The 72,089-nt window shown below is 44.7% G+C and overlaps 1 long non-coding RNA gene and 2 pseudogenes across 2 annotated transcripts; 2 read left to right on the top strand and 1 right to left on the bottom strand.

Annotated features, from left to right (window-relative positions):
- Nucleotides 1-13,158: 13,158 nt before the first annotated feature.
- Nucleotides 13,159-26,489, top strand: LOC110505707 (uncharacterized). Its single transcript, XR_016492019.1, has 4 exons — nt 13,159-13,252; nt 13,596-13,665; nt 19,743-19,898; nt 26,303-26,489. It is a non-coding gene; the product is annotated as an uncharacterized LOC110505707 (long non-coding RNA).
- Nucleotides 26,490-42,591: 16,102 nt separating this feature from the next.
- On the bottom strand, nt 42,592-43,700 carry LOC110505705 (non-selective voltage-gated ion channel VDAC2 pseudogene; annotated as a pseudogene).
- LOC118944329 (RNA helicase aquarius-like) lies at nt 43,673-64,537 on the top strand (annotated as a pseudogene). The gene is made up of 5 exons (XR_016491553.1): nt 43,673-43,717; nt 44,592-44,780; nt 45,430-45,601; nt 53,634-53,803; nt 64,481-64,537. The product of XR_016491553.1 is annotated as an RNA helicase aquarius-like (transcript).
- The last annotated feature ends 7,552 nt before the right edge of the window (nt 64,538-72,089 follow it).

Below are 72,089 nucleotides of genomic sequence, written 5' to 3'. Positions count from 1 at the left end.
GTGGACCATTCTTGATACACATGGAAACTGTTGAGTATGAAAACCCCTGCAGTGTTGCACTTCTTGACACACTCAAACCGGTGCGCCTGACACCTACTTCCATACCCCATTCAAAGGCACTTCAATTTTTTGTCTTCCCATTCACCATTTAAATGGTATACATACACAATCCATGTCTCAAGACTTAAAAATCCTTATTTTACCTGTCTCCTGCCCTTCATCTACACTGATTGAAGTGGATTTAACAGGTGACATCAATAACAGATCATAGCTTTCACCTGGTCACCTGGTCAGTCTGTCATAGAAAGAGAAGGTGTTCATAATGTTTTTACACTCAGTGTAAGTTGTAGCAAAAAATAAGCTAGTAAGAGACATGGAAAATGCTTTGCTCGTCAATTAGTGGATTGATAATTTTTTTAATCTGTAGATTTACTAAAGGAGTCTGCTCTTCAACAAATAGCGAACCTCCGAGTGCAGGAGAATGTCAGGATAGTCTAGTGCTACCAGAATCACCCTCCCTTTCTCTCCCACCTCCACACCTCTTTTACGGGTTCACATTCTCCTTCTTTTTGTCTTTCAGTTGAGAGGTGTGTGATGTGATTCTCCCTGTCTGCCTCCCTCATCACCCCTCCCCATTGTATAATTAGAGCTTCATGTTTTAAAGATCAGCCGAGCGCTGACAGGGAGTTTTCGCTCTCCTACTCCCAGGGCTGCGGAAGCACGACGTTTGCTTTCTGGTCACGGTGTGGCCCAATCTGCCCTTCGGCACGCGCCTCGACCGGCGCCAGCCCTTTGTGGAGCAGACAGGCCTGGCCTACGTGAGTGGCTGCGAGGTGCAGGGCATGTTGGACGACAAGAACCGCATCATCGAGGAAGGTAGGCTGGTACACACATGGACATCTGTACACACACAGGCGTACACACACACACACACAAAGAAGTGCATGCATATACATACATTTCCCACCGTCACACACAGACACCCACACCCCGCCTATACACACTCACAAACTCATGTCACACACCATTCTCCTCACCCTTAACCTCCAGCCCTTGAGGTCTAGTGGGGTTGTCATGGTGACACTCAGAGACCTGACCTGTTCTCGTTAACGTTCCATTAACCTTAGGAAAACCCATCACACCTGAATGCCTCTCAGTGTTTTATTTATTTGATTTTACTTTGGTAGAAGAGCATGACGGGCATCTCTAGACTCCAGAATACCTTGACAGCCATAGTCTCAAATTCATCCTATTGGTTATGGCAAATCCCACCGTACCTTCTCCGCTATGTAATCTGGTTTCCGAGCTGGTCATGGGTGCACCTCAGCCACGCTCAAGGTCCTAAACGATATCATAACTGCCACCGATAAAAGTACTGTGCAGCCGTATTCATTGACCTGGCCAAGGCTTTTGACTCTGTCAATCCCCGCATTCTTATCGGCAGACTCAACAGCCTTGTTTCTCAAATGACTGCCTCGCCTGGTTCACCAACTACTTCTCAGATATTCATTGTGTCAAATCGGAGGGCCTGTTGTCTGTCTCTATGGGGGTGACACAGGGTTCAATTCTCGGGCCGACTCTTTTCTCTGTATATATCAATGATGTCGCTCTTGCTGCTGGTGATTCTCTGATCCACCTCTACGCAGACGACACCATTCTGTATACTTCTGGCCCTTCAATGCCATACAACTCTCCTTCCGTTGCCTCCAACTGCTCTTAAATGCAAGTAAAACTAAATGCATGCTTTTCAACCAATCGCTGCCCGCGCCCGCCCGCCCGTCTAGCACCACTACTCTGGACGGTTCTGACTTAGAATATGTGGACAACTACAAATACCTAGGTGTCTGGTTAGACTGTAAACTCTCCACAGCCTATCTGTAAATAGCCCACCCAAATACCTCATTCCCATATTGTTATTTATTTATTTTGCTCCTTTGCACCCCAGTATCTCTACTTACACATATATCACTCCAGTGTTAATGCTAAATTGTACTATGGCCTAGTTATTGCCTATTTATTGCCTTACCCCCCACTACATTTGCACACACTGTATTTAGACTTTTCTATTGTGTTATTGACTGTACGTTTGTTTATCCCCTGTGTAACTCTGTGTTTGTGTCTCACTGCTTTGCTTTATCTTGGCCATTTCGCAGTTCGAAATTTGAGAACTCGGTCTCAACTGGCCTACCTAGTTAAATGAAGCTCAAATAAAAAAATAATATCCCCTGTGGTTTGGCTTTCTGTCATGATACCGCTCAATGTGGATCCCAAGGTCAGTTGGTCCTAGATCTGTATGGGTTAGCTGGTAGGGGGGGGGTCAGCTGGTCCTAGATCTAAATGGGTTAGCTGGTCCTACTGTAGATCTGTATGGGTTAGCTGGTCTTACTGTAGATCTGTATGGGTTAGCTGGTAGGGGGGGTCAGCTGGTCCTAGATCGGTAGGTGGGTTAGCAAGTCTTAGATCTGTAGGGGGGTCAGCTGGTCCTAGATCTGTAGGTGGGTTAGCTGGTCCTTGATTTTTTAGGTGGGTTAGCTGGTCCTAGATATGTTGGTGGGTTAGCTGGTCCTTGATCTGTAGGTGGGTTAGCTGGTCCTGGATCTCTAGGTGGGTTAGCTGGTTCTAGATCTGTAAGTGGGTTAGCTGGTCCTACATCTTTAGGGGGGCTAGCTGGTCCTAGATCTGCGCAGGCAACTTGTACCCAGAATCTTCCTCTTCCACCAGCAGAGCTCAGAGACGTTTATTGGCATGGATATAATATCAGGTTAACCTCCAGACATGGTATACTAAGTGTTCCTTCCCCCTGTGTGAACATGTGGCAGTGTGTACCTCTACCAAAGCACTATGTCCCCTCGCTTCTCCTCTCCATATTCCCACTTTATTAAAAATGTACCGAGTGGTGCTAACTGGACCAGGGTGTATGTAGTAATGAATCTAACTCTGTTGTCTAGCGCTGTTTAAACTTTGATGCCCACAGGGCCGAGCCAGAGACGATCATGTCACCTGTATCGCCGGGCGCTTTGTGTGAAGTGGCACCATCATTTCGATGTATTTATTCATCCTCCATTTACTCAGCAACCCCATTTGAGATTTAAAAGTTATTATATAAGGTTTTCTTTTGGCCTGGCCAAACTTGTTATAAGATGTGAAACTAGATAAAGTAAAGCTGGAATGAGCTCAAAGAAACAAACACCTCAATCTGATTTTTGCTACTTTTCTCTACTGGTTACCTGCCTGGCTACCTGCATGCCAGACTATCTGCCTGGCTACCTACCCAGCTGCCTCGCTACCTGCCTACTTGCCAGCCTGGCTACCTGCCTGGCTACCTACCTGCTTAGCTCTTCACAGACAGCTGTCCTCAGCCCTTTATCCCAGTGGGTTTAGTGCCCTTCTTCAACCCACTCATCCGTCAATCGCACCACACTCGTTTTAGTAGAGCAGATTTAAAGGAAATGCATGGGACAGGAGCCACCTGGCTTGAGTTTCACCACCAGGGCACTGCACAATGGCATCATGCGAGAACCCCATTTTAAATGTTTGTGAAACGCGAGACTCACAGAGGTGCATCAGAGGCTTCCAATGGGAATCAGTCTAAAGCCTCTGGCCTGTGTGTGTGAGAGGCATGAGAATGTAATGTGTCTTGGTGCTGAGATGGGAGATGCGTTGTCTGGACCAGGATTTGAGAGCTTAGCTGTCTTGGGGACCAGGGAAGATGCCCTAGGATTTATGAAATTAGAGGCATACAATGTCTTCTAAAATGGGCTGGCTTTTGGGGGGGGATCTGGCCAATGTAGCTAATGTTTCTCTAATTTATTTTGTCTCTCTTGCGCCCTCTTTTGCACTCCTCTATCACTCTCTGTATGTTTGTGTCCTTGGTTGTTACATAAGCAATGAACATTCCCAGGCTCATATTGTTACGGTGCGTGAATGAGGACCCAAAAGCGAATTAACGTAAACAGAGCTTCTTTAATGACAAAACATAGGTAGGCTCAGATGGACCGGCAGATTCCGACAGGACAGGACAAGGTTGCAGCAAACATGACGATAGTCTGGTTCAGGCATGAACAACACAAACAAGAATCCGACAAAGACAGAAACAAAAACAGAGAGAGATATAGAGGACTAATCAGAGGGAAAAAGGGAACAGGTGGGAAAAGGGGTGACGAGGTAGTTAGGAGGAGACAAGGAACAGCTGGGGGAAAGAGGGGGAGAAAAGGTAACCTAATAACGACCAGCAGAGGGAGACAGGGTGAAGGGAAAGGACAGAAACAAGACACAACATGACAATACATGACAGTACCCCCACACTCACCGAGCGCCTCCTGGCGCACTCGAGGAGGAAACCTGGCGGCAACGGAGGAAATCCTCGATCAGCGCACGGTCCAGCACGTCCCGAGAGGGAACCCAACTCCTCTCCTCAGGACCGTACCCCTCCCAATCTACTAGGTACTGATGACCACGGCCCCGAGGACGCATGTCCAAAATCCTACGGACCCTGTAGATGGGTGCGCCCTCGACAAGGATGGGGGGGGGGGGGGAAGACGAGCGGGGGCGCGAAGAACGGGCTTGATACAGGAGACATGGAAGACCGGGTGGACGCGACGAAGATATCGCGGAAGAAGAAGTCGAACTGCGACAGGATTAATGATCTGAGAAATACGGAACGGACCAATGAACCGCGGGGTCAACTTGCGAGAAGCGGTCTTAAGGGGAAGGTTCTGAGTGGAGAGCCAAACTCTCTGACCGCGACAATATCTAGGACTCTTAGTTCTACGCTTATTAGCAGCTCTCACAGTCTGCGCCCTATAACGGCAAAGTGCAGACCTGACCCTCTTCCAGGTGCGCTCGCAACGTTGGACAAAAGCCTGAGCGGAGGGGACGCTGGACTCTGCGAACTGAGATGAGAACAGCGGAGGCTGGTACCCGAGGCTACTCTGAAAAGGAGATAGCCCGGTCGCAGACGAAGGAAGCGAGTTGTGGGCGTATTCTGCCCAGGGGAGCTGTTCTGACCAAGACGCAGGGTTGCGAAAAGAAAGACTGCGTAAGATGCGACCAATAGTCTGATTGGCCTGTTCTGCTTGACCGTTAGACTGGGGGTGAAAGCCGGAAGAGAGACTGACGGAAGCCCCAATCAAACGGCAAAACTCCCTCCAAAATTGAGACGTGAATTGCGGACCTCTGTCCGAAACGACGTCTGACGGAAGGCCATGAATTCTGAAAACATTCTCGATGATGATTTGTGCCGTCTCTTTAGCAGAAGGAAGCTTAGCATGGGGAATAAAATGAGCCGCCTTAGAGAACCTGTCGACAACCGTAAGAATAACAGTCTTCCCCGCTGACGAAGGCAGTCCGGTGACAAAATCTAAGGCGATGTGAGACCACGGTCGAGAGGGAATGGGAAGCGGCCTGAGACGGCCGGCAGGAGGGGAGTTACCGGACTTAGTCTGCGCGCAGACCGAACAAGCAGCCACGAAGCGACGCGTGTCATGCTCCCGGGTGGGCCACCAAAAACGCTGGCGAATGGAAGCAAGCGTACCCCGAACGCCAGGGTGGCCGGCTAACTTGGCAGAGTGAGCCCACTGAAGAACGGCCAGACGAGTAGGAACGGGAACGAAAAGAAGGTTCCTAGGACAAGCGCGCGGCGACGGAGTTTGAGTGAGTGCTTGCTTTACCTGCCTCTCAATTCCCCAGACAGTCAACCCGACAACACGCCCCTCAGGGAGAATCCCCTCGGGGTCAGTGGAGGCTACTGAAGAACTGAAGAGACGAGATAAAGCATCAGGCTTGGTGTTCTTAGAGCCCGGACGATAAGAAATCACGAACTCGAAACGAGCGAAAAACAGCGCCCAGCGCGCCTGACGCGCATTAAGTCGTTTGGCAGAACGGATGTACTCAAGGTTCCTATGGTCAGTCCAAACGACAAAAGGAACGGTCGCCCCCTCCAACCACTGTCGCCATTCGCCTAGGGCTAAGCGGATGGCGAGCAGTTTGCGGTTTCCCACATCATAGTTACGTTCCGACGGCGACAGGCGATGAGAAAAATACGCGCAAGGGTGGACCTTGTCGTCAGAGAGGGAGCGCTGAGAAAGAATGGCTCCCACGCCCACCTCTGACGCGTCAACCTCGACAACGAACTGTCTAGTGACGTCAGGTGTAACAAGGATAGGTGCGGATGTAAAACGATTCTTGAGGAGATCAAAAGCTCCCTGGGCGGAAACGGACCACTTAAAGCACGTCTTGACAGAAGTAAGGGCTGTGAGAGGAGCTGCCACCTGACCGAAATTACGGATGAAACGACGATAGAAGTTCGCGAAGCCGAGAAAGCGCTGCAGCTCGACGCGTGACTTAGGGACGGGCCAATCAATGACAGCTTGGACCTTAGCGGGATCCATCTTAATGCCTTCAGCGGAAATAACAGAACCGAGAAATGTGACGGAGGAGGCATGAAAAGAGCACTTCTCAGCCTTCACAAAAAGACAATTCTCTAAAAGGCGCTGGAGGACACGTCGAACGTGCTGAACATGAATCTGGAGTGACGGTGAAAAAATCAGGATATCGTCAAGGTAAACGAAAACAAAGATGTTCAGCATGTCTCTCAGGACATCATTGACTAATGCCTGAAAGACAGCTGGAGCGTTAGCGAGGCCGAAAGGAAGAACCCGGTATTCAAAGTGCCCTAACGGAGTGTTAAACGCCGTCTTCCACTCGTCCCCCTCCCTGATGCGCACGAGATGGTAAGCGTTACGAAGGTCCAACTTAGTGAAAAACCTGGCTCCCTGCAGGATCTCGAAGGCTGAAGACATAAGAGGAAGCGGATAACGATTCTTCACTGTTATGTCATTCAGCCCTCGATAATCTATGCAGGGGCGCAGGGACCCGTCCTTCTTCTTAACAAAAAAAACCCCGCTCCGGCGGGAGAGGAGGAGGGGACTATGGTACCGGCGGCAAGAGCTACAGACAAATAATCTTCGAGAGCCTTACGTTCGGGAGCCGACAGAGAGTATAGTCTACCCCGGGGGGGAGTGGTTCCCGGAAGGAGATCAATACTACAATCATACGACCGGTGTGGAGGAAGAGAGGTGGCCCTGGACCGACTGAACACCGTGCGCAGATCGTGATATTCCTCCGGCACCCCTGTCAAATCACCAGGCTCCTCCTGTGAAGAAGAGACAGAGGAAACAGGAGGGATAGCAGACATTAAACATTTCACATGACAAGAGACATTCCAGGAGAGGATAGAATTACTAGACCAATTAATGGAAGGATTATGACAAACTAGCCAGGGATGGCCCAAAACAACAGGTGTAAAAGGTGAACGAAAAATTAAAAAATAAATGGTTTCGCTATGATTACCAGAAACAGTGAGGGTTAAAGGTAGCGTCTCACGCTGAATCCTGGGGAGAGGACTACCATCCAGGGCGAACAAGGCCGTGGACTCCCTTAACTGTCTGAGAGGAATGTCATGTTCCCGAGCCCAGGTCTCGTCCATAAAACAGCCCTCCGCCCCAGAGTCTATTAAGGCACTGCAGGAAGCTGACGAACCGGTCCAGCGTAGATGGACCGACAAGGTAGTGCAGGATCTTGAAGGAGAGACAGGAGTAGTAGCGCTCACCAGTAGCCCTCCGCTTACTGATGAGCTCTGGCTTTTACTGGACATGAAGTGACAAAATGACCAGCAGAACCGCAATAGAGACAGAGGCGGTTGGTGATTCTCCGTTCCCTCTCCTTAGTCGAGATACGGATACCTCCCAGCTGCATAGGCTCAGCACCCGAGCCGGCAGAGGAAGATGGTAGAGATGCGGAGAGGGGGGCAACGGAGAACGCGAGCTCCTTTCCACGAGCTCGGTGACGAAGATCAACCCGTCGCTCAATGCGAATAGCGAGTTCAATCAAGGAATCCACGCTGGAAGGAACCTCCCGGGAGAGAATCTCATCCTTTACCTCTGCGCGGAGACCCTCCAGAAAACGAGCGAGCAAAGCCGGCTCGTTCCAGCCACTGGAGGCAGCAAGAGTGCGAAACTCAATAGAGTAGTCTGTTATGGATCGATTACCTTGACATAGGGAAGACAGGGCCCTGGAAGCCTCCTCCCCAAAAACAGATCGATCAAAAACCCGTATCATCTCCTCCTTAAAGTCCTGATACTGGTTAGTACACTCAGCCCTTGCCTCCCAGATTGCCGTGCCCCACTCACGAGCCCGTCCAGTAAGGAGAGATATGACGTAGGCGACACGAGCAGTGCTCCTGGAGTAAGTGTTGGGCTGGAGAGAAAACACAATATCACACTGGGTGAGGAACGAGCGGCATTCAGTGGGCTCCCCAGAGTAACACGGCGGGTTATTGATTCTGGGCTCCGGAGATTCGAAAGCCCTGGAAGTGGCCGGTGGATCGAGGCGGAGATGGTGAACCTGTTCTGTGAGGTTGGAGACTTGGGTGGCCAGGGTCTCAACGGCATGTCGAGCAGCAGACAATTCCTGCTCGTGTCTGCCTAGCATCGCTCCCTGGATCTCGACGGCTGAGTGGAGAGGATCCGAAGTCGCTGGGTCCATTCTTGGTCGGATTCTTCTGTTACGGTGCGTGAATGAGGACCCAAAAGCGAATTAACGTAAACAGAGCTTCTTTAATGACAAAACATAGGTAGGCTCAGATGGACCGGCAGATTCCGACAGGACAGGACAAGGTTGCAGCAAACATGACGATAGTCTGGTTCAGGCATGAACAACACAAACAAGAATCCGACAAAGACAGAAACAAAAACAGAGAGAGATATAGAGGACTAATCAAAGGGAAAAAGGGAACAGGTGGGAAAAGGGGTGACGAGGTAGTTAGGAGGAGACAAGGAACAGCTGGGGGAAAGAGGGGGAGAAAAGGTAACCTAATAACGACCAGCAGAGGGAGACAGGGTGAAGGGAAAGGACAGAAACAAGACACAACATGACAATACATGACACATATACCCACCACACATCTTAGTATCTACTAGTGGTCTATTGGGTAGTATACACTATTCTTGAGAATGAATTCAACCTCATTGTATTTATATTCTGCCGTTAGTTGCATGTCACATGATCACTAACGGACATAATCCTTTTGACATGTACATTTGGATAAGCACGCTTGCTTCATGTTGGTGCTAGCAAGCAGGCTAGGTAGTGCTATATATCAAATAAAATGTTATTGTCACATACACATGGTTAGCAGATGTTAATGCAAGGGTAGCAATGCTTGTGCTTCTAGTTCCGACCATACAGTAATATTTAACAAGTAATCAAACAATTTCACCACAACTACCTTATACACACAAGTATAAAGGAATGAATAAGAATATGTACATACAAATATATATGGATGAGCGATGGCCGAACGGCATAGGCAAGATGCGGTAGATGGTATAGAGTACAGTATATACATATGAGATGAGTAATGTAGGGTATGTAAACATTATATAAAGTGGCATTGTTTAAAGTGGCAAGTGATACATTTCTTACATCCAATTTTTAATTATTAAAGTGGCTAGAGATTTGAGTCAGTATGTTGGCAGCAGCAACTCAATGTTAGTGATGGCTGTTTAACAGTCTGATGGCCTTGAGATAGAAGCTGTTTTTCAGTCTCTCAGTCCCGCTTTGATGCGCTATGGAGATAGCGGGGTGAACAGGCAGTGGCTCGGGTGGTTGTTGTTCTTGATCTTTTTGGCCTTCCTGTGACATCGGGTGGTGTAGGTTGTCCCAGAGGGCAGGTAGTTTGCCCCCGGTGATGTGTTGTGCAAACCTCACTACCCTCTGGAGAGCTTTACGGTAGTGGGCGAGCAGTTGCCGTACCAGGCGGTGATACGCCCGACAGGATGCATCTCGATTGTGCATCTGTAAAAGTTTGAGTGTTTTTGGTGACAATACAAATTTCTTCAGCCTCATGAGGTTGACGAGGTGCTGTTGCGCCTTCTTCACCACACTGTCTGTGTGGGTGGACCATTTCAGTTTTTCCGTGATGTGTAAGCCAAGGAACTTAAAACTTTCCACCTTCTCCACTACTGTCCTGTTGATGTGGATAGGGGGGTGCTCCCTCTGCTGTTTCCTGAAGTCCACGATCATCTCTTTTGATTTGTTGGCATTGAGTGGGAGGTTATTTTCCTGACACCACACTCCGCGGGCCCTCACCTCCTCCCTGTAGGCCGTCTCGTCGTTGTTGGTAATCAAGCCTACCACTGTAGTGTCGTCTGCAAACTTCATGATTGAGTTGGACGCGTGCATGGCCACTCAGTCCTGGGTGAACAGGGAATACAGGAGAGGGCTGAGAACATACCCTTGTGGGGCCCCAGTGTTGAGGATCAGCGGGGTGGAGATGTTGTTTCCTACCCTCACCATTTAGGGGCAGCCCGTCAGGAAGTCCAGAACCCAGTTGCACAGGGCGGGGTCGAGACCCAGGGTCTCAAGCTTAATGATGAGTTTGGAGGGTACTATGGTGTTAAATGCTGAGCTGCAGTTGATGAACAGCATTCTTACATAGGTATTCCTTTTGTCCATATCCCAGTCCAGGGCAGTGTGCAGTGTGATTTTATTTTTTTACCAATGTTATTGTCCGACGCTATGCGGAACATATCCCAGTCCATTATAATCTGTGATTATAATCGAAGAGAATTCTCTTGGTAGATAATGCGGTCTGCATTTGATTGTAAGGAATTCTAGGTCAGATGAACAAAAGGACTTGAGTTCCTGTATGTTGTTATGAACACACCACGTCTCGTTAATCATAAGGCATACACCCCCGCCCTTCTTGCCAGAGAAATGTTTGTTTCTGTTTCCGTGATGCGTGAAGAACCAGGTGGCTGTACTGACTCTGATAACGTATCCCGAGTGAGCCATGTTTCCATGAAACAAAGACTGTTACAATCTCTGTCTTTCTGGAAGGCAGCCCTTGCTCGAATTTCGTCTTCCTTGTTGTCACGAGACTTGTTGTCACGAGACATTGGCGAGTAGTATGCTCAGGAGCGCTGCGCGATATGCCCGTCTACGGAGCATGACCCAAAGACCCCTTCTGCGGCGCCGTTGTTTTTGGTCGCCGGCTGGGATCCGATCCATTGTCCTGGGTGGTGGACCAAACAGAGGATCCGCTTCGGGAAAGTCGCATTCCTGGTCGACATGTTGGTGAGTTGACATTGCTCTTATATCCAATAGTTCCTCCCGGCTGTGTGTAATAAAACTTAAGATTTCCTGGGGTAACAGTGTAAGAAATAATACATTAAAAAAACGAAATACTGCATAGTTTCCTGAGAACGCGAAGCGAGGCGGCCATCTCTGTCGGCGCCGGAAGTGTATCAACAGCCATTCCAGTAGGGGCCGAAAACTATAGTGTGCTTCGATTTGGTCAATCACAACATGATGTCGCAGAGTATTGAATTAAGTTCAGCTTATTCCAACTTTGGTCCTTCCCTGTTCAAGTCCCTCACCCATGCTCGCATCGCCCAACGGTCCCCCCGCCCACTTTGCGTGCTTCATGAATGCACTTCCGTTGTTTTATCACCCCCAACGTTCTATGTGGATCTCTTGTGGAAACATAGCATAACAGATTCTGCTTTGCATTCCCCCCAAACTATATAACACTGGCTGACTGTAGATACCGCGAGATTATATACACGGAGTGTGTAAAACCCCTTCCTAATATTGAGTTGCACCCCCGTTTGCCTTCAGAAAAGCCTCAATTCGTCGGGGCATAGACTACAAGGTGTTATAAGCATTCCACAGGGGTGCTGGCCCATGCTACCCGCAGATGTGTCAAGTTGGCTGGATGTCCTTTTGGGAGGTGAACCATTCTTGATATCAACGGGAAACTGTTAAGTGTGAAAAACCCAGCTGTTTTGCTGGCACCTACTACCGTAACCTGTTCAAAGGCACTTTGACAACAATATTTTGTTTTGCACATTCACCCTCTGAATGGCACACACATACAATCCATGTCTCAAGGCTTGAAAATCCTTCATAAAAAATGGTCTCCTCCCCTTCATCTACGCTGATTTGAAGTGGATTTAACAGGTGACATCAATAAGGGATCATAGCTTTCACCTGGTCAGTCTGTCAGGGTAGGTGTTCCTAATGTTTTGTACAGTCGGTGTAAGTAGTTCTTAAAAAATGCTTTAAAAATTAAATGAATGAGGACTAAAATCAATAGCTTCAAAATATTAAACCTTTAAAATTAACAATCATGTCATATTTTTGTTGAATACACTTTTTATCTACTATCCTATTCCTGCTGGAAATTAAGAGGTACAATTTTTGCCTTTGTGCAATCTTTACCATAGTGTACTACAATAACCGTTTGTTGTCGCTCTCCTATTCCCCAGGCCTTGACCAGGACGTTCAGAGTGTGGCTGAACCCTAACCAGGACATGATTGACAGCATCCAGAACGGCACTGAGGGACCCCTATGAGTCCTTCAACATCATCATGAGACGCAAACCCAAGGAGAACAACTTCAAGGCTAGTATTCCTGCACATTAAACATGACCCAGTTTGGTATTTACACTCCCTCTCGCTATATCCCTACCTCCATCCCTTCTTCCTTTTCATACTACCTCTCACCTTCCACCTATCCTTTGCTTCCTGCCTCTTTCCTTCCCTCATTCCTCCCTTTATTTGAGCACAGCCCCCAGGCTTCGATCAATCACTGACTGGTCCCGCTGGGTCTGGGAGCTGAGAGCCTTGGGGTGATCCAGGATTACCACCAGCTCAAGGCCCCTGATCCCCCCCCCACTGACCCCAGACAGAGGCCCTTGTAGCTGAGTGTGACCTTCCCTTCGTCTCTCTAGGCATCCATCTCTGGAGTCATGCTTGTAGTACGATGCACATTATGTTAGATCTGGTTGCGCTACCAGAGGAGGCTGCTGCTGGCAGAAATGGCTAAGAGCGCCAGTTATCGTGGAAATTTAAATGTAGCCACTAACTATCTTGGTTTTATTTTTTGTTTCTCAAGTGTTTTAACCCCTTTAAAGAGCTTGAAAGAATGTGTGTTTTACATGTTGAGTGTAATTTCAAACCCTTGCCGTCGATTTCATGTGCAAACAAGCTAGGTCTGCACAATTTATTGAATGTACATTGGAATTGCGTTGAGTGTACAAAACATATACATTGAGTGTACAAAACATTAGGAACACTCTTTTTTTTTGCTTTCAGAACAGCCTCAATTCATCAGGGCGTGGACTCTACAAGTTCCACAAGGCTGACTCCAATGCTTCCCACAGTTGTCATGTTGGCTGCATGTCCCTTGGTTGGTGGACCATTCTTGATACACACGGGAAACTGTTGAGAACGGAAAACCCCCCGCAGCATTCTTGACACATTCAAACCAGTGCACCTGGCACCTACTACCATACCCCGTTCAAAGGCACTTCAATCTTTTGTTTTGCCCATTCACCCTCTGAATGGCACACACACACAATCCATGTCTCAATTGTCTCAAGGCTTAAAAATCCTATATATATGCAAATTGATACTTGGGGTCAAAGTATCGAAATATTGTTGAAAACAGCTCTTGTTTTGCTTCTCAAGCTTTCAACATGCTCCTTAAAATTCTCTAACCATGAGTGATAACTGTGTGTGTTTTTGAACAGAAATACCATCCAGTTTACACCAACTCAGATTGAAGCCATCCATGCTGGGATGCAGCCTGAACCCACTATGGTAAGAACATTTACTGTCTTATGTTTACCTCTTGTCTGCTACTTACATTTTTATACTAATACAATAAACTGAACTCATACTGGCCATAGAACCATTGACAATATTGATTTTCATAATTTAAGATGTGGTCAAGATCAAACATCTTGTCTGGTAAAAAAAAACATTTAAATGTTTTTTGACCACTTATATCTAGCCACTTGAGTAAACCAAGACAATAGACAGACAGCATTAAAAGTTTGAGCCACAGCTGAAGTCTCCTATCCATTGGCTTGTTAGTTATACTGTGCTTTTCAATCACTCATAGCCCAGAGTGGGTTGTTGGCTACCTATGACAGGTGTATTATTGGCCCTGGCTTCTTGAAGAGCTGAGGATTTGTAACTACTCTTTCTGACGCAGGGGACTGGCTAGGACCTTCCCTCAGACACTAGTAATGTGGAGTTATTTAGCGTTCCATTCCTCCTCACTCCTGCAGATCTCAGTCAGGCCCTCTTAGTGAATTACTGCCCTGAAAGAACCTCCACTAAATTAAAAGGTGACGATGGAGCGCACACACAGCTGCCTCGAAAACATACACACACACACACACACACACACACACACACACACAACTGCCTCGCAAACACTCAGCCTCTCATCCACAGAAACACACACATTCACTAACACACACACACAGCTACCTTGCTTTGATGAAGCTCATTCCTGGCCTGGTGACTCGTAGCTGGCAGAGGGATCTGTCTGTTATTTATTGGGTGACTGCTGGGGAGTAAATATGGCAGCATGGCTATCAGCACAGTCGTAAAACAACTCTACACACACACACACAAACCGCTCACTGGCATGTGTCGGGACAATCGTTAGCAGCCAAGGCAGCCTCCCAGTCCCAGGCTTCTCCTATCGTCTTGAGCTGTTTATATGTGTTATTCTGTGTTTGGGTCTGTAGTGTATAAAGTGGACTGGCTTTTGAGACTTACCTGAGGTGTGACGTGGCTAAATGAATATACCATCAAGTAAACTCCATTCCAAGTTTTAGCCTACACTAGTCTGTGAGCAACTTCTGCCCTGGAAAAGCACTGATGAAAATGGAAATAAAAATAGTTTGAGTCTTTCCAACTTGTGTAGTGGTGTTTTTTCTAGACAAGACCCAATGACCCCTACAGCCTTAACTAGACCCAATGACCCCTACAGCCTTAACTAGACCCAATGACTCCCATAGCCTTAACTAGACCCAATGACCCCTCAGCCTTAACTAGACCCAATGACCCCTCAGCCTTAACTAGACCCAATGACCCCTCAGCCTTAACTAGACCCAATGACCCCTCAGCCTTAACTAGACCCAATGACTACTACAAACTTAACTAGACCCAATGACCCCTCAGCCTTAACTAGACCCAATGACCCCTCAGCCTTAACTAGACCCAATGACCCCTCAGCCTTAACTAGACCCAATGACCCCTCAGCCTTAACTAGACCCAATGACTACTACAAACTTAACTAGACCCAATGACCCCTCAGCCTTAACTAGACCCAATGACTCCCATAGCTTTAACTAGACCCAATGACCCCTCAGCCTTAACTAGACCCAATGACCCCTCAGCCTTAACTAGACCCAATGACTACTACAAACTTAACTAGACCCAATGACCCCTACAGCCTTAACTAGACCCAATGACCCCTACAGCCTTAACTAGACCCAATGACCCCTACAGCCTTAAATAGACCCAATGACCCCTACAGCCTTAACTAGACCCAATGACCCCTACAGCCTTAACTAGACCCAATGACTACTACAAACTTAACTAGACCCAATGACCCCTACAGCCTTAACTAGACCCAATGACCCCTACAGCCTTAACTAGACCCAATGACCCCTACAGCCTTAACTAGACCCAATGACCCAGACAGCCTTAACTAGACCCAATGACCCAGACAGCCATAACTAGACCCAATTACCTCTACAGCCTTAACTAGACCCTATGACCTCTACAGCCTTAACTAGACCCAATGACCCCTAAAGCCTTAACTAGACCCAATGACCCCTAGAGCCTTAACTAGACCCAATGACCCCTAGAGCCTTAACTAGACCCAATGACCCCTAGAGCCTTAACTAGACCCAATGACCTCTACAGCCTTAACTAGACCCAATGACCTCTACAGCCTTAACTAGACCCTTTGACCTCTACAGCCTTAACTAGACCCAATGACCTCTACAGCCTTAACTAGACCCAATGACCTCTACAGCCTTAACTAGACCCAATGACACTGACAGCCTTAACTAGACCCAATGACACCGACAGCCTTAACTAGACCCAATGACACCGACAGCCTTAACTAGACCCAATGACACCGACAGCCTTAACTAGACCCAATGACCCCGACAGCCTTAACTAGACCCAATGACCCCGACAGCCTTAACTAGACCCAATGAACCCTACAGCCTTAACTAGACCCAATGAACCCTACAGCCTTAACTAGACCCAATGAATCCTACAGCCTTAACTAGACCCAATGAACTCTACAGCCTTAACTAGACCCAATGACCCCTACAGCCTTAATTGCTGGTGACACTGTCTGTGATTTATTTAGAATTCAAGTCACACTTAACCAGCATGGCTACCACAGCATTCTCAGCAATACACCATCCCATCTGGTTTGCGCTTAGTGGAACTATCATTTGTTTTGACCCAACACACCTCCAGGCTGTGTAACGCTATTTGACAAAGAAGGAGTATGCTTTATCAGATGATCTGGCCTCTACAATCACCCAATCTCAACCCAATTGAGATGGTTTGGGATGAGTTGGACCGCAGAGTGAAGGAAAAGCAGCCAACAAGTGCTCAGCATATGTGGGAACTCCTTCATGGCTGTTGGAAAAGCATTCCAGGAGAAGCTGGTTGAGAGAATACCAAGAGTGCAAAGTTGTCATTAAGGCAAAGGGTGGCTACTTTGAAAAATCTAAAATATATTCTTACACTTTTTTGGTTTCTACATTATTCCATGTTTTATTTCATAGTTCTGATGTCTTGTAGAAAATAGTAAAACAAAGAAAAACCCTTGAATGACTAGGTATGTCCGAAACCTTTGACTGGAACTGTATATACAAAGGTATGTGGACACCCCTTCAAATTAGTGGGTTCGGCTATTTCAGCCACTCCCGTCGCTGACAGGTGTATAACTCCGTAGCCAAACATTGGCAGTAGAATGGCCTTACTGAAGATCTCAATGACTTTCATTGTGGCACCGTAATAGGATACCACCTTTCCAACAAGCCAGTGCGTCAAATTTCTGCCTCGCTAGAGCTGCCACGGTCAACTGTAAGTGATGATATTGTGAAGTGAAAATGTCTAGGAGCAACGACGGCTCAGCCGGGAAGTGGTAGCAAGCTCACAGAATGGGACCGCCGGGTGCTGATGCACGTAGCACAAATATTGTCCTTGGTTGCAACACTCACTACCGAGTTCCAAAATGGCTCTGGAAGCAACGTCAGCACAAGAACTGTACGTTGGGAGCTTCATGAAATGGGTTTCCATGGCCAAGCAGCTGCACACAAGCCTAAGATCGCCATGCGCAATGACAGGCGTCGGCTGGAGTGGTATGAAGCTCGCCACCAGTGGAAACACGTTCTCTGGAGTGATGAATCATTTTTCACCATTTGGTAGTCCGACGGACGAATCTGGGTTTGGCAGATGCCAGGATAACACTACCTGCCCCAATGCATAGTGCCAACTGTAAAGTTTGGTGGATGAGTAATAATGGTCTGGTGCTGTTTTTCATGGTTCGGGCTAGGCCCCTTAGTTCCAGTGAAGGGAAATCTTTGAATTGGAACGCCGACTGCAAGCCAGCCATAATCACCCAACATCTTTGCCCGATCTCACTAATGCTGTTGGTGCTGAGTGGATGCAAGTCCCCGCAACAAAGTTCCAACATCTAGTGGTAAGCCTTTCCAGAGGAGTGGAGGCTGTTATAGCAGCAAAGGGGGACTAACTCAAAATTTTATTGCCCATGATTTTGGAATGATATGTTCAAAATATGTAGAGTTATATAATTTAACTTGTGCTATTTTTTTCATGACTTTATGAACCACCTCAAATGTGTTATTTATTATTGTCAGTCTGCGTTAAAGACCAAAATAGACCCCTTGGTCTAAAATAGTTCCAACTTCATTAAATATTTATTCAGTGCTCATGCAGCAGCCATTTCACTAGCTCTGATCTTGCTGTCAGAATAACTAACTATAGCTTTGAGACCCAGGCTATATAAGTCTGCAGATCCGTATTCTTTAGCCACTGGTAACCATCTTAGCTCAAAGAATGTCAATGGAAACCACAACAAATAGGCCTAGTGATACAAAATATACAGTACATGGGTAGATTCAGTTGTGTTGATTAAATCGGCAGATATTGCTGTAAAAACCTTGATTCTGGCCCTACCTACCCTTAGCTCACTGAAGGATTCAGATATGGTAATCTTCTGTTTAAAAACAGACCAGTTTTCTCCTGTTTCGTGCCGACTGAACACAAGCCCTTGTTGCGTAGAGCAGAGCCAGTGAGAATGGCGTGAGTTTGAAGTATGAGGAGTGGATGTGACGGCTCTGGAATAGCACAACTGCATTCTGCAGATCAGCTAAAGCTAGCTACAGTACCAGGACGAGAGGCTGTCTACAACATGCACGCTGACTGAATCAACATTCACCCCTTTCTTCTTTCCTTCCGGTCCATCGACGAGGAAGGAGAAACCTGGAGAAACTAATTAACACTGTACTGTATAGGCAATAGGATGAACAATTATAATATTTTCTCAATGGTCAACCAAGGGTAGTTTACAGTGACATTAATATACATTAGATTGCCTTTTAATAAATAAATAAAAAATTATATAAACCTCCCCCTTAATTTGATATTGAAATACTGTGTATATGAAGGACAGAGGTATATAGAGTGCTTTTGTGGAAGTTGAAAGCACTTTATGACTAAATGGGTCAGTTCTGTCTCTGTCTCTTTGGCAGTCTCCTGGGGCGGGAGAGCAGAGGGCTGCTTTTGTGACGAGGGAAACAAGTTCACCACTTTTTTAATTTGATCGTCATCAACAGGTGTAGTTCTGTTTACGAATCATCTGCTGTGAGGCTTAGCAAGAGATCTATTTAAGAGTTAAAGTTTCACTCTGACACACAGCACAACAGTGTCTGGGTGACATGGATGATAGCATGGCCAGGCGCCACTGCCACCCACAAATCGTCTTTCTGGTTTGTTGTGGTGGCACACTGGGATGCCTGACTAGACAAAAGATGGCTCGGTTTTCTGTATTTTTGTCTCTTTTTTTTGAAAAGCAAACTATTGTGTTTATTTTACACTCTTTGTTTGACAATGTAATTTGTGAGCTTTGTATTTATTCAATATCAAACATTGTAACAAGTGTAGGTAACTTATGTCTTGTTTAAAAATATGGAAATTAAATATTTTTTTTGTATGTGAATATTTTAAGCCATTGAAACTGACAACTTTATATTGACCAATGCAGCTCCAATTCCTGTTATACCTTGTCAATGTTATTACATGTATTAGAGAAGACTGCAATTTGGTCCTTCTGGCTATTAGCTTCCATCGTCTCAGCAACCAAAACTATTAATAGCCAGCTTTGAGTTTGGGTTCTTAAACTTTAGATTTGATTATTCACTTCAAGCCTACTGGCTTGTTGCTTGCAGCTGATACTGATTTGTGCATGAAGGGTTTGAAACTGTTTTCCCTAGGCTGTGATGTCACAGGTTTAGGCTTCAGTTATCCTCACAACATTAACATTTCCCCTCAGAATGACTTGATATGACCCTCAGATTACGACACTGATCTTATCTGGCTATGGACAGGCAGGCAATGTTCAGGGAAGGTTGAGGTTATTATCATCGTAGGAATATGGCGTAACAGTGTTTTGTATAGGGTGGTTGTTACTAGTTTGATACTGTACCAGGCCTCCAGGTACGATGAGAGAATGGTTGGTTGTTGGAATGAGTTCCAGGAATATAACCGCTCTTCTATGGTCCAATTCAACTGACTGAAATGGACATGATACTGTTTTCTTTCTCAAGGTAAACTATGGATGGATGTGGTATATGTTGTGTTCTGGTATGGGCGTGTGAATGACGTACTGGCCAGGAGGCTGGAGCTGCTCAGAGAGGTGGGCAGTCTGCAAGAGAGTCTGGACCTACACCTGTGAGACCGACAGACACTTCTACCTCTATCAGGTCAGTACAGGAGGGGGGTGTGTTTGGGGATAATGGATGTGAATGTGTGTGACATTAGACTAAAGGTAAGGCATTTTCCAGATGAATTAGTCATTTCTGATATCCCGACCTGCAAAAGTTGGTCGGTCACTAAAATAAAAATGAAAGGGGGTGAGATGCTGCCGATCTCATCCCAGTGCAATAAGTGTCAGTATCTTCCTTCCGCTTCAAATCCGCTTCGACAGCAAATACCAACATATTATACCATATCCTCCACTTATTTCTGTCACCTAATTACCCCCAAAAATGCCACAGCAGACAGTTCTGGATCAAGTAAAATCTTATTGGTCACATACACATGGTTAGCAGATGTTAATGCTAGTGTAGTGAAATGCTTGTGCTTCTAGTTCCGACCATGCAGTAATATCTAACAAGTAATCTAACAATTTCACAACAACTACCTTTTACACACAAGTGTAAAGGAAAAAGGAATGAATAAGAATATGTACATATAAATATATGGATGCGCGATGGCCGTGCGGCATAGGCAAGATGCAGTAGATGGTATAGAGTACAGTATATACATATGAGATGAGTAATGTAGGGTATGTAAACATGATATAAAGTGGCATTGTCTAAAGTGACTAGTGAGAGCTAGTGGCTAGAGATTTGAGTCAGTATGTTGGCAGCAGCCACTCAATTTTAGTGATGGCTGTTTAACAGTCTGATGGCCTTGAGATAGAAGGTGTTTTTCAGTCTCTCGGTCCCAGCTTTGATGCACCTGTACTGACCTCGCCTTCTGGATGATAGCGGGGTGAACAGGCAGTGGCTCAAGGTTGTTGATGACCGTGATGATCTTTTTGGCCTTCCTGTGACATCGGGTGGTGTAGGTGGCCTGGAGGGCAGGTAGTTTGCCCCCGGTGATGCGTTGTGCAGACCTCACTACCCTCTGGAGAGCCTTACGGTTGTGGGCGGAGCAGTTGCCGTACCAGGCGGTGATACAGCCCGACAGGATGCATCTCGATTGTGGCAGCATGCATCAGCAGAAAGGCCCAGAATAGACAACAGAGCCTTTTTAACAAAGAGGAGACAACCCAAGGCAACTGTCATCTTAAGAGGACCTGAGAGAGCTCATAAAATAGCCCAGATCTAAAATCAAGAAGAGTGGAGTGCATATCTCACTGAGGCGGCATCCTGTCAGTAAGAGGAGACTGGAAGACACAGCAGGGAGGCTGGCAGTAGGGTGTAGAGGGGATACAGAAGAGGGAAGCTGGCAGTGGGGTGTAGAGGGGAGAGTAGGGTTGAATATTGTATTTGACAAATGTTCAGTTTAAAACATATAAATATGTCTGTATTTGGTAAGAGCTTTGATCGTCATTAAAATTCAAGCCTGATGCTACCTGAGCCTGATGACCTATACATTAAATACATTTTATGAGCCCTCATTAAAGACCTTTAATGAGCCCGAGCCCAAGCCCAAAAGAGCCCAAATGATTGCGCCGTTATCCAATACATAGCCTATCATATATAAGCTACCGCACATTACACAGGACAGAAAACATAAAAGCCCATAGATGTAGCTATGCTCTCTTGGGTAAATAAATTCAACTAGATCCAGTAGGCTAATCTTTTTGTATGGACTGTATTACTGTCCTTTATTGTATTATACTGTATTATATGGACTGGAATTACACACCTCATTCAAACCATTAAGCTGGGAAAGAACGTGATGCTAGAGCAGGACATGCGGCCTACAAAGTTACAATTATAGACTTGCGAATTTGATTTTAAATGAAATAAGTTTAGTTGTCCTCATGTTCATCATTGTAATGACATGCTTGAATAATATAGGGCTAGAATAAGATGCAGAAGGCTGTCATTTCTCTTCACGGATATTGAATGGTTATGAACAAATAACTGCTATAGCCTACCGCCATCGAGTTCTCTTTCAATTGTGAGTTCAATTGGCTGCTGTATTTAACATGCTGTATTTAACATGCTGTATTTAACATGCTGCATTTAACATGCTGCAAACAAGAGCTTGCATCCCTCTTCGAATGATCTATTAGTATAAGAAACAACAAAAATGTAGAGCATGCTATTCTAGTATTTCTTTTCATGGGACTACACGAGCTAAGGAAAGATATTTAAGGAGAGAGGCCAGCGGAGCGCAAGTGTGTATTGCGCAAGAGACAGAGGCTAAATATAAGACTAATACTGCATTGAATGTATTACCTGAAAGAGGTTGGCTAGGACATCTATATACACATCAGTGTACAAAACATTAAGGAAACCTGCTCTTTCCATGACATAGACTGACAAGGTGAATCCAGGTGAAAGCAATGATCCCTTATTGTGTCACTTGTTAAATTCATTTCAATCAATGTATATGAAGGGGAGGAGACAGGTTAAATAAGGATTTTTAAGCCTTGAGACATGGATTTTGTATGTATGCCATTCTCAGGGTGAATGAGCAAGACAAGATTTAAGTGCCTTTGAACGGGGTATGGTAGTAGGTGTCAAGAATTGCACCGCTGTTGGGTTTTTCATGCTCAACAGTTTCCCCTGTGTATCAAGAATGTTCCACAACCCAAAGGACATCCAGGCAACTTGACACAACTGTGGGAAGCATTGGAGTCAATATGGGCCAGCATCCCTGTGGAACGCTTTTGACACCTTGTAGAGTCCATGTCCTGTCGAATTGAGGCTGTTCTGAGGGCAAAAGGAGGAGGGGTATAACTCAATATTAGGAAGGTGTTCTTAATGTGCTCTGTGTGTGTGTGTGTGTGTGTGTGTGTGTGTGTGTGTGTGTGTGCGCATATACAGTGGGGAGAACAAGTATTTGATACAATGCTGATTTTGCAGGTTTTCCTACTTACAAAGCATGTCGAGTAGCATGATTTTTAAGTAATTCATTTGCATTTTATTGCATGACATAAGTATTTGATCACCTACCAACCAGTAAGAATTCCGGCTCTCACAGCCCTCCTGTTCTCCACTCATTACCTGTATTAACTGCACCTGTTTGAACTCATTACCTGTATAAAAGACACCTGTCCACACACTCAATCAAACAGACTCCAACCGCTCCACAAGGGCCAAGACCAGACAGCTGTAAGGACATCAGGGATAAAATTGTAGACCTGCACAAGGCTGTGATGGGCTACAGGACAATAGGCAAGCAGCTTGGTGAGAAGGCAATTATTAGAAAATGGAAGAAGTTCAAGATGACGGTCAATCACCCTCGATCTGGGGCTCCATGCAAGATCTCACCTCGTGGGGCATCAATGATCATGAGGAAGGTGAGGGATCAGCCCAGAACTACACGGCAGGACCTGGTCAATGACCTGAAGAGAGCTGGGACCACAGTCTCAAAGAAAACCATTAGTAACACACCACTCCGTCATGGATTAAAATCCTGCAGTACATGCAAGGTCCCCCTGCTCAAGCCAGCGCATGTCCAGGCCCGTCTGAAGTTTGCCAATGACCATCTGGATGATCCAGAGGAGGAATGGGAGAAGGTCATGTGGTCTGATGAGGCAAAATTCGAGCTTTTTGGTCTAAACTCCACTCGCCGTGTTTGGAGGAAGAAGAATGATGAGTACAACCCCAAGAACACTATCCCACCCGTGAAGCATGGAGGTGGAAACCTCATTCTTTGGGGATGCTTTTCTGCAAAGGGGACGACTGCACCGTATTGAGGGGAGGATGGATGGGGCCATGTATCGCGAGATCTTGGCCAACAACCTCCTTCCCTCAGTAAGAGCATTGAAGATGGGTCGTGGCTGGGTCTTCCAGCATGACAACGACCCGAAACACACAGCCAGGGCAACTAAGGAGTGGCTCCGTAAGAAGCATCTCAAGGTCCTGGAGTGGCCTAGCCAGTCTCCAGACCTGAACCCAATAAAAAAAATCTTTGGAGGGAGCTGAAAGTCCGTATTTCCCAGCGAGTCCGTATTTCCCATCGGCAGTGTATCAAATACTTGTTCTCCCCACTGTGTGTGTGTGTGTGTGTATATGTGTGTGTGTGTGTGTCACCTTCTGACCTTAGTTATTTTGTTATGTCTTTGTGTTAGTATGCTCAGGGCGTGAGTTGGGTGGGTTGTCTATGTTCCTTTTTCTATGTGGTGTTTTTGTGTTTGGCCTGTTATGGTTCTCAATCAGAGGCAGGTGTCGTTAGTTAGTTGATTGAGAATCATACTTAGGTAGCCTTTTCCCACCTGTGTGGTGTGGGTGATTATACTTTCTGTTTAATGTGTTTTGCACCTGACGGAGCTGTTTCGGTTGTGCTTTTTTGTTTCTTTGTTTGATGTTGTTCAGTTTAAATAAATAACACGAACAAGTACCACGCTACGCTTTGGTCCTCACCTTCTTCCACCGACGACCGTTACTGTGTGTGTGTGTGTATATATATATATATATATGTGTGTGTGTTTATATATATTTATATGTGTGTGTGTATATACAGTTGAAGTCAGAAGTTTACATACACCTTAGCCAAATACATTTAAACACAGTTTTTCACAATCCTGACATTTAATCCTAGTAAAAACTCCCTGTCTTAGGTCAGTTGGGATCACCACTTTATTTAGAATGTGAAATGTCAGAATAATAGTAGAGAGAATGATTTATTTCTGCTTTTATTTCTTTCATCACATTCCCAGGCGGTCAGAAGTTTACATACACTCAATTAGTATTTGGTAGCACTGCCTTTAAATTGTTTAACTTGGGTCAAACGTTGCAGGTAGCCTTCCACAAGCTTCCAACAATAAGTTGTGTGAATTTTAGCCCATTCCTCCTGACAAAGCTGGTGCAACTGAGTCAGGTTTGTAGGCCTCCTTGCTCGCACACACTTTTTCAGTTCTGCCCACAAATTTTCTATAGGATTGAGGTCAGGGCTTGTGATGGCTACTCCAATACCTTGACTTTGTTGTCCTTAAGCCATTTTGCCACAACTTTGGAAGTATGGTTGGGGTCACTGTCCATTTGGAAGACCCATTTGCGACAAAGCTTTAACTTCCTGACTGATGTCTTGAAATGTTGCTTCAATATATCCACAACATTTCCCTTCCTCATGACGCCATCCATTTTGTGACGTGCACCAGTACCTCCTGCAGCAAAGCAACCCCACAACATGATGCTGCCACCCCCCCCTTTTTCCTCCAAACATAACAATGGTCATTATGGCCGAACAGTTTCATCAGACCAGAGGACATTTCTCCAAAAAGTGCAATCTTTGTCCCCATGTGCAAACCGTAGTCTGGCTTTTTTATGGCCGTTTACCCACACCACACAGGTGGCTTCTTCTTTGTTGAGCGGCCTTTCGTGTTATGTCGCTATAGGACTCGTTTTACTGTGGAAATAGATCGTTTTGTTCCTGTTTCCTCCAGCATCTTCACAAGGTTCTTTGCTGTTGTTCTGGGATTGATTTGCACTTTTCGCACCTAAGTACGTTCATCTCTACGAGACAGTACGCGTCTCCTTCCTGAGCGGTATGACGGCTACATGGTCCCATGGTGTTTATACTTGCCAAAACTAAGGTTGGTTAACAAGACATTTGTGGAATGGTTGAAAAACAAGTTTTAATGACTCCAACCTAAGTTTATGTAAACTTCCGATTTCAACTGTATGTGTGTGTGTATACTGAACCAAAATATCAACACTTTACAAATATCTTTGTTTAGCCAACTTGGATCTATTTGCTAGTTTACAAGGTAGAACAGTTGATTTGTCAGAACAGCATTTTTATTTATTATTTTACCAGGTATGTTGACTAAGAACAGCTTCTCATTTGCAGCAACAACCTGGAGAATAGTTACAGGGGAGAGGAGGGGGATGAATGAGCCAATTGTAAACTGGGGATTATTTGTTGACTGTTATGGTTTGAGGGCCAGAATGGGAATTTAGCCAGGACACTGGGGTTAACACCCCTACTCTTACAATAAGTGCCATCGGATCTTTAATGACCTCAGTCAGGACACCCATTTAATGTCCCATCTGAAAGACAGCACCCTACACAGGGTAGTGTCCCCAATCATTGCCATGGGGCATTGGGACATTTTTTTTAGACCAGAGGAAAGATTACCTCCTACTGGCCCTCCAACACCACTTCCAGCAGCATCTGGTCTCCCATCCAGGAACTGACCAGGACCAACCCTGCTTAGCTTCAGAAGCAAGCCAGCAGTGGTATGCCTGTCAACTTGTTCAGATGTTTAAATCAAGTTCAATATCTTATATAATTGTTTTATGCATTTGGAATATCGAGCTAAAACAAATTAATTAAATATATCATCCAGTCCTACTTTGTATGTGACGCAACTGTGTTTGTCTTTGAGTGAGAATGCACGTGTGCGGCATACAAAAAGAGCCAGACCTGTAACATCCAGGGGGGCTGTCTGCTGCTGTCCTCTCTCTCCCTGCTGCAGGTGATGTCTCACTGGGAAGAGTACATTTCCAAGGTCAGGTCTAAGCAGGGTGAAGGCCGAAGCCATGGCCACACACTTCCCCTTCCACAAGTACTTCTCCAACGCCCCCAGCCCCATGATGAAGACATCATAGGACTTCGCTGAGGGTTGCTACCAACACATCAAGAAGAGATTTACCCAGCTGGAGGCAGGCCACACACACACACACATCACATGTTTACCTAGCTAAAGGGACACACACAACACACCATGAAGATCCTCACTCTGTCAGAGATAAACATCACAAACAAACAGGCTCTTGAACAAACACACACATACCATATTCATCCCAGTCAGAGGTAATTATGTCACACACACACACACACACCATGTCAGCAGTTCGGATGTTGCTCACAGGTCGTTAGCCATCTTTGTGTGTGTGGTGAAGTGGGAGTTGGAACGCTGAACACACGTGATTCTCTTTCCGCAACTGATGCCATGACAGGTCTGCCCAGGCTCACGTGATTGTTTAGATTCTGACTCTCTCTCCCACTCCTACTGGAGAAGTAGCCACTGTGACATCGCACTGCATCACATTTCAACTGTTTTTTTTTTTGTGTTTCTGTTGTGATATTAGGAGTTTGTAATATGATGGGGATATAGTGAGTTTCTTCCTTTTCATTCTTTTCCACCCTCTTTGTTAAATCTCTCTCTCTCTCACTCACTCATTCATTCCCTCTGTTTGAGTGTGTTCTGTGAGACATTGGTTGAAATTACATGGTGATTTGGTGACATGTCACCCCGTTCCCCCTCCCCCTCCTCCCCTGACCCCATTGGCAGTGACACAGGATCTGCTGTCTGTCTCCCCAGATGCGGATGGAAGGTTATAGGGCCTTTCACTCACCCTGCACTCCCTACACATACATACCCTACACATAATTTACCGGACATTTGTGAAATTTACCGGACCCATATGCATTGGGTACGTAACCTGATCTGGGTGTCCACCCACCGAGCTCAGAATGACAGAAATCACATTTAGATTATGCTAATTCATATTAAAAGAACATGCAAGTCGAGGATACAAGGATATGCGGTCCTTCTTACCAAATTCTGATGCCCACTTTGAAGAAGTTAGAATAACTGTCCACATGTACTTTTCCTCAGCCAATATGACTAGTAATGAACAGCAAAATCACTAGTCTGTCAATCTACTATCCCCCATAGGAGGAAAGTTTACCTATTCCATTAGTCAGGAAGTTGAGAAAGAAATAGCCTATTCCAAACAAACTCGGGGGAAGCTGTGGTACGTAGATCCCAAATTCATACAAGTAGTAGGCCTAGTCCACATAATAAAAAAAAAAAGAAGCTATGAGTCTGATGCAACAGAATAGAACGGTTTGCTGAAAATGTTGATAAACTATTATTTTTTCACATTATAAGTACTGCAATGTGCACAAGGTAGTAGGCTACGCGGGAATGTTCGTTCCATAATGCAATTGGCGGTGGTTTCATGTGACTATTAGAAAAATATCCATTTGAAATTTTGAAAGACCCGAGTGGCACAGCGGTCTAAGGCACTGCATCACAGTGCTTGAGACGTCACTACAGACCCAGGCTGTGTCACAAACGGCCGTGACCGTGAGTCGCATAGCGCGACGCACATTTGGCCCAGCATCGTCCGGATTAGTGGAGGGTTTTGCCGGGGGGCTTCAAATAAAATGATATTGGTCACATACACATTTTTAGCATATGTTATTGCGGGTGTAGTGAAATGCTTGTTGCTTAGGAGCTAGAAGCAGAGCTGCTGTATCTGTTGGCGACATCTTACATACTTGGCTCTTCACGCTCCATCGACTCCTTGTGGAAGGCAGTGTTTCCTCCGACACATTGGTGCCGCTGGCCTCCGGGTTAAGTGGGCGGGTGTTGCCTCCTGGGTGGCGCAGTGCCAGCTGTGCCATCAGAGTCTCTGGGTTCGCGCCCAGGCTCTGTCGTAACCGGCCGGGAGGTCGACCGGGAGGTCCGTGGGGCGACGCACAATTGGCCTAGCGTCGTCTGGGTTAGGGAGGGCTTGGCCAGTAGAGATGTAATTGTCTCATCGTGCACCAGCGACTCCTGTGGCGGGCCGGGCGCAGTGCGTGCTAACCAAGGTTGCCAGGTGCACGGTGTTTCCTCCGACACATTGTTGCGGCTGGCTTCCGGGTTGGATGCGCGCTGTGTTAAGAAGCAGTGCGGCTTGGTTGGGTTGTGTATCGGAGGACGCATGACTTTCAACCTTCGTCTCTCCTGAGCCCGTACGGGAGTTGTAGCGATGAGACAAGATAGTAGCTACTAAAAACAATTGGATACCATGAAATTGGGGAGAAAAAGGGGTCATATTCATAAAAAAAAAAATAAAAAAAAGTGGGCGGGTGTTAAGGAGCGCTGTTTGGCGGGTCATGTTTTGGAGAACGCATGACTCGACCTTCGCCTTGATGGGTACTGAGTTCTTAACTTGAAATATGAAATATCCTTATTCATCATATCAGAACTGAGGGTATTGAAATCTACTGAGTGAGAAAGTTTACATTCTGTCAGAACATGTTATTGTTAGATATCAGCTATTCTGTGGAGAGGAGAAGGGCCACAGTCTGGTTCAAGTTAATAGGACAGCCGTGAGTTGGGGAGGAGTAAGAGAAAGTGAGAAAGAACAGGCATCACTAAAGTACTGTCTAGAACAGAGATGTATTGGCTGTCCAGATGTGTAAGGAGGAGACTGAGCATTAGGAGGAAGGTATAAATATATGTGCTTGTGTAATTATGTCTTTGTCTTTGCAGCTGTTTGACCCCAGGTTGTCTGTGTGTGTGGACCATTTCAGTTTGTCAATGATGTGTACACCGAAGAACTAAAAACTTTCAACCTTCTCCACTACTGTCCCTTCGATGTGGATAGAGGAGTGCTCCCTCTGCTGTTTCCTGAAGTCCACGATCATCTCCTTTATTTTGTTGACGTTGAGTGAGAGATTGTTTTCCTGACACCGCACTCCGAGTGCCCTCAACTCCTCCCTGTAGGCTGTTTTGTCATTGTTGGTAATCAAGCTCACTACTGTTGTCATCTGCAAACTTGATGATTGAGTTGGAGGCTTGCATGGCCACGCAGTCGTGAGTGAGCAGGGAGTAGGCTGAGCATGAACCCTTGTGGGGCCCCAGTGTTGAGCATCAGCGAAGTGGAGATGTTGTTTCCTACCTTCACCACCTGGGGGCGGCCCGTCAAAGTCCAGGACCCAATTGCACAGGGCGGGGTTGAGACCCAGGGCCTCCAGCTATATGATGAGCTTGGATGGTACTATGGCGTTGAATGCTGAGCTGTAGTCAATGAACAGCATTCTTACATAGGTCTTCCTTTTGTCCAGATGGTATAGGGCAGTGTGATGGTGATTGTGTTGTCTGTGGACCTGTTGGGGCGGTATGCAAACTGAAGTGGGTCTAGGGTGGCCGGTACAGTGGCGGTCTCTCAAAGCACTTCATGATGACAGAAGTGAGTGCAACTGTAGTCATTTAGTTCAGGTATCTTTGCCTTCTTGGGTATAGGAACAATGGTAGCCATCTTGAAGCATGTGGGGACAACAGACTGGGATAGGGAGCAATTGAATATGTCCGTAAACACACCAGACAGCTGGTCTGCACATGCTTTGAGGACATGGCTAGGGATGCCTTCTGTTCCAGCAGCATTGTGAGGGTTAACATGTTTAAATGTTTTACTCACGTCAGCCACGGAGAAGGGGGAGGGAGGCAGTCCTTGTTAGCGAGCCGTGATGGTGGCAGTGTATTATCCTCAAAACGGACAAAGAAGCTGTTTAGTTTGTCTGGATGCGTGACGTTGGTGTCCGTGACATGGCTGGATTTATTTTTGTAGTCCGTGATTTCCTGTAGACCCTGCCACAGAAATCTTGTCTGAGCCGTTGAATTGCGACTCCACCTTGTCCCTGTACTGGCATTTCGCTTCTTTGATTGCCTTTGGGTGGGAATAGCTACACTGTTTATATTCAGACACATTCCCAGACCTCTTTCCATGGTTAAATACGGTGGATCGCTCTTTCAGATTTGCACGAATAGTACCACCCATCCACGGTTTCTGGTTAATGTAGGTTTTAACAGTCACAGTGGGTACAACATCTTCTTTATAAACGCGCTCACCGAGTCAGCGAATGTTGTTCCCTGAGGCTGACCGGAACATATTCCAGTACTCGTGATCAAAACAATCACAAGTATATGTTTTCAAAATGCATACTGCCTCCAGCTCATTGCAAAGTGGTGTGTGATGTGCTGATGAGGCCTGCCTTCCGTTGCCTATACATTTTCTGTTTGAGATGCTGTAGCAGCAGCTCTCACACTGTCTGGCAGATTTTCCACTCAATGGCTCTGTTTCTATATGCTATAAGCATGTAATAAATGAGATGCATAATGAATATAGTGTACATTTGCTAATTTAATTCAACATAATTATGCAAATTAACCAATAGACCGATGAGCATGACCAGTCAAATGTATTTACATCGATTGGTATTTCCATTAATGAATACGCTGACATATAAGCACACTCGTATTCAGCCCCTCCTGGTTGCATCCAGTCTTTATATAGAGATAACAATAACATTAGAGATTTATGGGAGCCATACGAAGGCCTTGTAGAAGCAATAAGAAGTTATTGGATGGAGGTAATATCCTAACATGTGTGGTCTTGATTTATCTGGCATCTCCCGTATCACTGGCTGCATCACATCAGACTGGAGCACTTTACTGTGTTACCTCAGCTCAGCCTCTTCCATTATGGTGCTGCAGAGATATGTCTGTCTCCCCCCGCTCAGAGATGTTAGACTCTCCCTCTAAAATCACAGGAGGAGGAAAGTGATCCGCCTCGGTGTCTGTTGCCTACAAGGAGTGTTTAAAGATTAAGGTTGTGTTTATGAGATGCCATCTAAGCAGACGATGCCATCATACGCACGAACCCACGCATACACACGCACACGGTCAGTTTCCCTGAATGAACTCAGCATGTACAGACATCGACCGCTTGGATTGCTCGACATCCATCCCTATGCCGTTTTTCCTATTTTTTATTTTTTCCTTTCTCTCCTTTCAGTCTGAGTGAATCTGCCCAGGGAGGGAAGGAATCCGGCTTCATTTCACCCTTCAACCGCTGAGGAACCACAGGCATTAAAACTAGAGCTAATTAATATTGCATGTTTTGATTGGGTTTAATATTAATGTTAAAATAGTAAAGCATCTAATATGAGTATTCTCTAGTGCACTCAAAGGCTCCGCTTTTTCTTTCGGGAAAACACCCCCAATCGTGCTTTTCCTATTCAGACCAGGCCTTGGAAGGGAATCTGTTGTGAAGTGCTTCGCTGCTCACTAAGCTTCTAATGAACACTAACCCATACCCTTTAAATTCTCACCCAGCCTGCCTCTGAGGCACCCACTCGGGCCTTATTGCTTAATTATATTACTCTTCACTTTTACGTCCAAGGATGATTGTCTTCCATCATGTATCATCTAATGACAAACATTTGCTCACTGTGGTTCAGCCCTTAGAACCAGTTGTCACTACCTGTCCATGCTGACAATTTAACCTCTAAACCTAACCCCTGACCTCTGAGCAGTCATCTTACTAGTGTGTGTGTGTGGGTGGTTGGTCACGTCCCGTCCCCCAATCAGGAGTTCTGTGCCTTTGAGCTGTTGATGAGCGGACTGGACTGTTCCAAGTACCTGCTGGTGTAGGAGGTGGGGCCTCTAAAATGTTATTTAAAATGCAGATACGCCCCCTGCCACCCCCACTAACTCCCAGAATAAATTGAGTCAGAGGCAACTCGACAGTTACACTTCTTATCTTCTGTTTTCAATATGACAACATCCTGATGGAGGAAACAGCTCAGATCCTGGCGATTGAGACCTCCATCCCTCCTGCTACAGGTAAATTAGTACAGCCAGACCTGAAAACCCAACAGAGCTAAACCCCTTTATTCAGGTCTAAAGCCCATCTTCAGGTCTATACCTGAAAAGAGAATTCCCTGTCACTCAGGATGAATAGGTCCATCCAGTCTTTATAGAGCCCCACAGTGGAGGTGTCGTGATAGCCATAAAACCTTACGGTCAAACAGGGAAATGGTTCCATTCATTTTTCCCATGGGGGATATTAGAAACACTTAAAATAAGGGCTGTGTTTTTTGTAGGCTTCCTCTGGTGTGACGTTTTGATAACCTTGTAAATCTCTCTCGGACAAGGGGACTTTTACCAATATACAGTGCATTCGGAAAGTATTCAGACCCCTTGACTTTTTCCATATTTTGTTCCAGCCTTATTCTAAAACATTTCCCCTCATCAATCTACACATATTGACAAAGCAAAAACTGTTTTTTAGAAATGTTTGAAAATGTATTAAAATTAAGAAACTGAAATATTACATTTACATAAGTATCCAGACCCTTTACTCAGTACTTTGTTGAAGCACCTTTGGCAATGATTACAGCCCTGAGTCTTCCTGGGTATGATGCTACAAGCTTGGCAAACCTGTATCTGACGTGTTTCTCCCATTCTTCTCTGCAGATCCTCTCATTCTCTGTCCGTTCTCTGTTGGATGGGGAGCGTCGCTGCACAGCTTTTTTCAGGTCTTTTTTCAGAGATGTTAGATTGGGTTCAAGTCCGGGATCTGACTTGGCCACTCAAGGACATTCAGAGACTTGTCCTGAAGCCACTCCTGCGTTGTCTTGGCTGTGTGCTTAGGGTTATTGTCCTGTTGGAAGGTGAGCCTTTGACCTAGTCTGAGCACTCTGGAGCAGGTTTTCATCAAGGATCTCTCCGTTCAGCTTTCCCTTGATCCTGACTAGTCTCCCAGTCGCTGCCACTGAAAAACATCCCCACAGCATGATGCTGCCACCCCCATGCTTCACCGTAGGGATGATGTCAGGTTTCTTCCAGATGTGACGCTTGGCATTCATTAAATATTGGTTTCATCAGACCAGAGAATCTTGTTTCTCATTGTGTGAGAGTACTTTATGTGCCTTTTGGCAAACTCCAAGCGGGCTGTCGTGCATTTTACTGAGCTGTGGCTTCCGTCTGGCCACTACCATAAAGGCCTGATTGGTGGAGTGCTGCGGAGATGGATGTCCTTCTGGAAGGTTCTCCCATCTCCACAGAGGAACTCTGGAGCTCCGTCAGAGTGACAATTGGGTCCTTGGTCGTCTCTCTGACTCCTCCTAGCCAGCTCTAGGAAGATTCTTGGTGGTTCCAAACTTCCTCCATTTAAGAATGATGGAGGCCACTGTTCTTGGGGACCTTCAATGCTTCAGACATTTTTGGTACTCTTCCCCTGGTCTGTTCCTCAACACAATCCTGTCTCGGTGCTCTATGAACAATTTATCCGATCTTATGGCTTGCATTTTGCTCTGACATGCACTGTCAACTGTGGGACCTTATATAGACAAGTGTGTGCCTTTCCAATTCATGTCCAATCCATTGAATTTACCACAGGTGGACTCCAATCAAGTTGTGGAAACATCTCAAGGATGATCAATAGAAACAGAATGCACCCAAGCTCAATTTCGAGTGTCATAGCAAAGGGTCTGAATACTTATGTAAATAAGGTATTTCTGTTTGTTATTTTTAATACATTTGTCATTATGGTGTATTGTGCGTAGATTGATGAGGAACTTTTTATATAATCAATTTTAAAAGAAGGCTGGAACAGAACAAAATGTGCATAAAGGGACGGGGTCTGAATACTTTCGAATGCACTGTATTCTGCTCTATTTATCCTCAGATTCGTAAATGCTAATTGGCATCAAAGTAGACATGAAAAACTACAAATCCCTTCAAACTCCTGCACATCAGCTCTAGCTGATACCTTTGCTAACAGGTATTGCGTCCATTTAAAACTTGCACAAGACAGTTCACAGAATTGTCCATGTTTCTGGCACCGACAGAGATAGCCGCCTCGCTTCGCGTTCTCAGGAAACTATGCAGTATTTAGTTTTTTATGCATTATTTCCTACATTGTTACTCCGGGAAATCTTATGTTTTATTACATACAGCCGGGAGGAACTATCAGATATAAGAGCAACGTCAACTTAACCAACATTACGACCTTTCCCGAAGCGGATCCTCTGTTTGGTCCACAACCCAGGACAATGGATCAGATCCTAGCCGGCGACCCAAAACAATGGCGCCGCAGGAGGGACAGAAGAAGCGGTCTTCTGGTCAGGCTCCATAGATGGGCACATCGCGCATCTGCTCCCAAGTTTACTACTCGCCAACGTCCAGTCTCTTGACAACAAGGTAGATGAAATCCGAGCAAAGGTTGCCTTCCAGAGAGACATCAGAGATTGTAACGTTCTTTGTTTCACGGAAACATGGCTCACTCGAGACACGCTATCGGAGTCTGTACAGCCACCTGGTTTCTTCACGTATCGCGCCAAAAAACAATCATCTCCTAAGAAGGGGGGGGGGGGGGGGTGTATGCCTTATGATTAACGAGACTTGGTATGATCATAACAGCATACTGGAACTCAGGAATCTGCTCACCTGACCTAGAATCCCTTACAATCAAATGTCGATCGCATTATCTGCCAAGAGAAATCTCTTCAATTACAATCACAACCGTCTATATCCCCCCAAGCAGACACATCGATGGCCCTGAATGAACTTCATTGAACTCTATGTAAACTGGAAACCACATATCCTGAGGCTGCATTCATTGTTGCTGGGGATTTTAACAAGGCTAATCTGAAAACAAGACTCCCAAAATTTTATCAGCATATCAAATGCGCTACCCGGGCGGAAGGAATCCTGGACCATTGTTACTCTAACTTCTGCGACGCATACCAAGACCTGCTCCGTCCTCCTTTCGGAAAATCTGACCACGACTCCATTTTGTTGCTACCAGCCTATAGACAGAAACTAAAACAGGAAACGACCATGATCAGGTCTGTTCAATGCTGGTCCGACAAATCTGGTTCCACGCTTCAAAATTGCTTCGATCACTTGAACTGGGATATGTTCCGCATAGCGTCGGACAATTACATTGATGAATACGCTGATTCGGTGAGCGAGTTTATTAGCAAGTGCATAGGTGATGTTGTACCCACAGCAACTATTAAAACCTTCCCCAACCAGAAACCGTGGATTGATGGCAGCATTCGTGCAAAACTGAAAGCGCGAACCACTGCTTTTAATCAGGGCAAGGCAACCGGAAACATGAACGAATACAAACAGTGTAGCTATTCCCTCATCAAGGCAATCAAACAGCTAAGCATCAGTATAGAGGCAAGGTAGAGTCGCAATTCAACGGCTCAGACATGAGAGGTATGTGGCAGGGTCTACAGTCAATCACGGACTACAAAAAGAAAACCAGCCCCATCGCGGACCACGATGTCCTGCTCCCAGACAAACTAAACAACTTCTTTGCTCGCTTTGAGGACAGTACAGTGCCAACGACCTGAGAAAAGCATTTAAACGTGTTAATCCTCGTAAAGCTGCTGGCCAAGACGGCATCCTTAGCCGCGTCCTGAGAGCATGTGCAAACCAGCTGGTTTGTCAATCCTTATCCCAGTCTGCTGTTCCCACATGCTTTAAGAGGGCCACCATTGTTCCAGCTCCAAAGAAAGCTAAGGCAACTGAGCTAAATGACTATCGCCCTGTAGCACTCACCTCCGTCGTCATGAGGGGCTTTGAGAGACTAGTCAAGGATTATATCACCTCCACCCTACCTGACACCCTAGACCCACTCCAATTTGCTTGCCGCCCTAATAGATCCACAGACGACGCAATCACACTGCACACTACCCTAACCCATCTGGACAAGAGGAATACCTATGTAAGAATGCTGTTCATCGACTACAGCTCAACATTTAACACCATAGTACTCTCCAAACTCGTCATTAAGCTCTAGACTCTGGGTCTCGACCCCGCCCTATGCAACTGGGTCCTGGACTTCCTGACGGGCTGCCCCCAGGTGGTGAGGGTAGGAAACAACATCTCCACCCCACTTATCCTCAACACTGGGGCCCCACAAGGGTGCGTCCTCAGCCCTCTCATGTACTCCCTGTTCACCCATGAATGCGTGGCCATGCACGCCTCCAACTCAATCATACATTTTGCATACCACACTACAGTGGTAGGCTTGATTACCAACAATGATGAGACGGCCTACAGGGAGGAGGTGAGGGCTTTCGGAGTGTGATGTCAGGAAAATAACCTCACACTCAACGTCAACGTCAACAAAACAAAGGAGATGATCGTGGACTTCAGGAAACAACAGAGCAAGCACCCCCCTATCCACCTCGACGGGACAGTAGTGGAGAAGGTGGAAAGTTTTAGGTTCCTCGACGTACACATCACAGACAAGCTGAAATGGTCCACCCACACAGACAGTGTGGTGAAGAAGGTGCAACAGTGCCTCTTCAACCTCAGGAGGCTGAAGAAATTTGGCTTGTCACCAAAAACACTCAAGAACTTTTACAGATGCACAATCGAGATGCATCCTGTCAGGCTGTATCACCGCCTGGTATGGCAACTGCTCCGCCCACAACCATAAGGCTCTCCAGAGGGTAGTGAGGTCTGCACAACGCATCACCGTGGGCAAACTACCTGCCCTCCAGGACACCTACACCACCCGATGTCACAGGAAGGCTAAAAAGATCATCAAGGACAACAACCACCCGAGCCACTGCCTGTTCACCCCACTATCATCCAGAATGCGAGGTCAGTACAGGTGCATCAAAGTTGGGAGTCTAGACACTTTAATAATTAAAATGTGGATGTAATAAATGTATCGCAAGTCACTTTAAACTATGCCACTTTATATAATGTTTACATACCCTACACTACTCATCTCATATGTATATACAGTGCCTTGCGAAAGTATTCGGCCCCCTTGAACTTTGCGACCTTTTGCCACATTTCAGGCTTCAAACATAAAGATATAAAACTGTATTTTTTGTGAAGAATCAACAACAAGTGGGACACAATCATGAAGTGGAACGACATTTATTGGATATTTCAAACTTTTTTAACAAATCAAAAACTGAAAAATTGGGCGTGCAAAATTATTCAGCCCCCTTAAGTTAATACTTTGTAGCGCCTCCATTTTGCTGCGATTACAGCTGTAAGTCGCTTGGGGTATGTCTCTATCAGTTTTACACATCGAGAGACTGAAATTTTTCCCATTCCTCCTTGCAAAACAGCTCGAGCTCAGTGAGGTTGGATGGAGAGCATTTGTGAACAGCAGTTTTCAGTTCTTTCCACAGATTCTCGATTGGATTCAGGTCTGTACTTTGACTTGGCCATTCTAACACCTGGATATGTTTATTTTTGAACCATTCCATTGTAGATTTTGATATATGTTTTGGATCATTGTCTTGTTGGAAGACAAATCTCCGTCCCAGTCTCAGGTCTCTTGCAGACTCCATCAGGTTTTCGTCCTGTATTTGGCTCCATCCATCTTCCCATCAATTTTAACCATCTTCCCTGTCCCTGCTGAAGAAAAGCAGGCCCAAACCATGATGCTGCCACCACCATGTTTGACAGTGGGTATGGTGTGTTCAGGGTGATGAGCTGTGTTGCTTTTACGCCAAACATAACGTTTTGCATCGTTGCCAAAAAGTTCAATTTTGGTTTCATCTGACCAGAGCACCTTCTTCCACATGTTTGGTGTGTCTCCCAGGTGGCTTGTGGCAAACTTTAAACAACACTTTTTATGGATATCTTTAAGAAATGGCTTTCTTCTTGCCACTCTTCTATAAAGGCCAGATTTGTGCAATATACGACTGATTGTTGTCCTATGGACAGAGTCTCCCACCTCAGCTGTAGATCTCTGCAGTTCATCCAGAGTGATTATGGGCCTCTTGGCTGCATCTCTGATCAGTCTTCTCCTTGTATGAGCTGAAAGTTTAGAGGGACGGCCAGGTCTTGGTAGATTTGCAGTGGTCTGATACTCCTTCCATTTCAATATTATCGCTTGCACAGTGCTCCTTGGGATGTTTAAAGCTTGGGAAATCGTTTTATATCCAAATCTGGCTTTAAACTTCTTCACAACAGTATCTCGGACCTGCCTGGTGTGTTCCTTGTTCTTCATGATGCTCTCTGCGCTTTTAACGGACCTCTGAGACAATCACAGTGCAGGTGCATTTATACGGAGACTTGATTACACACAGGTGGATTGTATTTATCATCATTAGTCATTTAGGTCAACATTGGATCATTCAGAGATCCTCACTGAACTTCTGGAGAGAGTTTGCTGCACTGAAAGTAAAGGGGCTGGATAATTTTGCACACCCAATTTTTCAGTTTTTGATTTGTTATAAAAGTTTGAAATATCCAATAAATGTCGTTCCACTTCATGATTGTGTCCCACTTGTTGTTGATTCTTCACAAAAAAATACAGTTTTATATCTTTATGTTTGAAGCCTGAAATGTGGCAAAAGGTCGCAAAGTTCAAGGGGGCCGAATACTTTCGCAAGGCACTGTACTGTACTCTATACCTTCTACTGCATCTTGCCTATGCCGTTCGACCATCACTCATCCATGTATGTTTTTATGTACATATTCTTATTCATTCCTTTACACTTGTGTGTATAAGATAGTTGTTATGAAATTGTTAGATTACATGTTAGATATTACGACATGGTCGGATCTAGAAGCACAAGCATTTCGCTACACTCGCATTACCTTCTGCTAACCATGTGTATGTGACAAATAAAATTACATTTGATTAAATAATTCTAGCCTATTTATAGAAACTGCTACTAAAGGTCATTACTACATTTAGCTAACATTAGATAGTTAATCCAGAGAATCTTACCTTTGTCTCGATTCGGCAGTCTTGTCCAGATCATCATGGTATTTGTTGTTCTTTTTGATAGCCACATTAGCATGTTAGCTCTGTTTTATGGGTATTATGACTCATACTGGGGTACTCTATTGGGATGTCAATGCTGGGGCATAATATCGTCAGATTACACAAGGGTCTGTTTAGAGGAGACCATTTAGCCACAATAACCTGACCAATGACCTCTTAGTCTCCTCTCGCTCTAACCAATGCTATAACATCCAGCCCATGATGCCTTCTGTTGTAGTATCCGCTACGCATGGTAACGAGAATCCACCTTCCCCATATCCCCCCTCGTTTTCTTTCCATTGCATCCCTATCGGTGATTGAATCAGGTTTGACTTACAAGCCTTGGTAAGATTAAGTTTGTCTGGGGCAAGTACTTATTAAACTCTCCCTCCTAATCAGCAGCAGCTGAGCTAACTCATCAGTCTCTATCCTACATTCAGTGTACCAGGCAGATATATAGAGCACAATTTTTTTGTACATTTTATTTTGTGTAAAAACCAGTCAAACGTTTTTGGACACACCTACTTCTTCTTTATTTGTACTATTTTCTACATGGTAGAGTAATAGTGAAGACATCAAAACTATGAAATAACACACATGGAATCATGTAGTAACCAAAAAAGTGTGAAACAAGTCAAAATATATTTTATATTTGATTCTTCAAAGTAGCTACCCTTTGCCTTGATGACAGCTATGCACGCTCATAGTTCACTATTATTCTACAATGTTGCAAATATTAAAAATAAAGTAAAACCTTGGAATGAGTAGGTGTGTCCAAGCTTTTGACTGGTACTGTATATATTTTACTTGTTTAAGGACTTTATTGTAAAGGTAGACATACACAAGTGGACTTGGTTTCTGATCATTGTCCCAGTCATATCATTTATACACAGCTATGGGAAGGGGACCTGGAGGATACACTCAGTTATAATAGGTCATCTTTTCCTTTCTAATCACACCCAGAAAATCGCATTTGGCGTTGTTGTGCAATTTATCTTACCATGTTCAACCAGGAAGCAAGTTGGGTAATCAAGATAGTATGGGTCTGCTAATGACTGCCAGGATATGTTAATTGTTCAATAAGCATAATTAACATATCCTGAAGAATATTAGCTAAATATACTGAACAATGACTAGGCAGGGGTGCAGCTATGGGTGGTCCTGGGAGGGCATAGCCCCACCCACTAGGGAGCCAGACCCAGCCAATCAGAATGAGTTTTTCCCCACAAAAGGGCTTTATTACAGACAGAAATACTCCTCTGTTTCATCAACTGTCTGGGTGGCTGGTCTCGGAAAATGGATGGATGTGGAGGTTCAGGGCTGGCGTGGTTACACCTGTTCTGTGGTTGTGAGGCCGGTTGGATGTACTCTCAAATTCTCTTGAAGGCGGCTTATGGTAGAGAAATAAAACCTTTTTTATCTGGCATTAGCTCTGGTAGAAACTCCTGCAGTCAGCATGCTAATTGCACTTTCCCTCAAAACTTGAGATATCTGTGGCATTGTGTTGTGTGACAAAACTGCACATTTTTGTGGACTTTTATTGTCCCCAGCACAAGGTGCACCTGTGTAATGATCATGCTGTTTAATCAGCTTCTTGATATGCCACACTTGACAGATGGATGGATTATCTTGGCAAAGGAGAAATGCATTTCTGGGATCTTTTATTTCATGAAACATGGGACCAAAACTTTATAGGTTGCGTTGACATTTTTGTTCATATATATATCTATATATCATCAACCAATAGAATAGATTGAGGTTTGAAGGTCTCTCTGATAAGCGTTCTGAGTAGGAGCCGCCCTGACAACATGCAGTGCATTGCTAACTGAATGCTACTATATGTCCAAAGGAATCAGGCAAGGATGGGATATAAATTATACATGTAAAAAGCTATAATATAATTTGCTAGTAAGTGTGCAAAACAGCAACAGCTCGGGTTTGTCACATAATATAATGATAACATATATATATATATATATATATATATATATATATATATATATATATATATATATATATATATATATATATATATATATATATATATATATATATATATATATATATATATATATATATATATATATATATATATATTTAAATTGATGGATATACACTACATGCCGAAAAGTATGTGGACCTGCTTGGTCGAACATTTAATTCCAAAATCATGACCATTAATATGGAGTTGGTCGCCCATCTCGACAAACCATTTCTGTTCGGGCCTCGCTTTGTCCACGGGGACATTGTCATGCTGAAACAGGAACGGGCCGTCCCCAAACTGTTGCCACAAAGTTGGAAGCACAGAATCGTCTAGAATGTCATTGTATGCTGTATTGTTAAGATTTCGCTTCAATGAAACTAAGGGGCCTATCCGGAACCATGAAAAACCGCCCCAGACGTTTATTCCTCCTCCACCAAACTTTACAGTTGACACTATGCATTCGGCAGGTAGTGTTCTCCTGGCATCAGCCAAACCTACATTAATCTGTCAGACTGCCAGATGGTGAAGCATAATTCATCACTCCAGAGAATGCTTTTCCACTGTGCCAGAGTCCAATGGCATCAAGCTTTACACTACTCCAGCCAACACTTGGCTTTGCTCATGGGGCGGCAGGGTAGCCTTGTGGTTAGAGCGTTGGACTAGTAACCGGAAGGTTGCAAGTTCAAACCCCCGAGCTGACAAGGTACAAATCTGTCGTTCTGCCACTGTTCCTAGGCCGTCATTGAAAATAAGAATTTGTTCTTAACTGACTTGCCTAGTTAAAGGTTAAATAAAAAATGGTGTGTGGCTGCTCGGCTATGGAAATCCATTTCATGAAGCTCCGGATGACCGACATTGCTTCCAGAAGCAGTATGGAACTCTAGTGAGTGTTGCAACCGAGGACAGACGATTTTTACGCGCTTCAGCACTCGGCGGTCCCGTTCTGTGAGCTTGTGTGACCTACAACTTCGCGACTGAACAGACACTAAGGCCACTAAGGCCATTCTACTGCCAATGTTTTTTATGGAGATTGCGTGGCGGTGTGCTCGATTTTGTACACCTGTCAGCAATGGGTGTGGCTGAAATAGCCGAATCCACACATTTTAAGGGTTGTCCACATACATACTTGTGTGTGTATATATAGTGTGTCTTCATGTAACTCTCTTTGTATTGCCCAATGAGTATTGTCCAATCCAATGAGCCAAACCACTAAAGCATATGTAAAAGATGCAGAAGTAATGCTCTATTTGATGAGGATGTTTTTCACTAGTGGTACAACACAGTATAGGGCTACATGACTGAATAAATAGCAGACCTAGTAGTACTTGGCTACTGTAGAACACACAGGATGACTGACTACAAACCAACTGAAAGGAAATGACAGTGGCTAATGGTTTGGGGATCCATCTAGCTGACAGAACTGAGGGCTATGTTATGTATATTGTTGCTTTAGATTAGATTCATCCCTTTCCTTTGAGACATCCCTTAAGGGTTGTTTGGCTGGAAATACATCAGGCCAGATTATTCTGCTATTCTGTCAAATATTAAATATGACGACTTCACTAGACAGGTTAGCTAGATACTTATGCCTTTAGCTCCAGGCCCATTCCCAGTTTGTGGCCACCGGTGTTGATGTACTTGCCTTCGACCATTGCAGACAGGGAGATTTTCATACCTGGCCGCAGTGTCTGGGTGTAGCTAACTCCTACGAACCTGGCATTGTTAACTTTAGCGGATATGAGGCACTGGAGTCCAGCTGGTACTTGGCAGCGATGCCAAAGCAGATGCTGTTGCTGCCTGCTGTCCAGACAAGGTTCACAGCTGTCTCCAGCTTGTCATTCACCTTCTGGTAGATGGACTCTCCAAACTCTGTGCCATCGCTAACATTGATGTGTAGCTGTTAGTCTCCTGTCTTGTAGCTGACAGCAAAGTTGCTCTGGGTCATTTTGGACTTGGCTGTGTCGAAGGTCATCTGGTAGCCAGCCAGCCATCCCTCATACCCGGCCACCGCTGCCCCGTGCATGGCCGGGCCTGCAAAGTCAGTATACATCCACTCCCAGGTTGACGTATTCACACTTATAGGCAGTTTTCACCTTCCCACTCTTCTTGACAGAATTTTGTGAGAATTGTGTGTTGAACATAAGTTCCGGTCCTTTGGTTGCCTGATCTTCAATGGTGATCTCAGTCCCCAGAGTGTGGTCTGTGGTCCACTTCTCTTTAAACGTCAGACCGTATTCACCCCATTTGTCTCCAGGTTGCCATTGACTTTGCTAGTGTCAGTGTTGGACGAGCCAGAGGTTTGAATTCTACTCCATTTGAAGACTTGGTCTTGACATCAAGTTTCACTTATCCAAAACCATATACTTTGTTGAAGATGTCCTTTGCCGATATGATGGAGGGACAGACATACTTCTGGAAGTTTTGCAGGAATATTGTAACTTTGCTTCAGTTGCTTGGAGCTTTGCATTGGTGCAGATAGTTGTTTCCAGGCTGTATCTGACACCGCGACACAGTCCTGTGGTCCAGCTGGAGGGCGATGAAGGAGCGCAGAGTTCGCCACTCAGTTAACAGGCAGAGAGGGGTGAGAATGGAGAGAATGAAAGCAGGTGAAGAACAGATGTGAAAAGAGGTGCTGTGGTGATGAGGGGTGTTTGAAATGCAAGGCAGGCCGAATGAATGTTTTCGCTGCTTGTGAAAAGAGAAAGAATGTAGGGATAAGGAAACAGGGAGAGAAGGCGTACAGCTATTCTCCAGGGGTCTGTGCTTTTGTGAGGCAGCAGACAAATGCAAAGAATGTCAGCACCCAACACACGTTCACCACCAACACACACTAATGCTGCAATATGTCTCCCCTTGAACACCAGTCTATGAGCTGTCCTAGTGGAACACTTGTACACTGTGGGAGGGAGCACTAAACTAAAGCAACAGTGACACAGATATTAACTAGCTAATCACCACCATACAATCAGATCTAACCATTCTAAAGTAAGACATGTCCATAATTAAAGATGCACTATGCATAAATCACTCTGCCATTTCCTGGTTGCTAAAATTCGAATAGTTTGCCTAATTTTAGTTTGTGACAAAACAAGCAGGTGTAGTGTTGAGAATCATTGTACCATCTAAAGTGCTGTGAAATATATTTTCCATAACCAAAAATATAGTATTTTCAGCTGTTTGAAGTTGGTGTACAAAACCGAATGTAAGACTCAAAAACAAAGCACAGGAACCATAGCAATAGGGCACATAGAACAGATCTACTGCTTGGTCGGGTCGCCCAAAAATGTACATATTGCAGCTTTAAGCTAACCTTTCTTTTACAATCAAAAAGTTGTTGTTTTTTAACTGGTAATGCATGGGCAGTCATTTTCCCTCAAACACTCTATGGTCTCTGTGGAGGAGAACTGAACTGGCCTTGAACCTTGACACTGACCTACAGTATATTTCCTCTCTAGAACCCAGAGGACGGTTACAGCAGGTTGGAAGCGTTGGATCATGATAGGAGACCACCAGCAGCTGCCCCCTGTCATTAAGATCATGGCCTTCCAGAAGTACTCCAACATGGAGCAGTCCCTGTTCACCCGCTTCGTACACCTGGGGGTACCCACCGTTGACCTGGATGACCAGGGACGTGCCCGTGCCAGGTGGGTTAGGCGCACTGGGGACATAACAGTGAATATGGTTAAAACAGAAATGCTCAGTACATATTGCATTGCATTGCTTGCTGTTTGGGGTTTTAAGCTGGGTTTCTTTTTAAGCACTTTGACATTTGCTGATGTAAAAAGGGATTTATAAATAAAAACATTTGATTTTATATTTTTTTATTATCTATGATCAAACAAACATGTCTGAACATGTACAAAATCATTTTGAAATTTGAAAATACTTTATCATGCTGTTTTTGATCATCAGAAATTAGTGCAAAAATATCAACACAATATTTGGTTAGTGTGTATGACGTCTTTTAAGACGAGACGAAAATAACTAGTCTGTTAGCCAATTATAAAACCCTTGCTACGTCCATGATCCAATAGTTGCTAAATACCAGTTGATACACGTGAATATGGTCATGTCTCCCTGGCTAATTGTCTAGTCAGTTGAGTGGATAGTCACTTGAGTTTATATTACCTCTGGTGCCCTCTATGTATACTAACTAACATGGACGCTAAGATAAAGTGGTGAATAGTGAATCTCTTTAATGCTAATACTATGTTGGCTCTCCCTAACCATATGAATGAATGGTGAATCTTTCTCTGATGCTAATGCTAGCATGGTTCTCCATCTCTCCTCCAGTCTGTGTAATCTATATAACTGCCGCAATAAGCAGCTGGAGAACCTGCCCCACTTACAGCTGCTGCCCCAGTTCCAGGCCCCTAACCCTGGCCTGACCTTCAACTTCCAGCTCCTTAACGTGGAGGACTTCAATGGAGTGGGAGAGTCAGAGCCCAAGCCTTATTTCTACCAGGTTAATAACACATAAACGCACACGTATAAACAGGAACACACGCACAGTACCAACAGGGTTGGGTAGGTTACTTTCTAAATGTGATTCGTTACAGTTACTAGTTACCTGTCCAAAATTGTAATCAGTAACTTTTGGATTATCCATACTCAGTAAAGTAATCTGATTACGTTCAGTTACTTTTAGATTACTTTGCCCTTAAGGGGCATTAGAAGAAGACAAAAATGTATGTTACCAATTGACCGACATCTTTTGCAGTATAAATCAATATTAAAGTTTACATAGCTGGCCAAATATGGATGTTCAATTTTACTTCATGGGTTGGTTATGTAGGCTTCTTCTAACCCATCACTTTCTACTACATATAATAATAATACAATTAAATTAAATTATATCCATATCTCCTATCACTATATGATTCCATATGTGTTATTTCATAGTTTTGATGTCTTCATTATTATTCTACAATGTAGAAAATAGTAAAAGTAAAGAAAAACCCTCCAATGAGTAGATGAGTTCAAACGTTTGACTGGTACTGTACACAGCAACACACACACACGTACACAGCAACACGCGCATACATACACAGGAACACACACACACAAGTACACAGGAACACACACACAATCATTCCACATACACACTCACTCCGCAGAGTAGCAGAGGATATTGTTCAATGGTTCATTCATTTAAACCATAATGGATCCAGGGCCAGTCCAGTTGATATATTCATTACCTAGCGCACCGCTAACACTGGAGCCACTCAGGACAGGCTAGTGATTTGTCCTCTGGACTAGCAGCCAGATTGTCTTTCCTTATAGAGTGGCTCACTCAGGAGTGTCCTGAAGTTGCTCATTGTTGGTTAAATAAGGACCATGTCTCTCGGTCTGGACATGTTAATGAGGAGCATGTGTCTCGGTCTGAACATGTTAATGAGAAGCAGGTATCTCTCGGTCTGGACATGTTAAATGAGGAGCATGTGTCTCTGTCTGAACATGTTAATGAGGAGCAGGTATCTCTCGGTCTGGACATGTTAAATGAGGAGCATGGATGTCTCTGTCTGGACATGTTAAATGAGGAGCATGTGTCTCGGTCTGGACATGTTAAATGAGGAGCATGTGTCTCGGTCTGGACATGTTAAATGAGGAGCATGTATCTCTCGGTCTGGACATGTTAAATGAGGAGCATGTGTCTCTGTCTGAACATGTTAATGAGGAGCAGGTATCTCTCGGTCTGGACATGTTAAATGAGGAGCATGGATGTCTCGGTGTCACGCCCTGACCATAGTTTACTTTGTATTTTCTATGTTTTGATTGGTCAGGGTGTGATCTGAGTGGGCATTCTATGTTTCATGTCTTGTTTGTCTATTTCTATGTTCAGCCTGATATGGTTCTCAGTCAGAGGCAGGTGTTCGTCATTGTCTCTGATTGGGAACCATATTTAGGTAGCCTGGGTTTCACTGTGTGTTTGTGGGTGATTGTTCCTGTCTATGTGTTTTCACCAGATAGGGCTGTTTAGGTTTTTGTTACGTTCATCACGTTCTTTATTTTGTAGTGTTTGTATTGATTCGTGTTTTATGTTTGTTCATTAAAACATGGATCGCAATCTACACGCTGCATTTTGGTCCGACTCTCCTTCTCACGAAGAAAACCGTTACACTCGGTCTGGACATGTTAAATGAGGAGCAGGTATCTCTCGGTCTGGACATGTTAAATGAGGAGCATGTATCTCTCGGTCTGGACATGTTAAATGAGGAGCATGTATCTCGGTCTGGACATGTTAAATGAGGAGCATGTGTCTCGGTCTGGACATGTTAAATGAGGAGCATGTGTCTCGGTCTGGACATGTTAAATGAGGAGCATGTGTCTCGGTCTGGACATGTTAAATGAGGAGAATGTGTCTCGGTCTGGACATGTTAAATGAGGAGAATGTGTCTCGGTCTGGACATGTTAAATGAGGAGCATGTGTCTCGGTCTGGACATGTTAAATGAGGAGCATGTGTCTCGGTCTGGACATGTTAAATGAGGAGCATGTATCTCTCGGTCTGGACATGTTAAATGAGGAGCATGTATCTCTCGGTCTGGACATGTTAAATGAGGAGCATGTATCTCTCGGTCTGGACATGTTAAATGAGGAGCATGTATCTCTCGGTCTGGACATGTTAAATGAGGAGCAGGTATCTCTCGGTCTGGACATGTTAAATGAGGAGCAGGTATCTCTCGGTCTGGACATGTTAAATGAGGAGCATGTATCTCTCGGTCTGGACATGTTAAATGAGGAGCATGTGTCTCGGTCTGGACATGTTAAATGAGGAGCATGTATCTCTCGGTCTGGACATGTTAAATGAGGAGCATGTATCTCTCGGTCTGGACATGTTAAATGAGGAGCATGTGTGTCTCGGTTTCTCCTCTCCGTTTGGCTGTTGCCATTTTCAGACGCCTCAAGGGAACTGACCACAACTCTCTCAATCTCAGTCCCTTACACACACTTGTCCCGAGACCAGAGGGGTAAAGTGGCCGCCACCACATACCCTCCTCTACACACACACACACACACACACACACACACACACACACACACACACACACACACACACACACACACACACTTGATCAGAGGGGTGAATTGGACACTGGAGAGGCGATAGTGCCAGTGTTTGGTGAATACCTGTCACAGCAGTACACAAACGGACATCTTTCCCCCGTGCCACAAGCACACACTCCAGCTCAAGGCACTCCATTGAGCACTAGCAACATGAGACCTAGCCAGCAGCAATCTATCCCCCTTTCTCTTTGGCATGGCTCATTTGCTAAAGTACATGTGCGTTAATACTCCAACCCCTCAAGCTCACTGTTCTGAAATGAGTCATAAAGGAAAATGTTTTCTCTTATTTATCCACATCTCGGATAGTTGGAAAATGACGTGCGTCACATCATACCCGTTGTATGGTTGGGATGTGAAGTAGACACCCTTAATTTAAGCAACAAAGCCCGAGGGGGTGTGGTATTTTGACCATTATAGACTGGATGATTTGAGCCCTGACTGCTGATTGGCTGAAAGACATGGAATATCAGACCGTATACCACGGGTATGACTAAACATTTATTTGTACTTTTCTAATTACGTTGGTAACCCGTTTATAATAGCAATAAGGCACCTCAGGGGTTTGTGGTATATAGCCAATATACGAAGGCCTAAGGGCTGTATCCAGGCACTCAGTGTTGCGTTGTGCGTAAGTACAGCCCTTAGCTATATTGGCCACAAACACAGAGGTGCCTTATTGTTATTATAAACTGGTTACCAACATAAATGTAACAGTAAACGGGTATTTCTGTGTCATACCCATGGTATATTTAAGTGATAGTGCCCGAGAAGCCAGTGTTTGGAGGATATATTCGTAGAGGGCCGGCAAACTGTGCCAATATATCCTCCAAACACCAGCTTCGAGGGCATTATCACTTTTATACAACGGGTTACCCACATACTCAAATAATGATTAACATATTTTTATCAATGTTATTTTGATGAATTTATTCATACTATTTCATCCTTCCACAAGATATAGTCCCGAAACAAATCTAGTATTGCTAACCAAGCCAGCTGGTCGTTCATTCTATTGATTCGGTTGCCGGAGACGCAACCAGTCATTCAGTCTTTTTGTTCTATATCTATGTAAGCAATCCAGTCTTTCGTTCTAAATGTTCCATTGCCATACACTCGGGGCTCCGGTTGTGATTCAGCCTGGAATCAAACCAGGATCTGTAGTGACGCCTCTAGCACTGAGATGCAGTGCCTTAGACCGCTGCGCCACTCTGGAGCACTTTGATGAGACAGGCTGATGGAACAGACTAAATAGGCATTTTAACATCATAGATTTAGCTGGTGGTAACTTGTGGAACAGAAACTGGCTGGAATGCACTTTTAACCAATCAGCATTCAGGATTAGACCCAGCCATTGTATAATGGCTGATATACTGTACACATGGCTGAAATGCTGTTCGAGCCAATCAGCATTCAGGACCCCAACTACCTGGTTTATAATATTCAGTAGATCACTGATGGGACCCAGGGGAAGATTGAAATCACTGGTCATTTGAAAAGGTTAACATTCGATGGATTATGTTAGCATGTGTGTATTTACCAGTACATTACATTCTCAGTATGTTTCACTCAGCCCTGATTCTACAGTAGCTCAACTGATGTCTTAACTCTCATTTTCCTTTTAGGGGTAGTGTGCCACAGCCGCACGCTCTCACTCCCTCCCCAATTGTATTCCCTCTTTACTTCACATCTCTTTCAGTTACTCAGCCACGTGCCAGTCCTGGGCCGTTACACTCAACCTGAGGCAATGGGCTGAGGCAGCTGTTGCAGCTGTTGCCATGGTTACTGAGTTATCTTGCATTTGGGAACATAAGATCACATTTGTGTCAAGCAGAGACATTAGAGAGACAAGCATACTGGAGACATCACACACACCAGGGTTTCCATTCGTCTGCAATCCCCCCCCCCCCATTTTAAACAAAACGACCAGTGAAGACAAAAAATCCCATTGCAAAATAAGTTTTTATTCATTGATGGAAATAACATTTGACAGTCATGCTTATCTGTCTATAGGTTCATTTTCAATTGTAATGTAATTCAATTGGCCTGTGCATATTTTCCTTAGTCATCATGTATCTTATTTATCCAACACAACTATGCACAGCATACAGAGCCTATTTTAAGTGGGATTTCTTCTGCAGCTCCTCAGTTGGTTTCTGCTGTAGTAAAATGTGCTTTTATAAGCCCATTCATTGTGAAACAATTCTAAAGGCAATGTTCAAAAAAGTTTTGGTGCACGATTTGAAGAGTTACTATATTTATTTCTCAACTGGTAATTTAAGGCGCTCCTCCCATTCACCATTCAGATGCAGGCAACAGGCTATCAGCGCATCACCCACCACTTTACAATGTAAGCTGAAGGCACTATGCATTTTGAAAACATACTTAATTGTTCGAAACCTGAGTGTTGTATTTCATATTGTGATGCATATTTGACCTTGCTTTAAAGTAGTCTATAGGCAAAATCCCACCATGGAAACGTGGAGGCAATTATATTATAAAGACTTCAAAGGCGCCGTTTGGGTTTCAAGTTTGGGGAAGCTTACAATTTATCCTACCATTCTGCGAGCCAGTTATGATTTTCATATGATCATTTTCGTGGAACAGTTTCATTTCAATAATAACTTTCTAATTCTCAAAATTATTGTCACCTGGTTAATCATAAAAATGTGAATTGAGATGATAAAAATCTCAAATTTAAAGGTCAACTAATGTGAGATCACCAACCTCTGCCATATGGACACATTGATGCACCGTGATCCATTGGCAGCTAAAGAAGTTAGTGCATGGAACTCATAGCCTATAGACCAATGCAGCAGTATTGGTGACATACTTTTATATATAGTTTATGTGGACACCACTTGAACCTAGTGGATTTGGCTATTTCAGCCGCACCCATTGCTGACAGGTGTATAAAATTGAGCACACAGCCATGCAATCTCCATAGACAAACATTGACAGTAGAATGGCCTTACTGAAGATCTCAGTGACTTTCATTGTGGCACCGTAATAGGATGCCACCTTTCCAATAAGTCAGTTCATCAAATTATTGCCCTGCTAGAGCTGCCACGGTCAACTGTAAGTGCAGTTATTGTGAAGTGAAAACGTGTAGGAGCAACAACGGCTCAGCCGGGAAGCGGTAGGCCACACAAGCTCACAGAACAGGACCACTAGGGTGCTAAAGCACACAGCGTGTAAAAATTGTCTGTCCTCGGTTGCAACAGTCACTAACGAGTTCCAAACTGCTTCTGGAAGCAACATAAGCACAAGAACTGTTCGGCAGGAGCTTCATGAAATGGGTTTCCATGGCCGAGCAGCCTCACACAAGCCTTGCACAGTGCAAAGCGTTGGCTGGAGTGGTGTAAAGCTCTCCGCCATTGGACTCTGGGTCAGTGGAAACACATTCTCTGGAGTGATGAATCACGCTTCACCATCTGGCAGTCCGAAGGACAAATCTGGGTTTGGCGGATGCCTGGAGTACACTATCTGCCCCAATTCATAGTGCCAACTGTAAAGTTTTGTTGAGGAGGAATAATGGTCTGGGGCTGTTTCCAGTGAAGGGAAATCTTAACACTACAGTATACAATGTAAGTGAGTGCATGGAACCCTTAATTCTATATGATTCTGTGCTTCCAACTTTTTGGCAACAGTTTGGAGAAGGCCCTGTCCTGTTTCAGAATGGCAATGCCCCCGTGCACAAAGCGAGGTCCATACAGAAATGGTTTGTCGAGATCGGTGTGGAAAAACTTGACTGGGCTACAGAGTGTTTCCTGGTCAGATCACATGGTCAGGAATATCTGGCGGTAGTCATATTAACAGGGTCCATATCATTTGAGCCTGGTCAGGGGAACAGAAACAGACGTGGTGCAGTGTTTTGATGGGATTCCGTGGCTGGTTGTCGAGCAAAGGTCCAGGCTGTGTGAGTTATTCCACCCCACACTGCTCTGTTATTCCACTCTGTTATTCCACCGTGCCCGGCCTTAATTGAAACTGGATGAATAATGCATACTGTTGGAAATTTGTAATTTCATTTTGGCGACATTTGGAGGGCAGATCATTCTCCGTTGTGGAAGCACTGCCTCCAGGGTGCGTTTCAGTGTGTGTATGCGTGCGTATCTCAGTCTCCGTGTGTGTGTGTGTGCGTCTCTGTGTGCTTGTGGTATATTATAGCCTTTCAGCCCTGGTTAAAAGTCACTGAAACCGATAACAATTTGGTAATAGTGAGACGGGTAAGTGTTTTATCAAATCTGTTCAGTCCCCTTTAATAGTGCTCTTAATCTGAAAACAGCGGATTAACTGAAACGCTTCTGGTCGCTGATTAGAACATAGATGGTGAGAATCAGTGATAGTAAGGCCACTGCAGCTTGAGGCTGCAAATGTATACAAAAAAATACATATATAACTGCCTTTTGAGTTTTTATAGAGATGTCTACGTATTAATGAGTGTGGGGGAGGGATCAAACACTTGGATGGAGAAAGAGATGAAGGCAGAAAGAGATGAAGGAAAAGAGGGTGAGCGAGAGAGAAAGGGAGCGAGAGTCGGAGAGATGGGGATGGAGAGAGAGGCTGGCCAGCTGCTGTTGAACAGCTGTGACCTGTCTGTATTTGGGAGGAGAAAGAGAAGCGTGATGTTCTACTTTTGTCATGATCCTCCAAACCCCCTTTGTTCACTGCACTGCAGACAGAATCGAGGCACTGCGAGGCCAGCTGACTGCACATTGTGTGTGTGTGTGTGTGTGTATGCATTGGCGTGCACGTGTGTGCGTGCCTGTCCGTGTGTATTTGTGTGTCGTATGTAAGATGGTGTCTGTCTTTTTTTTATCATGCGTGCAACTTTACGTGCATTTCTTTGTGTATCTGTAAGTGAACATCTGTGTGCATGAGGCCTGCCAACTGATCCTGTGTTTTAGTTTAGTGAGAGGGAAAGTAAAGCATATCCCAGTCCCAGTCTGGTTCAGCAGCAGGCCAATGAACTTGAACCTCACACCCCTTCATGCCGTCTACCAGCCTGGCAGGACATAAACCCCAGCCAGCCTAACCTCACCCCCATCAGACCCCTCTCTGCGTGGCACACCAACCAGCACAGGGGCACGGGCAAAGATTTAATGTATTAAAACAAACACACTCACACAGACTGGTTTACACTGCCCTCTGGGTACTAAAAGAGCTTGGAATTAGTGTGGAAATGTGTATTAAAAACATGAAGACTTTTGTAATCATCTCGCTTATTGTCAAACGAGTAGGGGAAAACATTCTAATACACTGGGAAATGCGTTTTTGTATCTGTTTTAGTAATAGTATTTTGTTTGATTTCCCCTGTGTGCAAACCTTTTTGTTGTCTTACCTGCCCTCTCTTTCTTTCACCCCCCTCAACACCCCCCCCCCCCCCCCCCACCTCCCTCTCTCTCAACCCTTCCTCCCTCTCTCTCTGTAGAAGCTGGGTGAGGCAGAGTACGGCTCTGTTCATGTACATGCTTCTGCTGGGTTACCCTGCCAACAGGATCAGCATCCTCACCACCTACAATAGACAGACAGAAACACCTCATCAGAGATGTCATCAACCAGCGCTGTGCTGGGAACCCCTTCGTTGGACAGCCCGACAAGGTAAGGACATACACCACTATCTAAACTGCACACACGCAGAAACCCTGCCCTTTTGTAGGTTGTGCTTTTCCAAATCATGTCCAATCAAATGAATTGACCACAGGTGGACTCCAATCAAATTGTAGAAATATCTCAAGGATGATCAATGGAAACAGGATGCACCCAAGCTCAATTTCTAGTCTTATAGCGAAGGGTCTGAATACTTATGTAAATAAGATATTTCTGTTTTTTATTTGTTAATACATTTGGAAAAAAAATTGAAAACATGTTTTCGCTTTGTCATTATCAGGTATTGTGTGGAGATTGATGATTTTATTTAAATTTGATCAATGTTAGAATAAGGCTGTAACGTAACAAAATGGCTTCTGAATACTTTTTTTTGCACTGTACAAGTACTAAAAAAAATAATAGACAGCAAGGCTCTTGATCCAGGAGGGGATTCTCTGCTGTTACCAAGTGAAGCTTGATTTTGGAAGAAGGTAACCACTCAGCTAGATAGCTTAGCTATCCAAATGCACAACTCCAGAGCATTTAGCACATTTAGACAGTTATATAATAGTTCTAAGCTATCTAGCTCACAAACATTTAACTCGATCACCTGGCTCGTGCTGCACAACATTGAGTGACTTACAAGGTTCTGGTCTTGTGTGCTTGTAAACAAACACCATGTGACTGGGGACAACCGGTAAACTTCATAATGAAAAAATATTTGTCCAGTGAAATGAAGAACGCAGTCCTCTATCTCCTAACATATTTCACAAGTTGACTGCAGGTACTTACTTAAAAAGTAGGAACAAATATTCAAATAGTTTTGACGGAATTGAAAAAACATCCCGTGGTTATTTCAAGATACCCCGATATGCGGTATATTGTCCAAGCCTACTTCTCTGCCTCTTCAACAAAGTTTGAAGGTACACACACACACACTCGCACCTCCAAATTTTCACAACCTGTCAGGGTCAGGTGGCTTCTCAGCTCCCAATAACAAAACACCTATTTGCTGTTATGTTTACTCTTCAGCTGTACTTGACTTTAACACCCTCCACATGCACTTCACACTCTGTTAGCTTTTATCACCAAGTCCCTCTGCAACCTGTAGTCCTTAACTATCCGCTGTGAGCAACACAGCACGCTCTTGCCCTGTCTCACTCTCTCTTTCTCTCACTCTCCTCTCTCTCTAAAATTCAAAGGCGCTTTATTGGCATGGGAAACGTATGTTTACTTTGCCAAAGCAAGTGAAAAACAAACAAAAGTGAAATAAGCAATCAGAAATGTAAAAAATAAGCATCAAAAATATATAGACATCTCAAATGTTATATTATTATCTATTTACAGTAGTGTAACATTGGCAACTAGGTATTGTGTGAATGGCAAGGGAAGATAAATAAACAGATACATTTGGATTGTATTTACAAAGGTGTTTAGTTGCCCTTTTCTGTCTCGCTCTCTCTGGCTCTTTCTCGCTCTCTCTGGCTCTCTCGCTCTCTCTAGCTCTCTCTGGCTCTGTCTCGCTCTCTCTGACTCTCTCGCTCTCTCTGGCTCTCTCGCTCTCTCTAGCTCTCTCTGGCTCTGTCTCGCTCTCTCTGGCTCTTTCTCGCTCTCTCTGGCTCTTTCTCGCTCTCTCTGGCTCTCTCGCTCTCTCTAGCTCTCTCTGGCTCTGTCTCGCTCTCTCTTGCTCTGTCTCGCTCTCTTGCTCTCTCTGTCTCTCTGGCTCTCTCTGGCTCTGTCTCTGTGGCTCTCTCTGGCTCTGGCTCGCTCTCTCTGGCTCTGTCTCTCTGGCTCTGTCTCTCTGTCTCTCTGGCTCTGTCTCTCTGGCTCTCTCTGGCTCTGTCTCGCTCTCTCTGGCTCTGTCTCGCTCTCTCTGGCTCTTTCTCGCTCTCTCTCTGGCTCTGTCTCTCTCTCTCTCTGGCTCTGTCTCGCTCTTTCTCACTCTCTCTGTGGCTTCTACGCAGTTAAATCTTTCCTCTAAGCTGTAAAATGGCCACCAGCCCATCAGTTCAGTGTCTGTACCTCTTGGTTTGGGCTGGGCGATATGGCCTAAAAATCATATTTCCATTTTTTTCAACGTGATGGGCGATTCACGATATACAGTACCAGTCAAAAGTTTGGACTTACCTACTCATTCAAGGGTTGCTCTTTATTTTTGCTATTTTCTGTAGAATAATAGTGAAGGCATCAAAACTATGACATAACACATATGGAATCATGTAGTAACCAAAAATGTGTTAAACAAATCTAAATATATTTTATATTTGAGATTCTTCAAAGTAGCCACCCTTTGCCTCGATGACATCTTTGCACACTCTTGGCACTCAACCAGCTTCACCTGGAATGCTTTTCCAACCGTCTTGAAGGAGTTTCCACATATGCTGAGCACTTGTTGGCTGTGCTCAGCATATAAGCCTTCCAGTGTCGGGTTCAACTAGGGTTCATGATAAGGGTTGTGTCAAGGTGTGTATAAAGGCGAAGTCAGGTGCAGGAGAGTGCCACATCCTGACCTTAGTTCCTTTTTTTATGTCTCTATTTTAGGTTGGTCAGGGCGTGAGTTGGGGTGGGCATTCTATGTTTGTATTTCTTTGTGTATGGCCTGGTATGGTTCCCAATCAGAGGCAGCTGTCAATGTCTCTGATTGAGAACCATACTTAGGCAGCCTTGTTTCACCCTTGAGTTGTGGGTAGTTGTTTTCTGTTTTCTCACCTGACCCTAGGTGAGCCCAGTTCACTGGCCCACGGTGTCCAGAGAATTCTCTCTTCTCTCTGCATCTCTATCAGTGTAGGCTAGCTCTTTGACTCTCTGGTGCTATCTCTGTCTTTAGCACTATTACTGGGAGCTCATCCCTTCCAGCTTTTCCTTATTTGTTCATTCTCTCCTTCTCTCTCTCTCATTAGGTGTGCCTCTCAGATGGAGAGCTGACCTCTCTGGGGTGACAAACTGCAGGGAGGGGAGAGAGAGAATAATAGAGAAAGGAGAAATGAAATAATGACTGTCTATGGGGAAACTGCTGAGCCGCTGGAAAGGTCAAGCCGGCAGGTCTGCGTTTTAGCCAGAGTGAGAGTGTTGACATGTCATAATGGCTAAAACACACCAAATGTCACCAGCAGCCCTCCAGTTCAGTCCATTGTCTAATTAGACACACAGTACTTAAGCTACATAGGGTGGCAGGTAGCCTATCGGTGAAGAGCGTTGGTGTCACGGGTGTCGTTGGAAGTAGACCAAAGTGCAGTGTTATGAGCGTACATTTTATTTTATTTTAAAATGTCGCCAACAAAACAACAAATGAAAGAAACAACCGTGAAGCTTACAGGGCTAAATGCCACAAACAAAGTTTACTACCCACACTGAAAGGAGGGAAAAAGGGCTACCTAAGTATGATTCCCAATCAGAGACAACAATAGACAGCTGTCCCTGATTGAGAACCATACCCGGCCAAATTATAGAAATAAAGAAACCTAGAAAACAAAAAATAGAATGCCCACCCCACATCACACCCTGACCTAACCAAATAGAGAAATAAAACAGCTCTCTAAGGTCAGGGCGTGACAGTACCCCCCCCCCCCCCCCCCCCAAAGGTGCGGACTCCGACCGCAAAACCTGAACCTATAGGGGAGGGTCCGGGTGGGCATCTATCCTCGGCGGCGGCTCTGGTGCGGGACGTAGACCCCTCTCCACTTCTGGCTCACCCCGCTTTGGTGGCTCCTCTGGTGTGGGGACCCTCGCCGCCGACCCTGGACTGGGGACCCTCTCTGCGGGCCTCGGACTGGGGACCCTCGCTGCTGGCCCCGGACTGGGCACCCTCGCTGCGGGCCCCGGACTGGGCACCCTCGCTGCGGGCCCCGGACTAGAGGCCGTCGCTGGAGGCTTCGTGCCATGACTCCTCACTGGAGGCTTCGTGCCATGGATCATCACTGGAGGCTTCTTGCCATGGATCATCACTGGAGGCTTCTTGCCATTGATCATCACTGAAGGCTTCGTGCCATGGATCATCACTGGAGGCTTCGTGCCATGGATCATAACTGGAGGCTTCGTGCCATGGATCATCACTGGAGGCTTCGTGCCATGGATCATAACTGGAGGCTTCATGCCATGGATCATCACTGGAGGCTTCGTGCCATGGATCATCACTGGAGGCTTCGTGCCATGGATCATCACTGGAGGCTTCGTGCCATGGATCATCACTGGAGGCACAGGACTCACCAGGCTGGGGAGACACACAGGAGGCCTGGTCCTTGAAGCAGGCACAGGACTCACCGGGCTGGAGAGACACACAGGAGGCCTGGTGCGTGGGGCGGGCATCGAATACACTGGGCCGTGAAGGCGCACTGGCCGTCTCGAGCGCAGAGCTGGCACAACCCATTCTGGCTGGATGCCCACTTCCACCCGGTAAATGCGGGACGCTGGCACAGAGCACACCGGCCTGTGACTGCTCACTCGAGACACCGTGCGCATCACCCCATAACACGGTGCCTGACCAGTCACCTGTACCCACGGTAAGCACGGGGAGTTGGCTCAAGTCTAAACTCTGACTCCGCCAATCTCCCCGTGTGCCCCCACCCAAAAAAAAACATTTTGGCTGCCTCTCGTGCCTGCTTCGCTGACTTGCCTCCTCATATCGCCTCATAGCTGACCTTAGCTGTCTCCATCTCCTCCCTCGGACGGCGATACTCCCCGGCCTGCGTCCAGGTTCCCTTTCCGTCCAGGATCTACTCCCATGTCCAGGAGTCCTCTTTACCACACTGCTTTCCCTTTGTTATTGGTGGGTAGTTCTGTCACGGGTGTCGTTGGAAGTAGACCAAAGTGCAGTGTTATGAGCGTACATTTTATTTTATTTTAAAATGTCGCCAACAAAACAACAAATGAAAGAAACAACCGTGAAGCTTACAGGGCTAAATGCCACAAACAAAGTTAACTACCCACACTGAAAGGAGGGAAAAAGGGCTACCTAAGTATGATTCCCAATCAGAGAAATTAAGAAACCTGGAAAACAAAAAATAGAATGCCCACCTCACATCACACCCTGACCTAACCAAATAGAGAAACAAAACGTCTCTCTAAGGTCAGGGCGTGACCGTTGCGCCAGTAACCTAAAGGACGCTGATTCTAATCCCCAAGCCGGCAAGGTGGAAAAGTCAGCCGTTCTGCTCTTGAGCAAGGCAGTTAACCCCCAACAACAACAGCCCTCCGCACCTCTCGGATTGAGGGGTTGGGTTAAATACGGAAGACACATTTCGGTTGAATGCATTCAGTTGTGCAACTGACTAGGTATTCCCTTTCCCTACTTCATACCAACTAGACTAAATAAACCCAGTACACCAGGGCAAGTCAGTCACATCCACACCTCCGGGTCCTGCATTAGCTTTTCTGCTTTTCCTTTCTCCCTGATAGATAATTGATATACACTCAGGGGCCAGTTTATTAGGTACATCCATCTAGTATCAGGGCATGGATTCTACAAGGTGTGGCATTCAAACGTTGCTCAATTGGTATCAAGGGACCTAACGTGGGCCAGGAAAACATTCCCCACACCATTACACCACCGCCACCAGCCTGTACAGTTGACACCAGGCAGGATGGGGCCATGGACTAATGCAGCTTAGTGCTTTGGCCAAATCCTGACTCTGCCATCAGCGTGACGCAACAGGAACTGGGATTTGTAGGACCAGGTGATGTTTTTCCTCTCCTCAATTGTCCAGTGTTGGTGTTCGCGTGCCCACTGGAGCCACTTCTTCTTGTTTTTAACTGATAGGAGTAGAACCCAGTGAGGTCGTCTGCTGCAATAGCCCATCCATGACAAGGACCGAAGAGTTGTGCATTCCGAGATGCTGTTCTGCACAACGCTGTTGTACTGCGCCGTTCTTTTCCTGTTTGTGGCCTGCCTGTTAGCTTGCACAATTCTTGCCATTTTCCTTCAACCTCTTATCAACAAGCTGTTTTCATCCAAACGACTGCCGCTGACTGGATGTTTTTCTTTGTAGACCATTCTCTGTAAACCCTAGACACTGTTGTGCGTGAACCCCAGGAGACTGCCGTTTCTGAGATACTGGAACCGGTGCACCTGGCACCGACGATCAAACCACGCTCAGTCGCTTAGGTCATTTGTTTTCCCATTCTAACGTTCAATCAAACTGTAACTGAATGCCTCGATGCCTGTCTGCTTTATGTAGCAGGCCACGTGACTCACTGTCTGTAGGAGCAAAGAAACTGACTACTTAGTGTATAACTGTCATTGATTGGCCAGGTATATTTCTTAATTCCTTTACTTTTTGGGGATTTGCGTGTATTACTGCACTGTTGGAGCTAGGAACATAAGAATTTCCCTACACCCGCCATAACGTTTGCAAAACATGTGTACGCGACCAATAAAATTAGTTTTATTGTGTCCGAAGTACCAACCAGGTCTGAAGCCGTCCCTTGTTAGAGGGGAAGGAAGGATGAAAACCAGCAGTGCCGTGCTATTTGAATTGCTTTACATATTCCACTGTGGGTCACAGTACAGTGAATCTTAGGAACGGTTCACAGACCTATGCACAGGGATCAAGTTTAACCAATCTCACATTTTTGGCTTACTATGCATTTTTAGGAAGGTGTTTTTGTAGTTAATGTGCAAATTATAAGTGCTGTTGGTGGTCTATCTTTAGAATGTAGACCAATCAATGTTTTTATAAACACAGAAGTCATTTACTGCATTTAACCTACTACTTTAACTGAGTTAAGGGGTCATTTGATTAATGCATACAATCACATTCATGCAAACTGGATTTAGAGCGATTACACGCATGCGTGCACACACATACACAAGCAGGTCAGGGCTAAATTAGATTGACATTGATAGAATCCGTAGCCAAAGCAATAAGGTTAATCAGTCTTCACCAAGTTGGTATTCACTGCAGTGGTGTCACGGAGGAATGAAGCGAGAGAGAGCATTATGAAGGGGGGGGGGGGGGGGGGGTACAGGGACAGAGGGGATGGAAATCAATCTCTCTTTCTTTCCCATTTCCTGAGAACAGTGGTAGGACACAGTCAATACAACAGGAAATCAAAAGGAAGCCTGCGACACACCGGGACACTTTTATAGATTGACTCAATGGCTTACTCATAGTCTGGAAGATAGCGTCCCCCACAAAATATTTGCATTCCCTACCACTGCCACCATCCACTGGGTCGCCGACCTCTCACGACCCCAGCATAGCCCTGGGAACCCACTCAACACAGTGAAAGATCAGACAATAAGGTGTTAGGTTCTAATTCTCAGAGTAAAAACTCAACAAAGATCTCCACCCGTCTCCCCTAACACATTCCAGACCCATCTGGCTCCTACAGATAATCATTAACTTCTGATGTAAAAACAAGTCTCTTTCACTCCTTAAATACTATACTGCTGAGTACAACAATGTTCCAAGTTGAACACAGAATCTAACAAAGGCATGCTGTCTTCAGGAGCTACCTACAGACTCATAAGTAAGAGGGAGAGAGCAGAGATACAGCAATGCATATTTCAATCAGGTGACCATCGCTGAGATCCAGTATGACAGTGATATAACAGGGAAAAAGAAGAGCATGTGTGTGAGTGGGCGACCGGGCGTGTGCGTACACACTACAGCAGATCCCACTGCCCATAGATGTGTGCCTGCCATGAAGTCCTGACCTCTGCAACTCCCTCCCTGGAAGATTTCACATAAATAACTTAACACAATGCAAAATGCTAAGCCCCAGGGCTCTATAGAGCCCTCTCTCTCTCATTCTCTAAAAATAAAAGGCTTCTGCCGTGTTTTGCTCTGGAAAATAAGGTGAAACATTTTGGCTGAAATTGCACAGCATATTTGCCCCTTCAGTTTCCACTAGGCTATGCCATCGGGTGGGTGCATTTGAGGTGTGTGTGCCTGCGTATGTCCATGTCAGGGATGGGTGTTGGCTGTTGTGGGGTAGTAGTAGGCCACTACGGGGGCGGGAGGTCCTGAGAGCGACTGGCCATAGTGTCTGAACAGACAGCTCACGTTGTTGTAAAAACATATTGTTGCTTCTGATGCTGCACCTGTTCTACATAGCAGTAGGGTCACCTAAATTAAATATTGGTCCGCTTCCTGGTTTTTCCAACCCTCTCTACCTCCCTCCCCTGCCTTCCCTTAGCCCATAAGGCGACTTGGAGGGGGTTTGGCTTGTGGGACTCAAGTCAATGAATAGTGCATTAGACCAAGGGGACTAGGCTAGATAGGATGATTTATTTAAAGCTGTCTCTATGGCGCTTCTCTTCCCTCTGGCCTATTCATCCACTCAGGAGAGCCAGTCTCTTAGTACTGGGATACATATCTGGCATGCTCCATCTCCTAGACCAGCTGTTCCCAAACTTGGGGTCGCAACCCCATGTGGGGTCGCCTGATATGAAAATGGGGTCGCGGGAGACTTTAAAAATATATATATTAAAGTAATGTATTTTGTATCTCAATCATTGTATTGTGGTTAACCTTAAAAATCTAAATGAAAATGATGAATGTGTATCCCCATATGGAGTCATGATATGATGCACCGAGAGGAACTGCCGGCAAAAGAGCTGAGCACAGAACTTGGAGATAGACCGCTGCGCCACTCGGGAGCCCTAAGGCACTGCATCTCAGTGCTAGAGGCGTCACTACAGACCCTGGTTCAATTCCAGGCTGTATCACAACCGGCCGTGATTGGGAGTCCCATAGGGCGGCCGCATAATTGGCCCATCGTCGCCCGGGTTTGGCCGGGGTAGGCCGTCATTGTTAATAAGAATTTGTTGACTTGCTGACTTGCCTAGTTAAATAAAGGTTAAATAAATGTAAAAAATGTAAAACAAAATATATATATACTGTGGCAGGTAACTTCGATTGTTGCACTGCGTGCATGCCAGTTTGCAAAACAATATGGAGGTATGGGATTAGACCTTGACAATGTTCTGTTTCACCCAGAGGCCTGGTGGTTATGGAGAGAGAGTGTTGGATAGTTTTTTTGCATTGAGAGAGGAACTGTTTTCATTCATAATGGATGTAATAAAAAAAAATGCCACCTTGACAATGTAACAGACACATTTGGGAAATTGAATTAACTGGACGCAAGCATGCAGGGGAAGTACCAAATCATTCTACAGATGAGTGACCGAATCAGTGGATTCAGATGGAGAAAGTATTTTAAAAGTGAAACATACCCCCTTCCCTCAGCTGTGCGTGTTTCTAACAGAAGACAGCACCAGTAAGTGTCCCACACGAGTGACGATTGCTCACCTCCAATGCTTGGAAGAGCACTTTGGGACCTACTTCCCAATCCGTTTGACTGTGATCCTGGCTCAGTTGACATGCCGGAAAGTGAAACTGAACAGTTGATCTAGCTGACGTGACCGAATGCTGCAGCCAACGCATTCACGGGTCACTACAGATGAGTTTTGGTTCATGACTCATAGGGAACACCCTGCCATCTCCCTCTGAGATTTAATGCTGCGTTCAAAACAACTGGGAACTGGGCACTCATTCAAATCTCAGACTTCCGACTTTAGTGCGTTCAAGACAACTGGCAACTGGGGAAAAAAACATGCTCTGACTGGGAGAATTTGTTTGATAGCTCATCGAACTCGGAATATCATCTCGGGAACTCGGTCCTCTTTCTAGAGCTCCAACTTTCCGACCTGAAGATCACTGATGTCATGAATTGACCACATGTTTTTCCAAGTTCCCAGTCTTGGAAGCACCATTAAACTCATGGTACCCTTTGCCAGCTCATATGTGTGAAGCTCGATTCAGTGCTTTTGTCTGCATTAAAACCAAAGCAGAGATGAGGTGCGCACTGTCGACCACGTCCCCTGACTTTGAGAAACTCCGACATGACATGCATCGAGCACACCCATCTCATTAGTGGTGGTGAGATAAGATGTATTATTGGTGCGTTCAAGACTACTGGAAACTCAAAAATACTAGGTCAAATCATAACGTCAGTGATCTTCAGGTCGGAAAGTCGGAGCTCTAGAAAGAGACCCGAGTTCCCGAGTTGTAATTCCGAGTTGTATGACCTTTCAAAACAATTTTTTCCTAGTCAGAGCTCATTTTTTTGCAGAGTTCTCAGTTGTCTGTAGTCAGATGTCGGAGATTTCCGAGTTCCCAGTTGTTTTGAACGTGGCAAATGTCAGACTAATTTGCAATTGACTGTCATAGTCCCACATTAAAAGTATGTGATGGTGAGTTAAGAAAATCAGAAATACTGTTAGAATGTTTTTAAATTGACTGCCATAGCCCCAAATAAAAAAATGTACATTTACAAAGCATAGGATGAGGATGGATACTGGTATTTCAACTGAAGTCGTCACTTTAGTAGACAGCTCAACCTATTGCATACTGTATGCAACACTATTGCATAAGGTCAACAATAAAGCATCCCAAAATCAGCTATTTTCTTCACTGCAAGGAAAATGAAGTCTTTGAAATGTGCTTCTTATAAGGGCAGGATTACCAGAAATAAATCAACTTGCCTGACACACGATTCCTCTGCTTCTGAAAGCCCAATCCATTTCTCTCCACTCTCCTCCATCTCTCTAAAAAAAGCCCTAAATATAGTCTGTTTGTGTGTGGCCCTGTGTCAGTGAGGACCTGGTAAGTAGCCTGGGTACTCTAAGTAAATACCCTGGGCTGGGCCCCTCTAAGCCGTATTACACTTCTCCATGTGGCCCACCAGGATAACGGCAGGAACAACACCAAAGCCCCCTCCCTAAAGAGATCCACTGCCTTCTGAATTTCGAGGAAGCCCAAGAATCTCAGCTCAGTCTCACTCGTGAACGTTTTAACTAAATCTGTGTGTGTGTGTGTGTGTGTGTGTGTGTGTGTGTGTGTGTTAAATAATGTGTGCATTTGTCTCCAGGTGACGATGGTGGCTACATCATCCTCTCACTGGTCCGCACCAGGGTTGTCGGACACCTGAGTTAGGCACTTTACACACACACTAAACGGAAATACAGAACACCAAAAACAGTCTCTTTACCCCCAGAGAGCTCTTTTTAAGTATCTCTTTTTAGAGAGCCTCTGTGTGAATAAATGTGTACTGAAAAGGTTGCTGAAAAGTTTGTCTTTACAGACTTATCCACCCATGTCACGCACAGGGTGGATAAAGTCAACTTTTGAGGACTAGGTGGAAAATAATAACTGCATGGTTTTTGTTAAGTTCAGCTGCAGCATTGTGTAAAGATTATTGGGGTGAGAGTATCGAAAAAAAGCATCTTCACCATCAGAGTTTTTGTAAAACAAGATTTAGAGAGGCCTCTTGGAAACCACTCGCCTGGGTTAAGTTTGAGGTCTTTCCCTCTCTCAATCTCTTACCCTTTTTTTGATATTTCTCTCTCTCTCTCTCTCTCTCCTGCTCTTTCACTCTCCTTTTCTTTCCTACTTTTACGATTCTCTTTTTCGCTATTACTCGTTCTGTTTCTCTCTCTTCTTCTCGATCTCCCTTTCCCTTTCACTCTTTCCCTCCCTCACTCCCCTTTCTGAATTGATGCCTAGTGAAAATACCTTGAATTTCCAGGCTGAATTGCGAAACTCACGAGCCCCTCTTCCTTAATTTTCTGCGAAATGAACACCAGACAACCCTAACCCCTCTTCCTTAATATGCTGTATATTAAACACCAAGTAACCCTAACCCCTCTTCCATAATACTCTGCAAAATAAACACCAGACAAGCCTAACCCCTCTTCCTTAACATGCTGCGTACAGTGCCTTCAGAAAGTATTCAGACCCCTTGACTTTTTCCACATTTTGTTACATTACAACCTTATTCTAGAATGTATTAAATCAATGTTTTCCTCAGCAATCTACACACAATACCCCATAATTACAAAGCAAAAAATGTTTTTTTATTTTTTATGTTAGCATGTGTTAAAAATAAAAAACAAAATACCTTATTTACATAAGTATTCAGACCCTTTGCTATGAGACTAGAAATTGAGCTCTGGTGCATCCTGTTTCCATTTGTCATCCTTGAGATGTTTCTGCAACTTGATTGGAGTCCACCTGTGGTAAATTAAATTAATTGGACATGATTTGGAAAGGCACACACCTGTCTATATAAGGTCCCACAGTTGACAGTGCATGTCAAGGCAAAAAACCAAGCCATGAGGTTGAAGGAATTGTCCGTAGCGCTCTGAGACAGGATTGTGTCGAGGCACAGATTTGGGGAAGGGTACCAAAAAATGTCTGCAGCGTTGAAGGTCCCCAAGAACACAGTGGCCTCCATCATTAAATGAAAGAAGTTTGGAACCACCAAGACTCCTCCTGAGCAAGATGGTCACTGACAGAGCTCTAGAGTTCCTCTGTGGAGATGGGAGAACCTCCCAGAAGTACAAACATCTCTGCAGCACCACCAATCAGGACTTTATGGCCTTTATCATATCGAAACATGCTGTAATGACGGCGGATGAATTGCACGGTATCTCTGTGCTTTCAAATTGCGTTCAATAATTTGCAACTGTGTTCCTTGTCCGTAGTTTATGCTTGTCCATAACCCAACCGCCACCATAGGGCACTCTGTTCAAATCATTGACATCAGCAAACCGCTTGCCCACACACGCTGATGGTTTCTGACAGTTTGTGCAGAAATGATTTGCTTGTGCAAACCCACAGTTTCATCACCTGTCCGGGTGGCTGGTCTGAGACAATCCTGCAGGTGAAGAAGCCAGGTGTGGAGGTCATGGGCTGGTGTGGTTACACGTGGTCTGAAGTTGTGAGGCCGGTTGGACGTACTGCCAAATTCTGTAAAACCATGTTGGAGGCTGCTTATTGTAGATAAATTAACATTCAATTCTCTGGCAACAGCTCTGGTAGACATTCCTGCAGTCAGCATGCCAATTATGCTTTGTTACAAAACTGCACATTTTAGTGACCTTTTATTGTCCCCTGTACAAGGTGCACCTGTGTAATGGCCCATCTTCCTTAATATGCTGCATATTTAACAGCAGGCAAAACACTGCTACAGCATTTTAGTTCTCTGTACCAGGACACGTGCACACACACTGACACGCCGTGTGATCTAGTATGATGGCTGCTCTGGTGTAACATGTTTTTGCAGATAGGCCTATACCCCATTAGAACCACAACGCGGCTGACTGAAATTGAAGTCTACAAATGGAGCTTTGGCTGGAGGAATAAGTCATCCTCTGTTTTGAAGCCTCTTCTAGTTTAGCGGTTTAACCAGGGCCCAAAAAACACGTCAACTCCCTTTACTCTGTGTTTCATGAAGGAGAGGATTGATGGGCTGGCAGTGAAGTGGTGCGGAGGGGCCAGGGAGAGTCGCACGTTTATCTTGTTGTCAGCACCCTGGCCTGCCCTCATCTCGCCTATCGCCCATTTAATCTCACACAGGAGATTACACCCTTCTGCCTAATTCACATTACATTTTCTCGCTCTCTTCATACGTGAAGTGGGTTTTAAAACAAGAGTCTGTGATTCACTGAATGGGAAAGGAGATACTGTATTGTAACTGCACTGAAAGACATGAGTGTTTTATCAATGGTTTCACATTGTAAGTTTTATTTTTGAATGGCTGTGTTACTTTATAATATGATAGACATTAAACCACTGTTGAACTGTTGGCCAAGTCAATAACAACACTTTTTACTTGTGTGTTTTGAGCATAGAAATGCATCAAGCTAGAGGGGATCTCCATGCGAGTAAATGTGACTATTCTAACTTCATAAAAATCTTGGTTGCCTTTCTGGATGGGTGGGAAAGCAGTGGTTTGTGGGAAATTACCCTGCTGTCTATCTCACGCTGAGCTCTCTCGCTCCTGTACAGCGGTTTTACCTCGTCCGCTAATAGCAACCCGCTACCGTGCATCTGACCATATGACGGGCTGATCCCTCCCTGACGGGCTGATCCCTCCCTGACGGGCTGACCCCTCCCTGACGGGCTGACCCCTCCCTGACGGCTGACCTCTCAATCTGACAGCCTAGCAGAAGGCCTCCCACTGAGAGACACACAGGGAGGGACACATACAGAGACATACACACTGTAACAGGAGCACACACACGGGGTCAGACGCAGACGCACTCTGACAGGCGCACAACCACACACGTGCTGGTATACAGTAACGTTAACACACACACCAAAGTGAAGACATTCAGGGAGACACAGACACACCCTGACAGGCACACACACACACGCACACTGCCCCTCTTCATGGCTCCGCATGTTAGGAAACAACGCAGGTGGATGTCCCCTACCCCTACACACAGAGCTGTTTCCCCAGGGAAAGACTGCTTCTGATTGGCTTCTCTTTTGTCAGGTTCTTTGCTGATTGGAGGACTCCTCTTGTGGTTTGTTTCTGTGGCAGTGATGTGTTTTTAGGTAGCTTTTCCATTGTCCACAATCTTGTGACTTGTTGTTTCCTTGTTAACTGAATACATACTAAATACACACACACTAGTACGCTCACACACGCCTACACACAGTTTATTTGTCTATTTCACATTCCACATCTTGTCTGTGTATGAATGTACATTTGTGTCTGTTCCAGAGCTTTACACACAGATCCAAAGATCGTTTAGTATTTCACCAGAGCTCCTTGAATAAGCAAGAGAAGTCTCCTTCCTTCTCCCACAAAAAGCATTTACCTCAGCCCATGTTGACAGGATCAGTGCCAGTAGAGCTGGAGATGCTGGTACAGCAAGGGTATTTTTGGGGGGCACACACAAAGAAATGTAGGAGCATAACAATATGGGAGATATTAAAGCTGGAATCCTTACCTTTTTCTAGGCGCGCTGGTGCTCCTAAATTATAAGTCGCGCAGCAAAATATTTAAAATCACATTTTGTACATGGTAAGCAGATGTTATTGCAAGTGTAGCGAAATGCTTGTGCTTCTAGTTCCGACCATGCAGTAATATCTAACAATTTCACAACAACTACCTTATACACACAAATGTAAAGGGATGAATAAGAATGTGTACATACATGGATGAGTGATGGCCGTGCGGCATAGACAAGATGCAGTAGATGGTATAGAGTACAGTATATACATATGAGATGAGTAATGTAGGGTATGTAAATATTATTAAAGTGGCGTTATTTAAAGTGACTAGTGATACATTTATTAAATCCATTTATTTAAGTTGCCAGAGATTTGAGTCTGTATGTTGGCAGCAGCCTCTCTATGATAGTGATGGCTGTTTTTCGGTCCCAGCTTTGCACCTGTACTGACCTCGCCTTCTGGATGATAGAGGGGTGAACAGGCAGTGGCTCGGGTGGTTGTTGTCCTTGATGATCTTTTTGTCCTTCCTGTGACATCGGGTGGTGTAGGTGTCCTGGAGGGCAGGTAGTTGGCGATTGCTCTTGAGATTTTCTGGGCTAACAATGTAAGAAATAAAACAAATAACTGCATAGTTTTTTAAGGAGCTGAAGAGAGGCGACCATCTCTGTCAGCTCCATGTTTTGTTAAAAACCATTTTTTCAAGCAAGTAAAATGGTCGCACTGTAGAGCCCTATACACATATTTTTACACTGTAGAGCCCTATACACATATTTTTACACTGTAGAGCCCTATACATGTATTTTTACACTGTAGAGCCCTATACACATATTTTTACACTGTAGAGCCCTATACATGTATTTTTACACTGTAGAGCCCTATACACGTATTTTTACACTGTAGAGCCCTATACATGTATTTTTACACTGTAGAGCCCTATACACGTATTTTTACACTGTAGAGCCCTATACACGTATTTTTACACTGTAGAGCCCTATACACGTACTTTTACACTGTAGAGCCCTATACACGTATTTTTACACTGTAGAGCCCTATACACGTACTTTTACACTGTAGAGCCCTATACACGTATTTTTACACTGTAGAGCCCTATACACGTATTTTTACACTGTAGAGCCCTATACACGTATTTTTACACTGTAGAGCCCTATACACGTACTTTTACACTGTAGAGCCCTATACACGTATTTTTACACTGTAGAGCCCTATACACATATTTTTACTCTACTCCAGATGAACCAATTCCTTCTTCCACTTGCCTCATCCATTTTTTTCGGTAATGATGCAATCATTAGGCTGTCATTTTGGGTAGAGCAGACATTTCCATATATTTTTGTTAGCTGCATGTGTGACATGACTCCCCCAGTCCCATTTCTGATGTCATTAACAAAGATTATACCGAGAATTATCATCAAAAATGTTCTTCTTTTTTTATATTTATATTTCAGTTTAACCGTAATACTTGTTCTGTCTTTTCTGGTTGATTAAACAAACATTTCAACCAGCTTTCTATGGCTAGCTTTAAAAATAGGGATATTTTGGAGATGATTAGATTTTCAAATAACCAAAAGTGAGAGATTGTAATCTGAATAAATGGAAAAAGGCCATTCTTGAACAAAGGGTGAGCCATTCTTACTAATCTGCTGGAGAACCAGTTTGGATTTAAGTATAACTTTTGTATGACTGAAGCCTTTAGTGAGAGGTTTAATGAATATGAACCCCCTCGGAGTTCATATTCATTATATAAATAGGCCTGTTTAATTTTGTCTGGCTTGTCATTCCTAATAATAATAATAAAACAAGGCCAGTATCTAGGTAATGACTGGATGTATTGATGACATCTCTTTTTAATCCATTTTCAATTCTGTCTGTAACAAAAATGTGGAATAAGTCAAGGGATGTGAATACTTTCTGATGGCACTGCCTCTCTCTCTCTCTCTCTCTTTCTCTCTCTCTCTTTCTCTCTCTCTCTTCTTTGTCACCCCTCTATCTCTCTCTGTCTCTCTCTCTCTTTCTCTCTCTCTCTTCTGTGTCACCACTCTATCTCTCTCTCTCTCTCTCTTTCTCTCTCTCTCTTTCTCTCTCTCTTCTTTGTCACCCATCTCTCTCTCAAATTCAAATTCAAATTCAAGCTGCTTTATTGGCATGAAAAACATTGTGTCAATATTGCCAAAGCAACAATGTATACAATATACATTGTAACAAAATTATAAATGATAGCAAATAATAATATAAAATGGTAGTAAATAATAATACAAAATTAAATACAAAAATAATAACAATAAAATGGTAACAGTCTACAGTAAACATTAATAATTATAGTAATAACAATAATAGTAATAATAAGTAAGTTACTGTTTACTATGCAGATGTTATTATTCAGTGTCCCTCAGGCTATGGCAGGAAAATACATATTTGGCTGCAAGAGGAGCCATTGCTCCTTCGCCCATGAGTATTCTTAGTTTTTCCTCTGGGTTCAATTTGTAAAAATTTGGAATATATGTAGTCATTTCTGTGAATAATGAATCTCTTTGTGAGGAATATTTATCACAGTAAAGGAGAAAGTGCATCTCTGTCTCTACCTCCCCTGTCATGCAGTGACCACATACACGCTCCTCTTTGGGTAGCCATGTCTTTTTATGTCTGCCGGTTTCTATTGCCAATCGGTGGTCACTCAGCCTGTACTTGGTAAGGATCTGTCTCTGCTTCGTATCTCTGACAGAGTAGAGATAATCAGCCAATTCATATTCTCTGTTTAGGGTCAGATAGCAATTTAGTCGGCTTTGGGATTTTGTTTCGTTTTTCCAGTATTGTAAATATGATTCCTTTGATTGGTTCATAATTTTGCTTATTGGAATTCTTTCTTTTGAAGCAGTGCTGGTGTCAGCTTGGTTGGTGAGGTCCAACACCAGCTGACTGAGAGGGCTCGTTTCTGGGCTCAGCTCTTGGGCTTGAAGTGCTTTAAATTGCAGACTCGAATTTGGACTTGAATTTAGATGTAGCCAAAATTTTAATGATCTTTTCTGTATTTTCATTATTACTGGAAAACGGCCCAATTCTGCCCTACATGCATTAGTTGGTGTATTTCTCTGGACTTGTAGAATTTTCCGACAGAATTCTGCATGTAGGGCTTCAATTGGATGTTTGTCCCACATTTTAAAATCCAGTTTATTGAGTGGCCCCCAAACCTCACTTCCATAAAGTGCTATTGGTAGGATTACACTGTCAAATATTTTAGTCCAAATTCTAATTGGGATGTTGATTTTGAATAATTTCATTTTTATTGCATACATTGCTCTGCGGGCTTTTTCTTTGAGTGCCTTCACTGCCATATTAAAGTTTCCCGATGCAGATATGGTCAGACCAAGGTAGGTGTAATTTTTTGTGTGTTCAATTAAGGTGTTGTTCAGGGTGAATTTACATTTGTGTTTCTGACATCTGGGTTTTTTTTGGAAAATCATGATTTTAGTTTTTTGGAAATTTACTGCCAGGGCCCAATTATGGCAATATTGCTCCAGAATATTAATGTTTTG

The sequence above is a fragment of the Oncorhynchus mykiss genome, chromosome 25, assembly GCF_057628025.1.
Source record: "Oncorhynchus mykiss isolate SJ-2025 chromosome 25, ASM5762802v1, whole genome shotgun sequence".
Classification (NCBI taxonomy): domain Eukaryota; kingdom Metazoa; phylum Chordata; class Actinopteri; order Salmoniformes; family Salmonidae; genus Oncorhynchus; species Oncorhynchus mykiss.
This window is presented reverse-complemented; position numbering and strand designations above follow the sequence as displayed.